Raw genomic sequence first — 72,089 nt, 5'->3', positions numbered from 1 at the left:
CAATCCTTTGCTACGGAGATGGCTTTTCTGGTGTTGGAAACGCTATCAGCTCACATTCCCACTTCACCTACGGACATCTCATCGTGGAAAATGCCGGACGTGGCATTAGCTGACACCAACTTTAATTTGCCTGGGCATATCGACATCGTCATCGGAGGCGATGCTTTCTGGGAGCTTCACACCGGTCGCAAGCGCTCTATTGGCAGAGGCAAACCGTGGCTGGTGAAGACGCACTTCGGCTGGGTGGTATCCGGCAACACACAGCACTCATCAACTGGCCCGCGGGTGTGCCATCTCGCAACACACGACATCCCCTTGGAGGAAATTATGCAGCGCTTTTGGGAAAGCGAAACCATAGCCGAGGATCCTGTGCTATCGGTCGAAGAGGATGCCTGCGAAAAACACTACTCATCGACAACCGTTCGCAATTCAGCGGGAAGGTATGTTGTTAGTTTCCCTTTTAATCCTAATCCAAATGTCGTTTTAGGGGAATCTAAAGCAACAGCCGATCGTAGACTCCGTTGTATGGAACGCCGTTTGATGAATAATCCTACAATGAGAGACGAATATGTAAAATTCATGCAGCAATACGAACATTTGGGTCACATGAAGAGGCTTACTGGTCCGGTAGACGATTCGACTCAACATTATTACCTTCCTCATCATGCCGTGGTAAAAGAGTCGAGCACAACAACGAAGGTTCGGGTTGTTTTTGACGCGTCGTGCAAGACGTCCAGTGGCTATTCGTTGAATGACAAGCTGTTGGTCGGTCCAGTCGTTCAGGACGATCTTTTCTCCATCATTCTTCGGTTCCGTTTGCATGCCATCGCCCTGACTGCTGACGTGGAGAAAATGTACCGTCAGATTCTACATCACCCTGACGATAGAAACCTGCTACGTATCCGATACAGAGAGAGCCCTACAGACGAAATATCCACCTTCGAGCTACAAACAGTCACGTACGGTACAGCATCTGCTCCATTTTTGGCAACTAGAACTCTACGGCAGGTTGCTATCGATAACAGCGACACATACCCACAAGCTATAAACGCTGCGTTAAATGATTTTTATGTGGATGATTTGTTAACGGGATCAAACGACATTAACGAAGCCATCGAAATGCGCACACAAATTTCACAAATGTTGGAATCTGCAGGATTCTCGCTAAAAAAATGGGCATCGAATCGGTCAGAAGCACTAGTAAACATTCCTGCCGAAGACATAGCAATCCAACCAACGCATAAGTGGCAAGAATCAAACCATGTATCCACACTTGGAATCGTTTGGGAACCAACAGCAGACACGTTTCGGTTCCGTATTGATATGCCTCCTATCACAACAATAATTACCAAAAGGCTAGTTTTATCCGATATTGCTAAAGTTTTCGACCCTCTCGGCTTGCTTGGTCCTACGATCATCATTGCGAAAATGTTTATGCAACAACTATGGGCGCTAAAGAAGGATGGAAAGTCATTTGACTGGGATAGCGAGCTACCATCGCCCCTACAACGTGAATGGTTAAAATTTCATTCAACCTTGGAATCACTCCGTGATATACGCATTCCACGTTATATTTCCCAATGCACAGCTACAAACGTGCAAATACATATATTCGCAGACGCTTCACAATTAGCATATGGTGCTTGTTGCTATATTCGTGCTGAAAGCATAAAGGGAGTCAGTGTTCGATTGCTAACAGCCAAATCAAAGGTGGTAGCTTTATCTAATTCACATTCGATCGCTCGATTGGAATTGTGTGCAGCACGATTGGCAACAGTCCTTCATCAGAAGGTGCAACAATCACTAAAAATTTCTGCTACTACTATCTGCTGGACGGACTCTATGACGGTACTACACTGGCTAAACTCTGCCCCCAATCGATGGAAACCATTCGTAGCGAACAGGGTCGCTAAAATACAACAGACACCTAACATACAGTGCTGGAAACATGTTCCTGGCATCGATAATCCAGCTGACGATATTTCGCGCGGTCTGACGCCGGAAAAACTATTAGTATGTGAGCGCTGGTGGCACGGGCCACATTGGTTATCGCGAGGCATGGAAGAATGGCCACAAGATCCACCATCACTAAATGAGTCAGGGAACGCGGAAGAGGAGAGGTTGGCATCACGGATTGCAACAACATCAACAATCTGCGAGTTTCGCAACGGATTGTTTTCACGGTATTCGGTTTACCACAAGTTTCAACGGGTTGTTGCATATTGCCTGCGCTTCATTCATAACATAAAACACCGCCAGCAAACTAAACCAAATGCTAAATCCGTTCCACTACTCACGGTCGATGAGCTCACACAGGCAGAACTGAAATTGTGCTATTTGTCACAATTAGACTCGTTTTCCGAAGAAAGACATTGTCTACAAAAAAGCAAAGAGATCCCCAAACAGTCTAAACTGAAATGGCTATCACCGTTCATCGATAGTCAGGGTATCCTACGCATTGGTGGCCGGCTAAGCAACGCACAGCTGGCAGATTCAACTAAGCATCCCATTATATTATCTGCAAAGCATCCATTATCAGCACTACTGGCAGTTTCACTGCATCTAAAGAAGTTACACACCGGGCCTCAAATGCTTCTTACAACGCTACGCCAACGATTTTGGCTCATAGGAGGTCGCAATTTGTGCAAATCGGTCTACCACAGTTGTCACTCTTGTTTTAAAGCTAAACCTACCTTCGTCAAACAAAGCATCGCTGATCTACCAACGTCCAGAGTCACTCCAACGAGGCCTTTTTCTGTATGCGGTGTAGACTATTGTGGACCAATATACCTAAAGGCAACCATACGCAACAAGAGTCCAATCAAAGCATATATTGCGATATCTGTATGCCTTTCTACAAGAGCCGTTCATATTGAACTCGTAGCCGATCTCACCACCACATCATTTTTAAATGCACTACGCCGTTTAGTTGCACGTCGCGGACAAATTAGTGAGCTACACTCAGATAATGCCACTACATTTAAGGGAGCATCGCACGAGCTGAACCGCATTTACAAAATGCTCAAATGCGATGAGAACGATCGTAGTACTATTTTCAATTGGTGCGCGACGAACGAAATCCAATGGAAATTTATCCCTCCACGGGCACCACACTTCGGAGGTTTATGGGAGGCAGCGGTGAAGGCAGCTAAAAAACACATAATAAGAACCATAGGAACGAAAAGCATAACACAGGAGAATATGCTTACCCTGCTGGCACAAGTGGAACAGTGTTTGAATTCTCGACCATTAACTCCTTTATCAGATGAGCCTTCTGATTTAGAACCGTTGACGCCGGGACACTTTCTCATCGGCTCTAATATGCAAGCGGTACCAGACGTCGATCACACCGGAACACCAAACAATCGGTTGAAAGAGTACCAGTTGGCGCAGAAACACATGCAAAACATTTGGGCTAGATGGTATCCGGAGTATCTGCAACAACTGCAAGCGCGAGCCAAACATTGCAACGGGCAATCGGTGTCACTGCAAGAAAACCAGCTTGTGATCATCAAGGAAGACAACATGCATCCTACCTCGTGGCCGATGGGTCGCATCGTTGCAGTTCACCCAGGCAAGGACGGAGTCGTTCGCGTGGTTACACTGCGCACAGCTGCCGGAAAACAAATCGTACGCGCAGCTAATCGTTTGGCAATTCTACCAAACCCCGACGTACTCAGCAATTTGGAGAAGAAAGGAGACACTGGCACTGAGTAACGTAAACTGCCTTGAACTACACTACATTGTTTTTTGCACACACCACACTTTATTCCGCACTTGTTTACGTTTGACACTTGTCAGTGATAGCAGGACAGAATCCGTACATACACACATACACACTCACGTACATACAGAACGGAAGCTATAGCTATTCTATATTCTATAGAATCAACGCGTTCGCTTTACGCTTGGTTAGCAGTTTGTTTATAATTTTCATTTTTCAATTAGTCTTGAATTTTAAAGAAGTTCCTTCTTTGGTGGCCGGTAATGTTGGATTTTGGGTTAATATTAATATTTCAAATATGAATTCAAATAGGAAAACACGCAGGAATTACAAGGAACTAAACCATAGGATATAGATAAAACTACTTGACTAATTAGGACTGCATGAAATGAACTGCTCGAACTACACGAATGAACTTTGTAATGAATTATGTAATGAACTATGGGACAAACGAATATACAGTTGCAAACAGACCGGCGATTAATGTGCACTCTTTTCATTCTCATCAAATTTACGCAAGTTAATATCACAGTCCAGTACATTAGTGAATATATTTCACAGCCTGAAAAAGCAGTTCACCTCAAAGAACCTTTCGCGACGGACGAAGCTGGGACTATATAGTACCTATATAGTACCAGTACTCACATACGCCTCTGAGACATGGACACTGTCCAAATCTGACGAAACCCTCTTAGCCGCGTTCGAGAGGAAGATGCTCAGAAGGATACTTGGCCCCGTATGTGTGGAAGGACAATGGAGGAGCCGATATAATGACGAGCTATACGAGATGTACGGCGACCTCACTGTCGTACAGTGTATTAAGCTCGCCAGGCTCCGGTGGGCTGGCCATGTTATACGCATGGAAACGGACGACCCAGCCCGTAAAGTCTTTTTAGGCCGTCCACAAGAACAGAGGAGGCGTGGTAGGCCCAAATTGAGGTGGCAAGATGGCGTGGAGGCGTCCGCCATTAAGGCCGGGATAACGGACTGGCAGACGAAGGCGCGAGACCGTGAGCGGTTTGTACATTGTACATGTTACATATATATATATATATATATATATATATATATATATATATATATATATATATATATATATATATATATATATATATACATGCGCTACGCGCTATGATACAGGTGCTGAGTAAGAAAACGGTCGCAAGCGACCCATCGATGTTACTCCACGAGGGGAGACAGGTTCCAACGGGAACTCCACTGGAAGCAGGTTCCCACGACCAGGTGTGGTGTCGTATGTTCAGACGGACCGAGGCAACATGATCATCATAAACGTGGACGACAACGTGACCGGCAAACCTGGCAGCACCGAAAACACCAGCCTAGCTAAATACCACCGAATCCAGAAGTTAGCTTTAGTCTTAGTTTAGCAGTTCGCAAATAAAGATCCCCAGTAATATTTTTTAAAACTTACTCCGGGCTATCGTGAACACAATTGGCGCAGTCGGTTAGGCCCAATTCACGTTCAGTGACAAGTGTTCAAGGGCGTGAATTTCATTATTTCATAAAGTGTAAGAACAAGTGCACGAACGGTTGGTTTCAACTATTTAGAATTGGAAGAGAACATTCGAACAAAAGCTAGCGGCAAGACTCCCCAGCCAGCGTTACTGGGTAAACTAATCAACGCAGGACAATCGCTGACCCAACCCGTGGACAACGAGTGACCAAAGAAGAAAAGGAAGGACAATCGCTGACCCAATCCGTGGACAACGAGCGACCAAGGAAGAAAAGGAAGGACAAAGCAAAGGACAGGTAACGGAAAACCCTAATTTCCCGACACGTGGATAAAAAAGGTGAGTTACATCTTAAAGCATAAGTTCCCCCACTCTTATAATAAAAAGGCGGTAGGCAACAAACAATTTTTATCATTGAATGCCAAAATATACCCCTTTCCCAAAAGTTCGTTCTTTGAAATTCACTAGGGACAAGAAAATACCAGTGAAAATGGAACAAAATATACACGCGTTGATTGAATCTATGCGCTTGTTAGAGGAACGCGTTAACACACTCCAAGCGGAAAATGATAGTTTACAACGCTTCCAACAACAACAACAGCCAACGACCTCGAGTCGCAGTGCTGACTATTTTCGTATCCCGGATCCAATTAGGGTCATTCCCGGATTCGACGGAAACAAAAAACAGTTAATCGGTTGGTTAACCACAGTTAAAAAAACACTAGACCTCTTCAGAAACAATGCGGCACCAGAAATATTCAGTGTCTACGAACAGACCGTAATTAATAAGATAGAGGGCAAAGCACGTGACACTATAGTGCCGATTATGTGACTCAACTGCTTGAGAAAAAGTATCAAAAATGCTCATTTTCTATTATGATTTGTGTTAGAGAACTCGATTTGTCTCTGGTTTGATATATGGAACTGAACGAAGGTCATTTGCATTACCTGACTCAAACGGAGACTGTTTTTTGTCAAACAGCTTTCTTCTTCTTCTTGGCCTGCTCAATGAGCACGTCTCGTAGACATGGCCAGGTCGCCAATTCGTTTCCAGGAAACTCGGTCCTGGGCTGCAGTCCTCCAACCACGGTTGCATCCGATCTCCGACAGGTGCGACTCTACCTGATCCAGCCAGCGAGCTCGCTGTGCTCCTCTACGCCTCGTGCCGAACGGGTCGCTGACGAGCACCTTCCTGGTGGGGCATGAGTCCGGCATCCTCATCACGTGCCCCAGCCAGCGTATCCTTCCGGCTTTGATGACCGTCAGGATGTCTGCACCGCCAAACAGCTCAGCTAGCTCGTGGTTCATCCTCCTTCTCCACACGCCGTGCTCGCACACACCGCCAAAGATAGTCCTTAGCACCCGCCGTTCGAAAATGGCGAGTGCATTGGCGTCCTCCGTCAGTAAAGTCCAGGACTCGTACCCGTAGAGGACCACCGGACGTATCAGTGTGCGATATATCGCGCATTTCGTATATTGTTGGAGTCTTCTGGATCGCAGGAGTTTGTGGAGCCCGTAGTAGGCACGATTTCCTTGAACAATGCGCCTTCGGATTTCGCTGCTTACGTTGTTGTCCGAAGTTACGATCGTGCCAAGGTAGCAGAACTCCTCTACCACCTCGAGATCGTCGCCGTCAACTGATACTCTGCTTCCGAGTCGGGCTCTATCACGGTCAGAGCCCCCGGCAAGCAGGTACTTTGTCTTCGTCGCATTGATCCTCAATCCAATCCTAGCGGCTTCGCGTTTCAGTCGGGTGTACGCCTCACACACCGCCGCAGATGTTCGCCCGATGATGTCGATGTCATCCGCGAAGCCAAGGAATTGGAGAGTTCGGGTGAAAATCGTGCCCCGGATGTCGAAGCCCGCGCTTCGCATGACACCTTCCAGAGCGATGTTGAACAGCAAACAGGAGAGTCCATCCCCTTGCCTCAGACCCCGGTGAGATTCGAACGCTTCTGACAGCATGTTTGTCACTCTCACCTTGCACTGCACCCCGTCCATAGTGGCCCGCAACAGTCGTACCAGCTTCCCAGGGAATCCGTGCTGCTGCATGGTGTTCCATAGTTCGGTCCGATCTATGATATCGTAGGCCGCCTTGAAGTCGATGAACAGGTGGTGCGTAGGGATCTGGTGCTCTCGGCATTTCTGGAGGATCTGCCGTAGAGTAAAGATTTGGTCGGTAGTTGATTTGCCTCCAACAAATCCAGCTTGATAGCTGCCGACGAAATCTGTAGCAAGAGGCGAAAGTCTGCAGAAGAGTATTCGGGACAGGATCTTGTAGGCAGCATTCAGGACTGTGATGGCCCGGAAGTTAGCACAGTCCAGCCTGTCGCCCTTTTTGTACACTGGGTGTATGACACCCAGTTTCCACTCGTCCGGTAGTTCTTCCTGATCCCAAATCCTAACAATCAGCCGATGCATGATGACGGCAAGCCTCTCCAGACCCATCTTGAACAGTTCGGCCACCAGACCATCGCTGCCAGCTGACTTGTTACATTTCAGCTGTTTGATGGCGCTGATGACTTCGTCCAAAGATGGCGGGGGCACTTCGTCATTGTCATGCTGGCTGTCGTAGGGTTGCTCTCCTCTGCTTCCTGCGTCTGCTCTGGTATCTGCTCCGTTCAGGTGTCTGTCGAAGTAGCACTTCCATCTGTCGATCACCTCTCGCTCGTCCGACAGGATATCTCCCTCCTCACTGCGGCATATAGCGGTCATGGGAGTAAAACCGCTCCGTGCCGCATTCAGCATCCTGTAGAACTTACGAGTTTCCCCCGACTGGGATAGCTGCTGCATGAGTTGCTCGTCCGACTCTTCGAAGCCGCGCCTCTTGTCCTGGAAGAGTAGGGTCTGCTGCCTTCTCAGTCGTCTGTAGTCTTCCACGTTCTGCCGGGTCTCGCGCTGGAGCATGCGGGTCCGGGCGGCGTTCTTCTCGGAGAGTACTCGCCTGCACTCATCATCAAACCATTCCTTCCTCTGGTTATGGGTAACGCGGCCAATTGTTCGCTCGGCCGTGCCGCTGATGGCTTGCTCCACCATGCGCCAGTGGTCATTGAGAGACATCGCCTCGGTAGTGGTGTCCTCCGGCAGCGCTTCCCCAAGCGCGATTGCGAAGTCCCTCGTCACAACAGCTTGTTTCAGCCGGTCTGTGTTGAGCCTTGGGGTGGGCTGATAGCGCAGTTTGTTGGCCACGCACAGTTTCTGGCGTAACTTAACCATAACCAGGAAATGGTCTGAGTCGACGTTTGCTCCTCTATAGGTCCTTACGTCGATTATGTCCGAGAAGTGCCTTCCATCGATGAGAACGTGGTCGATCTGGGAAAGTGTTTGCTGCGGTGATCTCCAGGTGTAACTGTAGCGAGGTGCGTGCTGGAAGAAGGTGCTGCGAATGTTCATGTGCTTGGAGGAGGCGAAGTTTACGAGCCGAAGCCCGTTGTCGTTGGTCAGCCGGTGGGCACTGAAACTTCCTATCGTCGCTTTGAATGCCTCCTCCCGTCCGACCTGAGCATTAAAATCCCCGATGACAATTTTAACGTCGTGTTGTGGGCAGCGGTCGTACTCCCTCTTCAACTGCGTATAATAATTGTCTTTATCGTCATCGGTGCTTCCAAGGTGCGGACTATGCACATTTATGATGCTCAGGTTGAAGAACCTGCCACGAATCCTCAACCTGCACATCCGTTCATTGATCGGCCACCACCCGATCACTCGCTTTCGCATCTCACCTATGACCAGGAACGCCGTACCGAGTTCATGCTTTTCACCACCGCTTTGGTAGATCATGCAATCGCTACGGTAGGGGCGCTCCGTCACTCCTTTCCAGCGCGTCTCCTGAAGTGCTACTATTCCGAAGCCACGGGCCCTCACCTCGTCCGAAAGAATGCGGGTACTTCCGGGTGCTGTGAGAGATCTGCAGTTCCATGTTCCGAGTTTCCAATCGTTTGCCTTGTTCGGTTGCGTGGGTCGGTATCGGTTGGTCCGGTTCGAAATCCTTTGGTTTCCTTTCGTTGCGTTTATGTTTTTCCAGGGGTGGCTTGCAAGGCCTCTCCCCCAACCTCCAGTCTCGTCGTAGGGCCTACGCATCCTAGCTGATTAAAGTCCCGTAGGATGCCAGGACAGAAGGGGCAACCAGCCGCCCCTAACATGGAGAACAGACGCTGGTCGTCCCCCCCCGCTCAATTTAGCCATATAGCCCATCTTCCCAAGGGGTTGGGTTTCCCCGTATACCCAAGCTCAGATATTTGGAGAAATATGTTACCGTTCTGTACGCCGTTGACGTATTGAGTCGGAGTAGGGTATGGAGATCCTATATTAGCCTTCGAGAGGCGTCAGACCATACCCGTATCAGTGCGGTATTGCTACAAACACTGACAACAGAACTAACAGCTCTCCGTCAGGTTAAAGCTACGGAAAGCGTTTTGTTTTACGGTTTAACTACTAAATACATATATTTAAACCACACGAATTGCATGTAATTAAATTCAAAAGGGATTTTTTGTAATTATTCACTACAAAAAGGGTGGGAATTACAAAATACACAGAAATTAGAAAATCATACCGCAAGCGCTACTTTTCATGACATTGCCAAACACATTTAAAGAACAATAATATGCCACACGTAGAAATAATTATAAATTGGTACGATACTTCCGTCGTTTATGGCGATCGAAACAACATCGCAACGTATCAAACACAACTGTGGAATCTAAAACAAAACGAATCTTTGAGCCTTCACTATAGAAAAACAAAAGAAATTTTGATCAATATGAAATCAGTAGCAAGACAGAATACGGTATACGCTTCACATTGGGAAGCAATTAACCTGTTTTTAGAACAAGAATGCCTCGCTGCGTTCATAAATGGTCTGAGCAAAACATATTTTGGATATGCCCAAACCGCACAACCAGAAGACTTGGAATCAGCTTATGCCTTTCTATGCAGATTCCAAAACGCCGAAAGAACTAAATCAAACACCAATAATGGGTTCGAAAAACATCCTAGTGTCGATAAAAATGTAAAAAGGGATAATAAATTTTCACAACCTAAACACCTTGAAAATAGACCATTCAATAACATGAAACCATCTTCAGATCGTACAAAAATTGTTCCCATGGACGTCGATCAATCCTTACGGTCCAATGTGAGAAACAAAATTTTCTCGCATACAGCCGAAGAAGATGACGGAAAAACAATATCAGAAGAATCCGATTCAGACGAAGAAACCGATAATGAAGAAAATGTAAATTTTCAAATTACTGCAAACTTAAACCCACCGAGTTAAACGCAATTAACGGAAACCCTTTTACACAACAAAATTAAATGGCTCAAACATCAAACTTTTAGCAGACAGCGGAGCGAACAAAAACTTTTTAAATCCAGAATTAGTTCCACTAACTCAAAGAGTGAAATGCGAAACAATCACCATAAAAAATAAAAATGGTAAGTTCAAATCACAAGAATGCACATTCATAACCATTCTAGATAAAAAATTAAAATTTTACCTTTTCAAATGTCATAATTATTTTGACGGAATACTCGGATACGAATCACTCTCCGATATGGAAACACTAATTGATACAAAAAATCATAAACTTATATTACCCGATCGTACAATCGACTTAGAAATAAGAACATTAGAACCCCCTTCAATTACATTAAATGCTAATAATTCTCAAATTATAAAGCTTCCTGTTTCTCAAACAAAAGGAAACATTTTTCTTCCAAAAGACATTCAAATAAAAGATGCAATAATTCCTTCAGGCGTTTATAAAGCAAAACAAGGATATGCTAAAGTTCTTGCCAGGAATTACGGCGACACATTAACATTTCATTGGACTAAACCAGCAAAAACATATGAATTAGACAACATGATCGAAATAAATCACATGAGCACACACCCATATAATGATCATCCGCAAAATTACATAGCAAATCTCGAAAATTTAATTCGCACCGATCATTTAAACAAAGAAGAAAAACATAAACTTTTCGAAATTCTTAAACAAAATCTAGGCATCATCCATCAAGAAAAAGAAAAACTTTCATGCACCACCGCTATTAGACATCGAATAAAAACTAAAGACGATATACCCATTCACACAAAAACTTATAGATACCCCAATATTCATAAAGCAGAAGTGAATAGGCAAATCGAAGAAATGATTGCTGACGGTATTATCCAACATTCTATATCCCCATGGACATCCCCAATCTGGATAGTCCCTAAAAAATCAGATGCAAGTGGAAAGGAGAAATGGCGCATCGTGGTTGACTATAGAAAATTGAATGAAAAAACGATCGATGATCGATACCCTATTCCCAATATAGAAGAAATTTTGGATAAGTTAGGTAGAAGCATGTACTTCGCTACACTTGATTTAAAATCCGGCTTTCATCAAATTGAAGTTGATAAAAAGGATAGACCAAAAACAGCTTTTAGCACAGGAAAAGGACACTTCGATTTTATACGAATGCCCTTTGGCTTGAAAAACGCACCTGCTACTTTTCAACGGGCCATGAATAATATTTTAGGTGATCTTGTAGGAAGAAACTGTCTCGTATGTCTAGATGATATTATTATTTTTGGTAAATCACTCCAACAACATTTGGACAATTTGAATAAAGTGTTGAAAAAATTAATTGAATCAAATTTAAAGGTTCAATTGGACAAATGTGAATTTTTAAGAAAAGAGTGTGAATTCTTAGGACACATCGTAACTCAAGATGGCATCAAACCCAATCCAAACAAAATAGAAAAAATATTGCATTGGCCCATACCAAAAACAACAACCCACATTAAAGGCTTCTTAGGAATCCTTGGTTATTACAGAAAATTCATAAAAGATTTTTCAAAACTGACCAAACCCCTCACAAAATGTCTTAGGAAAGGTTCTAAAATAACACATAATGATGAATTTATAAATTGTTTCAACGATTGTAAACAAATGCTCACTACTGATCCAATTTTAAAATATCCTGATTTTAGCAGAAAATTCATTTTAGAAACAGACGCAAGTGACTTCGCCCTTGGCGCTGTACTTTCACAAAAATTCGAAGATGGTAAGGAACACCCAATCGCTTACGCTTCTAGAACGCTTAACGAAACAGAGTGCAACTATTCAGCTACCGAAAAAGAGCTACTCGCCATTGTTTGGGCAACCAAGCATTTCCGACCGTACATTTTCGGAACAGTTTTTGAAATAAGAACTGACCACAAACCTCTTGTTTGGCTAAGACAGAAAAATTATTTAAATAGAAGACTTCTTCATTGGAAACTTGCCTTGGAAGAATTCGAATTTCAAATTAAGTTTAAAAAAGGTACTCTTAATGGAAATGCAGATGCACTGTCCCGCATAACGGAAAACCATGCTTTAACATCCGAATTAAATGCAAATACTGCCTCTAACAATACTGACACTATGACGCAACACTCAGCAGATACTAATGATGACGAATTCATCCCAGCAACTGAAAAACCACTAAATGAATTTAGAAATCAAATAATATTAGAAGAAAATTATAATGATTCTCGAGAAGCAATTACACTTTTCGGAAATTATCATAGAATAACAATAAAAACACCTCTTTTTGGACCAGCTATGTTGATCAACATAATCAAAGAATATGCATCTCCCAAATGTGTTACTGGCATTTGTTGCAGCGAAAAAATCTTACAAAACTTACAAATTATCTACAAAAACTATTTCTCTCGCGCAAAATTGATCAAACTATTTTGGACAAAAACAATTTTAGAAGATGTAACTGATGAAATTGACCAGGATTTGATTATTGAACGACAACATAATGCAAACCATAGAGGAATTATTGAGACCAAACTACATATCTCTAGAAAATATTATTTTCCAAACATGAAAACTAAAATTACTAAATTTATTAACATTTGCAAAATATGTCAAAGAGCTAAATATGAAAGACGCCCATATAAACAAAAATATCAAATTACTGCCACTCCTAAAAAACCTTTGGAAATCGTTCATATGGACATCTTTATAATTAGTGATAAACATTTTCTAACCGTTTGCGATAAGTTCTCAAGACTAACCATGGCGATTCCTTTACAATCAAGAAACGCTATACATATACTAAAAGCACTAACTCAATTCTTCGCTAACGTTGGAAGACCTTGTTTGCTTGTGATGGACCAAGAATTTTCGTTTAAATCCACCACAATCAAACAATTTCTTGAAGAAAATAATGTAGAATTCCATTATACAAGTGTTGGTCAATCCTCTTCAAATGGAACAATTGAAATTATCCATAGAACAATAAGAGAATTGCACAACATAATCTCACTACGAGATTCTACAAAAAATTTATCAACTACTTCAAAAATTAATTTGGCAGTCTCAATTTACAATGATTCTATACACTCTCAAACAAACATATCCCCTAAAGAACTTTTTTTCGGCTTCAAAACCGAAGATCCTATCCCTGAGGACCTTCAAGAAAGAATTAAACAAAAAGAGGAACTTTATAGAGTGTATGCCACAAAACAAAAAGAAAAAAAATCCAAATACATAGAAAAATTAAACAAAACACGAGAAGAACCAGAACTATTCAAAGACAATGACACGATCTTCGAAAGTAAAAGAAATAATTTAAAACACGAAGAAAGGTATCGTGAAACGAAAGTTTTCGATAACCTAGTTACAAATATTTTAGACCGAAATGGAAGAAAAATTCACAAATCAAAATTGAAAAGGAAACGAAAAACCTAACATACCATTTAAATTCTTTCTCATCCTTACGGAAATCACAGCTGAATACTATAAAAAACTAAAAATTAAATTTGGAATGATTCATTTCCTCGTAATAGTTTTAACAAATTCAAAACTTATAACAGCAACAATTTATAGAGACTAACCTTAACTATATTCAGAATTTAGCCAATAATATTAGCCTAACCAACCATCTTAAGGACACCTTAGACTATAAAATCCTATCAGCTTATAAAAAAAATTAGGAAATATAAGACCTAGAAAACAAAAGAGAGGCATAATAAATGCAAGAAATCGCAGATCACAAAACACTTAGAACATTCAGAATTTAGAACATTCAGAAAACAAAACCATATCCAACATTAACGCTCAAGTTAGAATTAATTCCGAAATAGAAAAATCAGTGAACAAAATTACACAAACTCTAAAAAAAAAATCGAAAATCAAATGAATAATCAGATAAAAGATCAGATCAGATCAAATAAATAATCGTAAAAAATGAAATAGAACAAGTAAATCTTATCCTGAACATTGATAACATTGTACAACTGTAGAAGACATAGAAGAATAGACGGATGTAAAATTTGTAGCCAAGCATAAAAACACCATTTTCAATGTTAAAGAAGAGTGCACGATTTGCAACAACCCACAACCGCTAAACGACGAGTGTATCTCAAATATCATCAGAAATCATCCATCTAAATGTACCACCACCACGAGCTCCGAGCATACGATAATACGAGAAATGAAACCAGGAGTCATTCTAATCGATACCACCCTTGGAGTGCCAGTCATTGATTCATGTTCAAACAGCCAAATAATAGCAGTACCCATACTAATTGAAACCGGCAATTGCACCGTAAAAATCTTAAATAGCACATTTACTGCGCATATTGATGTGTTAGACCAAGAAGACTACTTCTTACCCTTAACTGGCAGCAAAACAGAAATAACTCTAAACAAGCCAAGTATACAAGATCTGCACACAATGCATATTAGTAACATACATCAACTCCATACAATAACACTCCGCTTACGCACGCATACAATTGCAGGAGGGATATTAATTGTTGTTCTAACAGGCTTTCTTATAACTGCATTTTGCATCTACAAACACAAAACCAAACATGCAGAGAAGAAAATGTCTACCGAAGCTATTCACAACATCATCCCACTGCAAACGTCGGTAAGTCGATCGAGGACGCTCGACGTTTAAGGAGGGAGGAGTTATGTACACATGCGCTACGCGCTATGATACAGGAGCTGAGTAAGAAAACGGTCGCAAGCGAGCCATCGATGTTACTCCACGCGCGGAGTCAGGTTCCAACGGGAACTCCACTGGAAGCAGGTTCCCACGACCAGGTGTGGTGTCGTATGTTCAGACGGACCGAGGCAACATGATCATCATAAACGTGGACGACAACGTGACCGGCAAACCTGGCAGCACCGAAAACACCAGCCTAGCTAAATACCACCGAATCCAGAAGTTAGCTTTAGTCTTAGTTTAGCAGTTCGCAAATAAAGATCCCCAGTAATATTTTTTAAAACTTACTCCGGGCTATCGTAAACATAATTATATATATATATATATATATATATATATATATATATATATATATATATATATATATATATATATATATATATATATATATATATATATATATATATATATATATATATATAATTTTTTTTTTTTTTAACTACAGTGAACCCTTTCTTATTTGACACCTCTCTAATTTGAAAAACCTCTCTTATTTGAACATTATGCACTGTCCCTTGATTTCCAGTACATTTTTGTTCCTTTAATTTGGAAAACCTCTGAAATCTGTGTCCCTCTTATTTGTGTATGGTGTTGCCATGGTTATTGAAAGATGTATGCTCAAATTGGCAATCCTGTTCGCAGTTTCCTATAGCAACAGTTAAGGCTGCATACTAAATGTTCTGTCTCTTTCTTGTTTGGATGGACCTTTCATTCACAGTATTTATTTTTATTTTTATTTTTATTTTAAATTTTATTTATTGCTCGGCCACGTTGGGTTACAGCAATAGTGCTTACTGACTATAGTATACAATTATTCACGAAGGAGTTGGAAGGAGTTTATGGTACGGAAAAGGAGCGAAGACGGGATCGGTAGACAGGATAGGATATGTTGAAATCGAACAGATCAGAAGTACTATTAAAAGACGACATAGCTCTTACAAAAGGCTCATTGCGAGCAAAACGTGTACGACATATAGGTAACTGGAGACGAAAACGATAACGTAAGGTGCGACAAGGTGCATACAAATGTAAGCGCGACAGAAGTGAAGGGGTATCAATCGTATTGAGCAATATGCCAGCGACGAAAGAAGCCTGAGCGACCGAGAGGCGGTGCTCCAACTTGGCAAGGCCTAATAGAGTGCATCTATCGTCATACGAAGGAAGCGGAATAGAGTGATGACCCAGCGACCTACGAAATACGATCCTTGTAAAACGTCTCTGGATCCTCTCAATCCTTTGGAGCAGAGATAGTTGGACAGGAGACCAGATGATACAGGCATATTCCAGTACGGAACGGACCCAACAACAATAAAGGGACTTAAGACAAAAGAGATCACGAATTTCAGTGGACATGCGACAAATATAACCAAGACTTTTGTTGGCCTTGTTGATGACATAGTCCGTGTGCTCCTTGAAAGAAAGACTCGGGTCAAAGAAGACGCCAAGATCCTTAGACAAGGACGCACGGGGAATAGGGGCATCACAGACACTATAAGCATGAGTTATACTTGTAGAAGATCGGAAGAAAGACAAGACAGAACATTTTTCAGGACACAGGACTAAACCGTTAGAAGCACACCATGTAGAGAATTTACAGAGCCAGGATTGAAGGACTAGACAATCAGCTGTAGAAGATACAGGAAGAAAAATTTTAACGTCATCCGCATATAGCAAAAAGCCGTTAGGAGGAAGGATCGAAGTACAGTCATTGAGGAAGAGAATGAACAGTAAGGGACTAAGGACACTACCTTGAGGGACACCCGAAGAACTAAGAAAGCATTCAGAGAAAGAGCCACAGATTTTAACTGCATATGAACGATTCTCAAGATAGGAGTTGAACCACGGCAATATAGAGCCACCGAAACCTAGTTTTCGAAGCTTAGCAACAAGTAATGATAGAGGTATACTGTCAAATGCCGCTTTGAAATCGGTATAGATAGTGTCTACTTGCTTACCACGAATGAATGGCAACGAATGGCTACAACAACACCGTACTGTGTGAGATTGTGATCCAGCGAGTGCCGTTACAATCCTCGCTCCCTTACACGACGACTGAAAGTGCGAATTACCGCCGTATTAGATGAACGCCTGCAATAGCTCCGTAGTGTGTGAGAATTGTGAACCATGCGAGAGCCGTTACAATCCTCGCTCTCTCACAAGACGACTGAAAGTGTGTTCAATACACACTGTGACGTGATACTGTCGCCGTGAAAGTGCACCGTGTCGTGCCAAAATCGGACCTTTGGTGACCGGAGACGACCCAATGAGAGATTTACTGAGAGTGGCCAACGGTGAGCAGTTTTCGACAAGCAAAAAGAAAAAAAAACAGCAATAAGCAGCAGAGCAATCGCGGGTAAAGATCAACCTAAGCAGCGCAATGGTCTGGAAAAAAGGTTGGTAATGTGAAACGCAAGGTCAGTTCAAAGAAATTTTAAACTAAACGAAAAAAAAAACCCCTTCATATTTCAATATTTTTTTTATTATTAAATTATTATTATTTATATATATATATATATATGTAGCGTACCTCATCCACGCACTACACTTGTCATCCAAGCGTCATCTAAGGTCACCGTGTGCATCACGATTTTGTCATCCAACCTATAACTGGAGGATGTGTATGATTGGCAACAACAGAAGAAAATGCGCCTTTTCTGGCAGCACTGGCCCACTCGATGTCAGACGTCAAGCTGAGATCTTCATCCTCTTTTTTTTTTTTTTTGTCCAGCAGTTTAGTTTAGTTGATTAATCGATGGACTATGAAGCCCTCTCGAGTCAAAATTTGTTTACAATACATTACATTAGATAACGAACAAAACATTTATATATTGTTATTGTTGAACGCATTCCGAACACTTAAAAGTGAAGTCAGTTCCGTTATCGTCATTCCAGGCTCATAAATATCGTTAGCTGAATTTAATAGACGGCACATACAAAGAAGGGGGTTGCGAGAGCCAAATGTTGTTCGGGTTTCAGCGACTGCCAGCATTGGTCGGCGACGGAGTATTCTGGCAGGAACATAGAGGTGAATCCTTGAAAGCAGCTCGGGACAGTCGATGGTTCCGTTTAAGATTCCCGTGATAAATGCTAGTCTGGTGTGCTCAACACGTTCGGCGAGAGGCGGGATTCCAAGCAGCAGACACCTAGTTCTGTAGTCGAGACGACGCGGCCAATCACGAAGGGCGAAGCGCGTTGCCTTCCGTTGAATGGACTCTAGCCGTGCAAGTGCCCGAGTAGATGCTGGCCACCAAACAATGCTAGCGTATTCCAGCAGTGGTCTGATAAGTGCGCAGTACAGTGTCTTGAAACACATAGGATCACGAAACTCGCGCGTCATATTTATGACTAAGCCAAGTAGACGATTGCCACTAGCGACTACTTGGTCTATCTGTTCTTCGAAGGAGAGTTTAGCATCTAGGAGGACTCCTAGATCCTTTACACAGTTCACTCTTTCGAGGTTCTGACCATCAAGCGTATAATTAAACAGCGCTGGAGCTCTTGAACGGCTGAATGAGATTATGGCGCATTTATCGATACAGACGCTTAGTGCGTTACGCTTGCACCAGGAGACAAATTCAGTCAAAGTGGCTTGAAGTTGAAGATGGTCCTCGGGCTCACGGATTTCACGATAGATTTTAGCATCATCTGCGTAGAGTAGGCAACTATTATCCGGGAGTGCCGTGCACAAGTCGCTTATGTAGAGCAGAAACAACAGAGGCCCCAGGTTGCTGCCCTGGGTTACGCCGGAAGAGGCACCGATAGATCTAGATTGGTGGGAGCCCATTCTAACTGCATATGAACGACCACATAAATATGATTTCATCCACTTTACCAGGGGTGGTGATAATCCAAGTCTATCAAGTTTTGCCAGAAGAATGTTGTGGGACACACTGTCAAAAGCCGCCTTAATGTCCGTGTAAATGGCATCAACCTGCATACCATCATCAATGGACTTATAACAGCCGCTAACGAATTGCATCAGATTTGTCGTAGTTGATCTCTTAGGCATGAATCCATGTTGGTTAGTGCTGATGTATTTGCCGGCAGATGCCATTAATGGTTCATAGATGATTAGCTCGAACACTTTGGCGCAGGCAGCTAAAGAGGTAATACCTCGATAGTTCACTGCTTCGTTTTTGCTGCCCTTTTTGTGGATGGGTGTTAGCCATGAGACCTTCCACAGTGATGGAAAGGTTCCTGTGCGCAGAGATTCGTTAAAAATCTTAGTTAAAACAGGAACTACCGATACGGCTCGCTTGAGAATTGTCGCTGGGATACCATCTGGCCCCTCGGAGTATGACGACTTTAGACGCTCGATTTTTTGGGTAACCAGGGTCTCGGTGAAGATAGGTAGCGTGACATGAATTGCATCTGCCGGAGTGTTCACGAGCGCGGAAGCAACAGCCTCCGGAGGTGTGATGTTAGAGATGAAGCTATCCTCGAAACGCGTGGCGAACAGTTCACAAATATCTAATGGCGAGTGTGCACAATTATCCTTATACCGAATAGTCCCGGGGAGGCCAGTTGACTTGCGTATGTTGTCGGCAAAGCTCCAAAAGCGGCGAGGGTACTTTCGCAAGCTTCGTTCAGTCTGTCGTATATATCGACGATAGCAGACTCTATTATAACGTCGATAAAGTGCATGAGCACCATTGTAGTAAAGCCGACACGGTGTGGATCGATTAGCGCGTAAATAGTCATAAGCGGCTCGCTTTGCTTTTTTTAGGGCATGTAATGTGCGGTCACCCCACGGCGGTCCGCGATGGGGCTTTTTAATAGGAGCACATTCACGCAATGCGGCCCGCATAAACTCTGAGAAATCGTTCGTGGCATGGTCAATGGATGTATAGTTTGAGCATTCAAACGATTGGTTGAAGGAGCAGATCAGTCTCTTGAGTTTAGTAAGGTCAGCACGTGCGTAATTGAGCTTTATTTCCGTAACAGTGGTAGCGTGATTCATAGACGATGCTGTGATTTCCAAATCAAATTCGAGCGGTGGGTGATAGCAGTCTATTGGCAGCAGCGGGTGCTCGCTGACGCGTATGAGCGAAGAAGTTGCTGCACTTGACCAATTCCCGTATGCAAGGTCTAAAATGCGCCCCATAGAGTTAGTGTTGTTATTAAGTTGGTAAAGCGCATTCTGGTGCAGTCCATCGACGAATTGGGCGCTACGAACTGAACTAGTATGAGGTTCGAAAAACACAAAAGGGGTTTCATGATTCGATTGCGCAGGCGACCAGGAAAGAGCGGGTTGGTTAAAGTCTCCCACGAGCACGAATCTGTCGTTTGGACCTAGTGTGTCGCAAATGCTGTTGACGGTGTCCAGTAATGCATTTATTTTTCCTTCGTCCGTGCTATGGTTGGGAGGAAGGTAGGCAGCAGCAATATATAATCGGTACGTCGGGAGCTAAATGCAGATGCAAGCGAATTCAAGTGTTTGCGCAAGCACTGGAGGCGCATGAGAGCGGAGAGCGGAACTCACCGCAATTAGTACTCCACCGCCTCGAGATAGAGAGCTGTTTGTGGCATTTCTATCGCAACGATAGACACAGTGCGCATCGCCAAATAGGAGAGCTGTGGGAAGGCTGGGATCGAGCCAAGTCTCAGTGAGTATCACAACATCATAGTCCGCTTCTAACACAGTTAAACGGAACTCATCAGCTTTGGATCGTAAACCTCGCACATTCTGATAGTATACAGTTATAGACGTGGAATAGACTCAGTTATAGACTCTTTCTGCTTCCGCACTTCCAACGCGATGGACGTACGTCGAGTCCGAAGAATCACCGCGCTTTATAGTGCGCAATTTGTAACATGTACAATAAAGCACTAAAGTGGTGACCCCGACGTGATTTTTCGGACTTTTTGGTGAGTCAGTGAAAATAGTGCGGTGTGGTGCTACACTTGATCCAGCACACGCTTCCTCAGCGTGCCTACATCGATTACCCCCTACCGCGCCCCGTCTGCTGCGTTCCGCTCAACATGAAATTCCTGCAATTGATCGAACCAACGCGCAACGCTCGACGTAGTTTTTGCACAAACATCTACGCACATCGTTCTACACACTACTTTTGCACATCGACCTACATCTGATGCACACCGCTGTAAGTGTAAATATTCACACCACCAACGTCGTTCAACAGGAAGAGCCCGCAATTTCATTAAAATTGCGGCCCGGAACACATCGCTGACGCATTATTAATCGGCAAATGTCATCAACACGATCGCCGAACGCTCGATTCTTTATCGATTTTGCTGCGATGACGAGTTTAACACGAAGTGGAACATCTTTTCTGGAATTTCGATCGTCCGCCTAATCTAACTATTACTCCGTAGCCCGATGATCATAATCGTTCGCATGCTATGGCCTCTCAGATGACCCTGCGATTCGTCTGGCTAAGCAATCGACAAGAGCGCTGCATATCCCAACAACCGTGTCCACGTATACCTGTACGGATACTGCCCAACACTTCGCTGACGAGCGAAGCAACACTCGTTTCCACGTACAATCGTACGGAATCGACCATACTCTGCTGCAGTATGCACTGCATATGCCATTAACCGTATCCACGTACATCCGCGTACGGATACCACCGATCTTTTCAACGACGAGAGTAATCTATATGCCAGCTACCGTGTCCACGTACAACCGTACGGATACCATCAAACTTTTCGCCGAGAATAATGCTGCAACAATCGTCTCCACGTACAGCCGTACGGATTCGATCTTACTCTTCGTTGATGAGAGCGCTACTTGTCTCAACAAATGTATCCACGTACAACCGTACGGATACAGTAAAACGTTGCACCGACGATGCCACCACTGAGTATTCAAAGCGGTTCTTTCCTGAAAAATGTATTCATATCCTGCTCTATCGCCGGTTTTGTCGCCAACCTGACCACCAACGAAAGGATTTAATTAGGAAACTGCACAGCCAGTTGCGTGAAGCCATTACTACTCTTCCAACCTGATGCCAGCGTACGCGTTTCGACCAACTGCCGGTTCATGTTCCTGAGGTACCTGCCACTTCTTCAGTCACTCCGACTAGGGTTGCTTATCCAGATGTCTTATCATCATCTTGTTCTAACACAACTAGCCGCAACCCTAGTCTAGGAGGGGAGTACTGTAGCGTACCTCATCCACGCCCTACAGTTGTCATCCAAGCGTCATCTAAGGTCACCGTGTGCATCACGATTTTGTCATCCAACCTATAACTGGAGGACGTGTATGATTGGCAACAACAGAAGAAAATGCGCCTTTTCTGGCAGCACTGGCCCACTCGATGTCAGACGTCAAGCTGAGATCTTCATCCTCTTTCTGCTTCCGCACTTCCAACGCGATGGACGTACGTCGAGTCCGAAGAATCACCGCGCTTTATAGTGCGCAATTTTTAACATGTACAATAAAGCACTAAATATGAATGAATATATATATGAATATATATATATATATATATATATATATATATATATATATATATATATATATATATATATATATATATATATATATATATATATATATATATATATATATATATATATATATATATATATATCGTATTCATAACGTGTTAAAATAGCTAAGCGTGTTACGAAAAAAAAACAATCGGGATGTGAAAAACCGCGTGTGATAACCTAACCTATAATTTCTGAACAACTCACAACCTTTCGTCAGTGACCACGTGTTCAGAAATTCCTTGTGAGCGCCTAACCTAAAATAATACGTTAAAATTTGCTACATTAAAAGCTGTTCCACCTAGACGGATAACTCGAAGTTAAAAAAAAAAAAGAGACCAAACCGAGATCGCTAACATAAAAACTGAAATGGCTACAAAACTTGATTTAAACCTTGCTTTAAAAATCGTTAACCCTTTTTCGGGCTTGGCTACTGATCTACCAAGCTATATTGAGAGCATTGAGCTGTTAAAGGATTACTCTGAAAACGTGAGTGAGAGTGAATTAATTCGTTTTGTGAAATTGACACTAACCGGTGCTGCACATGGTGCAATAGATGGTGCAATTACCTTAGAAGAAGTTTTTAATAAACTTAAATTGCGGTTTAGTATAAAAATTTCGCCATTCGCTGTGGAAAATTAAATGAAATCAGCTAAGCCTGGAGCGAAATCTGTAACAGATTTTGGTTTGCTTATAAAAAAATTATCCGTAAAATTAGCTGCATCTCACGTTTCCAAAGGGACATTTAGTACAGAGTCAGCTGCAGCGAATATCGTACAACCAGTGGCGGTGCGATCTTTCATTGATGGGCTCGAGAATCCAACAACTAAATTTTTTTTAAAAGCACGTAACCTGTTGCGGACCCGCCGCACTCGTTTCTTTCGTAATTAAAAGGTCACAAAAAAAACAAGAACGATTAATTTTTCGTTGACTGTCCTTTTATATAGTCACTTTTTTCAGCGGTAATAGTTGTTCAAGAAAGAGAGCGTTTTCCTCCTTCCGCTCCTTTATATCTCCTTTTACGATGGCAAAGCCTTACAACGGTGGAAACTTCATAATGTTTCACGTCACCTTTTTTAAGCTGTAGCGACCAGACCGCCATCTGGCGTTAGAATCGTGAGCGATCGTGACATCCAGGGACAAAGACACGGATCTCCGTGGAGCGCACTCACCAGGCACACGAATGTGTCAAAGTGACGTGTGCCGCGTGTCCAGCGCTACACTTCCTGCTGTCAGCGAGCACATTCTCTTTCTTGCAACCCAACCTCGAAAGCGAACAGACTTCTTCCTTCGCTCCACGATCGAAAATTCCTCAACGCGAACCCCTCTCGAATGAACGTGCGCAACCGTTCCTAAGATAGTGTAAAATAAAATCCATTATTACCTACTCACGAAACCCAACGCGTTCGCGACATAAAATTAGGGACAAGATTAATCCGAACTAAATCGACCCCTAAAACTGGTGACCCCGACGTGATCGCGTGCGCGAGTGAGTGAGTGGTAACCTGACGAACACCGTATCCAGCCGGATAAAACGTGTTTCCAGTGTTCCACGGTCCGGACCGACGGCAACGTTTCCCCCCCATCATCGAGGAGCGGCCGACCACGAAGGAGGCACCACGCAAGCTCGGCCAGCGAAAAAAACCCCCGTGCACAAACCCCGAACCCACGTGAGTGCAAATCGACACCGAAGGTGGCCGACAGTGAGGAACACTGTTCACGAACATTTTTTCCCCGACGGAGCGACCGATCCTAGTGGAAAAGTTTCCTCTCGGTGCTGAGCGATCGCCGAACATTTTGCTGACACACCCCGCGCCGTGTCGCACACCCGCCGAGCATTTTGGTACCCGTACGTGTTTGCGCATCCGCCGATCATAACGTCACACGTAACACCGAGCGCGCTCCAGACCCACGCGGTTTTTGTGTGTGCACCGTGTGTGTGTGTGTGAATGTGCGCAGGCCCACGCCGAGCGGATTGCGTCAGAGTTTTGCTCGAGCTACTTTCGTGAAATTTTTCGACCGTGCACCGAAGACGTCGTCAGCGCACGCAGCTATCGTTCTCTTCTCGCCGACACCATCGACCGAACGCCACCGAAGATCATCGCCCCTCGTTTCTCGCACCGCCGGCGTCATCGACGAACACAGCCAACGAGCGACTAATCCTAACACGATCGACCGCGTGTGCGGATTTTTCTTCGCCGAAGGATCGACCTAGCCAACCTCAGCTGGACTTACTTGCGCCCCGCCACTAAGGTAAAATCCACCCTTTTTTAACTAACCTTAGTCGTAAGGATGTTGCACAGTCCACCGGTCCGCGACGTATCGACTCCCGATGGCGTAGCCCCGAATGCCGATCCAGCCGCGAGTGGATCCAAATCGCCTCACGTACCAACACCGCCCTTCCCGAATACCCCGCGCGTACCAGGGCCGTCCGCCTGCGACGCCATGATCATGCCGCCCGAATCGCAGATTGACACTTTGAATGCCATGCAGCTGAAACCACCGGAGATGGACACCACTGACATTCAAACCTTTTTCTTCGCAATGGAAAACTGGTTCGATGCGTGGAATATCACTACGAACCAACATATTCGCCGTTTTAACATTCTTAGAACGCGTATACCGCTTCGTGTCCTTCCTGAGCTTCGCCCCCTGTTGGAGAACATTCGACAGTACGCTACGGACCGTTACGAGGTAGCAAAGCGTGCAATAATTGAGCACTTTGAAGAGTCGAAACGAAGCCGCTTGCATCATCTGCTTGCCGAAATGAACCTCGGGGACCGAAAACCATCGCAGCTATTAGCGGAGATGCGCCGCGCCGCAAATGGAGCAATGACGGACTCTATGCTGGTAGATTTGTGGATCGGCCGTCTCCCGCCATACGTCCAGTCCGCCGTTATTGCCACTAACACGGATACCAACGATCGAGCTAAAGTAGCAGACTCTGTTATGGATTCGTTCGCGTTATACCACCGAACGGGCCCGTACCAAACCACCCACGAAGTACGCAACGAGGACTTCGAACGTCTTTCTCGGCACGTAACGGAATTAGGTCAGCGCTTGGACGCCGTACTGAGCAAGCTCAACGAACGAGAACGCGCGTGACCACGCTCACGTACCCGGCAACGTCAACTGAACCAGGATGCGGTAACACCCAGCGGACACTGCTATTACCACACGCAGTACGGGCAAGCGGCGCGGAACTGTCGTGCCCCCTGCTCCTTCAACAACCGGCGGCAGGGTAGTAACTCGGCCACTGCTTCTGATTGACGCTTAACCAGAGGCCAACCTCAACAGATACACGTACTTTCGACCCATGGCTATCGTCTCGTAATAACCGATCCAAAAACTAACATCAAATTCTTAATCGATACCGGTGCAGACGTTTCAGTAATCCCTCGACAACACAGTTCCGTCCCGAGTAAACCCTCCACCATGAAGCTGTTCGCCGCTAATTCTACACCAATCCAGGTTTACGGAGAGTCCCTCTATACTCTCGATTTGAGACTTCGCCGATCTTTCCTTTGGAACTTCATCATCGCAGACGTGGGGACAGCGATTATTGGAGCCGATTTTCTCCAACATTTCCATGTGCTCGTGGACTTGCGCAAAAAATGCCTTGTCGACGCCTTAACGAACGTACGTTCTACCGGAGTGCCGAGCCAAAACCCGTCGGAACCAACCGTAAAAGTATGTGATTCCACCTCATCGATCGCCACTCTCCTAAAGGAATTTCCCGGGTTAACTGCACTATCCACTCCTGGCACCTTACTGCAGTCCGAAGTGACGCACCGAATCGAAACGACGGGGCAACCAACATTCGCAAGACCTCGCCGATTACCACCCGAAAAGTACGCAGCTTCCCGCAAAGAGTTCGAATCACTCGTCCAGCTCGGAGTATGCCGCCCCTCGAATAGCAGCTGGGCCAGCCCGCTACATATGACAAAAAAGGCCGACGGCACCTGGCGCCCTTGTGGTGATTACCGTGCCCTAAATGCAAAAACCGTACCCGACCGTTATCCACTACCGTTTTTACAGGACTTCACGATGCATTTGCAAGGCAAGATCATATTTTCCAAGGTCGATTTGCTCAAAGCATACCACCAGATACCAATTCATCCGGATGATATAGCGAAGACAGCCATCACGACACCCTTTGGACTTTACGAGTTCACTATCATGCCTTTCGGATTGAGGAACGCTGCGCAGACATTCCAACGCCTTATCCATGATGTACTACGAGGGCTCGAGTTTGTTTTCCCGTATATCGACGATATGATCGTAGCATCAACGTCCGAGGCAGAACACCACGAACACTTACGCTAACTTTTCGAACGACTGGAGAAGCACCAATTAGCTATCAATTCAGCCAAGTGCGAGTTCTACCGGAACGAGATTTCCTTTCTGAGCCATCTGGTCAACGCTTCTGGTATTCGTCCTCTCCCCGATCGAGTCCAAGCCATCAGCGAGCTGCCACAGCCAACGACGATTATGGAGTTGAAGAAGTTCCTCGCCATGATAAACTACTACCGACGTTTTCTGCCGCACGCCCTGGAAACGCAAGGTATACTTCTCGAGATGACTCCAGGTAACAAAAAGAAGGACAGAACGCCATTAACCTGATCGCTAGAAGCTTCCGAAGCATTCGCCCAATGCAAAGAGCAACTGAAACGCGCAACGTTATTGGCACATCTCGTGAAGAACGCCGAACTTTCTCTATGGACCGACGCTTCAGATTTCGCAGCCGGAGCCGTACTTCACCAACGCACCAACGAAGACCTGCAACCGCTAGGCTTCTTGTCGAAACGTCTCGAAAAGGCACAGCAAAAGTACTCGACCTATGACCGAGAACTTACCGCCATCTATCTCGCCATAGGACACTTCTGATACCAGTTAGAGGGTCGGGAATTCTGTATTTATACAGACCACAAGCCTCTAACCTTCGCCTTCCGACAAACGCACGACAATACCTCACCTCGACGAGCCCGGCAGTTAGACTTCATTGGCCAGTTTTCCACCGACATCCGTCACGTCGCCGGAAAAGACAACGTTACAGCCGATCTGCTCTCCCGCATAGAGACAGTGCACGCGACACCGACCATCGATTATGAGCGATTAGCAGAAGAACAAGAGCGCGACCCTGAACTTTCCGACATCCTCAGTGGGAAAATTCAGACGGACTTGTTCCTGCAGAAGACACCAATACCGGGAAGCCCCAAGTCACTCTACGCCGACTGCCCTGGAGGTATCATCAGACCGTACATCACCCGATCGTTTCGAACACAACTTCTCCACGCCGTACATAATCTCAGTCATCCCGGAGCCCGCGCCACAGCTAGACTAATAACAGAGCGTTTCGTGTGGCTCAACGCAAGGAAGGAATCCCAGGACTTCGCTCGGAACTGCTTAGCCTGCCAGCGCGCTAAGGTAGGAAGGCACGTCAAAAGCCCCTTGATACCGTACCCTGCAACAACAGCGAGGTTCAGTCATATCAACGTAGACATCATTGGACCATTTCCCATCAGTAACGGTAACCGATACTGCCTTACGATAATCGACCGATTTACTCGCTGGCCAGAAGCAATACCGATCTCAGATATCACCGCATCTACCGTCGTATCAGCACTACTATTCCACTGGATCGCCCGATTCGGAGTTCCGGCGCACGTAACAACGGACCAAGGGAGACAATTCGAATCCTCCTTGTTCAAAGAGTTGACGAAAGCCCTAGGAACGAAAACATCCGTACGACAGCCTATCACCCGCAGGCAAATGGAATAATCGAGAGGTGGCACCGCACTCTTAAAGCAGCAATCACCTGCAAAGACACCGCAAGATGGAGCGAACACCTACCGCTAATACTGCTTGGGCTACGAACCACGTTCAAAAATGACATCAACGCCTCGCCAGCCGAACTTGTGTATGGAACGACGTTGACCATCCCGGCAGAATTCTTCATTGCGAAACCGCAAAATGCCCTCGCCGACCAATCCGACTTCGCCAAAACGTTAAAGGAGACGATGAGCAGCATTCGACCACAGAGCACCGCTTGGCATACCAACCGCACACCGTTCGTGCATTCCGATCTGAACAAGTGTACTCACGTGTTCATACGCGACGACACCGTCCGACCTGCACTAACTACACCTTACCACGGTCCATATAAGGTTCTTACACGCAATCCTAAGTCTTTTCAGATACTCCTACGTGGACAGCCAACGCTGGTTTCGATCGACCGCTTAAAACCAGCGTATGGCGCAGAAGAGGAAGCCACCCCGGCCCCGCAGTGCTCGTGGGAAGGGCTAGCGACAAACCTCCTGCCGCCAACAACCGACCACTCGGAAACTCTGCCGTTACCGGACGCCCAGGCAAATGCGGACCGCAGAGACGCCACCGCAGCCTCCAAACCGACGTCGCGCGAACAACCAGTGCGTAATCAGACGACACCGGCACCACCATCGCAACTGACGACATCGAGACAAAACGACCGAGCCACCGTCGACGCCCCACCACCCTCCATCCTACGCCGCAACGACCAGACGGTATCGACCGGTGTCACCGGGTCTCAGCGGAAGGTCATCATACCTCTACGTTACCGGTGACACCGCTCTAGGAGGGGAGTACTGTAGCGACCAGACCGCCATCTGGCGTTAGAATCGTGAGCGATCGTGACATCCAGGGACAAAGACACGGATCTCCGTGGAGTGCACTCACCAGGCACACGAATGTGTCAAAGTGACGTGCGCCGCGTGTCCAGCGCTACACTTCCTGCTGTCAGCGAGCACATTCTCTCTCTTGCAACACAACCTCGAAAGCGAACAGACTTCTTCCTTCGCTCCACGATCGAAAATTCCTCAACGCGAACCCCTCTCGAATGAACGTGCGCAACCGTTCCTAAGATAGTGTAAAATAAAATCCATTATTACCTACTCACGAAACCCAACGCGTTCGCGACATAAAATTAGGGACAAGATTAATCCGAACTAAATCGACCCCCTAAAAGGCCCTATCTACACGAGATCAACGCGATCAATTTCGAAACATCAAAACATTTGATATTATTTTTCGCGGTCCCAACAATCCCCGGCGCGTAAGCCAGTCCCTATCTCCTGTCTGGTGTTACTTCACTCTATCTCCAGGACCGCCAAGTTACTAGTAGATCTTTTCAACCTACCTTGATTCGTTTTTACCCATGCCTGACGAATCCTCCCATCACCTGCTACTATTACTTCGTCTATTACGCCTCGCACCCAACATTTCCTATTTTTCCCGTCTACTATGTAGACAAGATCTCCGCACTCTAGTGGCTTGGTTTCCCCGAACCATTTGGACCTCAGATTTATAGTCGGCGCGTATTCTTTTACCCATCTATCCCACATTACATCGGATAACTGCTGTGTTCTACAATATGAATCCCGCAACACTTCTTTAATGTTTGTGAGTGGGATATTACGCTTATCCATCTCCGAAACCCCACGCAGGAAATGATTCGGTGTCAGGGTCTCCTGGTCGCTGCCACCTTGTGTCACCGTAGTCAACGGCCGACTGTTGATGATGTCTTCAGCTTCTACGATGGCCGTCTGAAGGATCTCGTCTGTCAGTCGTCTTCCGTCATCGATTGCTGCTAGTATGCCTTTAACTGACCTCACCAAACGTTCCCACACCCCTCCCATATGGGGTGTGACTGGGGGGTTGAAGCTCCATTTTGTCCGCGCGTTCGTAAACTGGTCCGCACACTCATTCTGGATAGTCCCGACCATTTCGGTGATTTCTCGGCTAGCTTCTCTGAAGTTCGTCCCATTGTCGGATAAGAACTCAACAGGCCAGCCTCGTCGACAAATGAATCGCCTCAGAGCCATCAGACAGGATTGCGTAGTCAGTCCATGAGCGATTTCAAGATGGATTCCACGTACCACTAGGCAAGTGAATAGCACTATCCATCTTTTTTCGCTACGTCGTCCGATGGTCACATCGAACGGTCCAATGTAATCAACTCCGGTGAAACTAAAGGGTCGTAGATTGGGTGTCAAGCGTTGCACCGGCAGCGGCGCCATCCTTGGTACTTTAGGGCGATTGCGACGTACCTTACACCAGACACAGGCTGCAGTCTCCTTTCGCACGGTAGCGTCGAGATGTATGATGTGGTAGAGCTGTCGTAGCTCATTTTTCACAGCTTCGCGGTAGCCATGTCCGCTCTTCTCATGATGATGACGTACTATCAGTCGGGTGACCCTATGATCGCTGGGTAATATTATTGGGAATCTCAAACTGAAAGGAAGAAATTCCGCTCGTTCCATCCGACCTTCCACACGAATAATGTCATGCTCATCCAACATCGGCGAAAGCTTATACAATGCACTGTCTTTTTCAAAATTAATCCATAGATTAGTTGGTCGATTTTTGTTCTTCATTCATATCTTCAGCTCATCAATGAAACAATCGACTTGCGCCATCTTCAATAGCGCTCGTTCTGCTTTCTCGTACTCCAATTGTTGCAACGGAACCCGTTTCGTCTCAACTTTCAAGTGCATCAGCAGTTTTCGTTGTCTATCAGTCACTTGCAACATTTCTAAGGGTTTACCTTCTGCCTTCTTCCTGCAGTTGTAGATGAATCGAAACACACACGCCATGGCGCGCACTAATACCGTCCATTTTGAGAAGCGATCCGCATCAATAATACGAAAGGGAATGTTCACGTCGTGGATTAGAAGATGAACTCTTAAATCCTCAATTGTGTTAAGCGGTGGAGGCTCTTGCTGCGGCCAATTCTCCTCTTCGTCGTACAGAAATGAAGGTCCCTTTAACCAACTGCTTTCCGGTGTCATGTCAAGAGAATTTCGTCACTTCGTCAATAGATCCGCCGGATTGGATTTCGATGGCACCCAATTCCAGTCTTCAACGCTCGATGTATGCAGAATCTCACCCACACGGAAGCCAATAATCTGCTTATAGCGTCTCGGATCCGAGCGTATCCAAGATAAAACTACCTTTGCGTCAGTCCAGTAGTATGTACGAGAGATGTTCAATGAATGATTATCCAGCACCTTTGTCGATAGACGTACTCCTAGAATTGCCGCTTCAAGTTCCAGACGAGGTATCGACATCGGCTTCAGAGGAGCCACCTTGGCACGACTCATTACCAGTAAACAACTAACTGCTCCACCAATAATCGCTCTGAAGTAGGCAACTGCACCAAACCCTGTTTCACTCGCATCGCAAAATACGTGTAGCTCTATCTTCTCGATCTCAGTTGAAGGTACTCTTCCGAAGTAACTACGAGGAATTAGACACGACCCCACCCCTTGCACCAACATTAGCCATCGTTTCCATTTTTCAAACGATTCGGAGTCAATATTCGAGTCCCAGTCACATCCGGTTCGCCATAAGTCCTGAATCAGCATCTTACCTCGAATAGTGATAGGAGTAATCAGACCCACCGGGTCGAATGAAGTCATCACCACGCTCAACACAATCCGCTTCGAGGGTCGAAATCCATCAACGATGAACCTTTGATGATCCGCGTCTGACAGCACACTGAAGCAAAAAACATCGTCTTTTGATCTCCAACTAATCCCCAAAACACGATCATATGTGGTGCTCTGATTGCTTGAAAACTGCAACGCTGCTTTCTCGCTTCTCTCTCCAACCTCATCCAAGAATGCCGATGAATTGGACATCCAATTGCGGATATGAAATCCTCCTTGGGCGTGAATGTGCCGGACTTCCTTTGCCAGTTTAATGGCTTCCGCTTCTGTATCAACACTATCATAGTAGTCGTCAACATAGTGTTTTTCTATGATTGCTCGAGCTGCCTCTGGATACTGCTCACTGAACTCAAGGGCGTTCATGTTCTTCACAAATTGCGCTGAACAGGGTGAGCACGTAGCACCGCACGTAGCTACGTCCATAACGTAAACCTGTGGCTTGCCTTTCGTATCGCTGCCGAACAAAAATCGTTGCGCCTGTTTATCCTCATTTTTTATGCGCAACTGATGAAACATTTCCTTCATGTCGCCTCCAAAGGCGAAAACTCGTTCTCGAAATCGACACACGACTCTCGGTAAAGGAACCAACATATCTGGTCCTTTAAGTAGCATAGAGTTCAACGAAACTCCTGCCACCGTTGACGCTGCGTCCCACACTAAACGGATCTTTTCTGGTTTCTTAGCATTGTGTACCACGTTAAGGGGTAGATACCACATCTCTTGTGCCGAGAATCCAGATAATGCATCATCGGTGATCTTATGGGCATAGCCCTTTCGCTCGTACTCTTTAATCATTTTGGCTACCTTTGACTCCAAGGCTGGATTCTTTTTCAGACGTTTCGCCAGTTGTTGCATGCGCTTTTCTGCTGTAGGATAGCTGTCTGGAAAAACACGATTATCATCTCGCCATAGAAGCCCTGTTTCGAATCGGTTCCCAATTCGTTTTGTCGTTCTCTTGAGAATGTCCTTTGCTCGTTTCTCGTCAGGAGCTATTGGAACTTCAAAGGCAGGAATGCTCATTTGCTCCAACTTATACTGGTTCTCAAGAACATCATGAAGATCTCGATTGGTCATTGCAGTGATACGATGCAGGTTCATCACAACGTGGGGAGTCGAAGCGCTGTCAGTTACACCGTAAATGGTCCAGCCTATCTTCGATCGAACCGCAACCGGTTCACCTGGATTGCCAACTCTGGTCTCTAATGCTGCGAACAGTTCGATGTTGTTAAGCCCTATTACTATCAAAGGGGTTTGCTGACTGTTTCCTGTGACTGGAATGTCCGCCAGATGTTTATACCGCTTTACCACATCAGCTAACCTCAAGGATTGACTCGGTAGCATGAGTCCAGCCACTGTACGAGGTTCGAACAGTTTCCACTTCTGGGTTGATCCTTGACTCGAGATTAAAAGATCCAACTTCCTGGATCGGTCTTCAAAGCGACTTATGTTTCCAGTCCAGGTTATCTGCAACGGCTCGTTTGGACCATCTGCTTTCAGCTGTTCAGCAACGCACTCGTCTATTAAAGTTGCTGACGAGCCTTCGTCAACAAATGCTGTAATATCAATACTATTTTCGCCGTAATGAAGACTAATGGGTATCGTTCGATACATCACTACTTGTGTTCGCAGCGCATCTCCGCTTGAATCAGCTCTCTGTAGCTGAACGTGTTCTTCGGTTCGATGCACCAGCGTATGATGTTGTTTTCCGCAGCCATTCACTTCGCACCGCAACGATCTAAGACATACGCCATGGCAGAATTTGCTCAAACATGTTTTACAAAGCTTCGCTTTCTCTGCTGCAGCTATTCTCTCAGCTACCGTCATCTTTTGGAATTGATTGCAATTATTTAACGTGTGTCCTGTTTGCTTGCATATCCAGCAACTTGGGCTTCTTTTCGGAGAAGCATCTTCTTTCGAATGGTGAACATTGGTGTATTCCTTTTTAAATCGGCTTGTGGACGATGACTTCTTGTGGAATTCTGATTGAAAATTTCCATCCTTTCTATCACGTCGCTTTGAAGGCTCTAAGTCATACTCATCAACTTCTGCTAGCTCGCTCACCACTAATTGGATAAACTTGTTAAACAAACAGAGGGCTTTCCCAGCTTTGCCTTTCATGAATTGGACCCATTCTCGTTTATAGCTCGTGGGAAGCTTTCCTACTAATTCATCGACCAGTAGTGGATTGCCTAGATGGTCTGTCATTTCGCACGCTACTAGATGTTCATTAAGCTGCTTTACTTTCATCCCGAATACTATGAAAGTCTTGACCTGATCTTCGGTAGGGGCCTTCGTTTCACGAACTTTCCGTAGCATCATTTTTAGAAGCTTCTGTGGTCGTCCAAAAAGATTTTTCAAGTCTTCAATTACACTTGGAACTGTTTCTGGCGTTAATAGTGACCCTCTAACCTGTTCCAGAGCTTCTCCAGTTAGGCAATCTTGTAGACGTTTAAGATTTTCCATGTTGGAAAATCCGCAGGACTCGGTCGTATATTTGTAGCTACTGATGAATAGAGGCCATTCTTCTATATTACCGCTAAACTTCGCCAAGCTAGTATTCACTGATTTCCGTGCTAAGCGCTGTTCGGGTGTAATACTCGATACTGTTGCTACACATGGCTTGGTTTCCACAACAGGAAGGCTTATGTTTAGCTGCTGATGTAATCGTTCCATCTCTTCCAACTCTTTCTGGTGCTTTATTTTCAGCTCTAAAAGTTGCTTTCGAAGTGACATCTCCCTGGTGTGACGAGCAATTTCCTCTGCGATTAGTTGTGACATTTCTTCTTCGGCGTTCTCTAGAATCGTCCGATTTAAACCGGCGTCTTCCGCCTCGCTGCTTTCATTTGAGGGGGTCGTCGTTACCTTGCTGGTCCCAGCTTCCACGACTTCCATTCCCTTTTCACTTCGTGTTTTCGGCATGCTAAAATATTAATAGGGTATAATAATCGAACAATATAATAAGTCTACGAACCAAGCTTGTTTGACTTATCGCTGCCGTTCCACCAGAAGCTCATGCGCCACACGCACGATGCTCGACCACGTGGCTCTGCCGTACGTCGATGTTTCGTTGAACCGGGTACCAATGTCTTTTTGCTATTGTCCAAACACAATTGCAATTGCTAGCTGATTTCAGGAACTCATCACCATAGTCTAATTGTCCGAAGGTCGTTGCTCTCCTGGACACACGCGCACGCTCGAACAAGTTCAACACGATCGAACACAACCGAAAACAATCAAGCACCAATCTATCACTATCCCGGGAAGGTCTTTGCACCCTGATTTGACACTCAATTCGTTATTTGCGAGAAACACTCACGCATACTTATACAATCGAAACCGTCGCAGCACACTGTTCTAGAAAGTTACTTTGTATCCTAAGACAATACTGAATATTTCTCTATCGGATACACTCACACTCACTCAATCCTTTGTCTCTGACTCGACTTGGCAACGACAAACTAGGACAAATGCTGTATAGCCTATTCTAAGAGAATACAAATGACGCTCATTTGCTTGAGCGCAGCTACACTCAGCCTATTTCTGAAAGACAGAGTACTTAACTCAACTAATGTGTTGTACGTCGAACACATACACACACACACGTATGCGTTAACACGTGTCCACGATCGGACCACTGACACTGTTCTGGAGGCAACGTGCTCCTGTGTACCGCACTAACGGATCGCAACGCAATTCCCTATCTATTACGCATACACACATGCGCAGGTGCACTGCTTAGCGAATAGCTTACAATGAAATTTACCGAATTTCTCGTGCACCAGCGTGCTGACCGATTGCGCACACACTGACACATTTACGCACGTCCACGATCGGACCACCGACGTGAACTGCTCCTAGAAACGTTTTCTTAGCTTTCCAACTCACACACTCATTTTGACGCTTGTCCACGATCGGACCACCGACGCAAACAGTCCCTGCGAAACGTGTCCCTTTGAACTTCACGCACACGCGCACACTTCCAACAATTCGCTAATCACGCTAAACTTCACCGAATTTCTTACACACGCGCGTACCGGGTTATTCCCTGGGAATTTTGCCTACCCGTCCGGCAAAATGAGTGTATTTTTTGAGTGATTTGAGTACCGTCCTCCGTTAGCAGTTACTCTTGGAGGAATGAGTTACATCCTCGCGCGAGCCCTCCCCCTCCCCACCCGTAACGCACGGTGCGCTTTGCAGTTGTCAATGTGTTTGTGTTCTTTCGAGCCATGCGTGGTATGCTTAGCAGTGTGCGTGACATTTCAACGCGGTGCCATAGTTGTTTATTTTTATTGACAGCGGTAAACGTTCACAGTTCAATTTTCATGTCGTGAACAACAAGCAATTTTGTCAGCGTTTTATTCAAAGTTTTCTCTACGTCGCTTTTTTGAAATCTCTACAATAAAAAGAGTAAAAGTAAGTTAAACATATTTAGAGGGAAGTTAATGTGAAAAGTAAATAAAAACGTACCTGTTTTGCTCTAGCAACATCATGTCTATGCCGACAAAGCAAGCGCGTCCGGAAGATCCAGATGATGTTGGTATGTTTTGCAGTGAAGAAGTTGTGCGAAACCCTACGTGCGTACAAGTGCTTCCAGTAGTTAGTACCGTGGAGAATCAGCTAACAACATCTTCTGCTGCATCATATACGTTGACATCTTCCGGCGGTAATGTTTCGGCAGTTACGTTTCATACTGCCCCCAATGAACAGCCACCAATATCATCTGTTCCGACGTCGGCGTTGAACGTTTCCGATGATGTTGCTGCTGCACTTGCACGTTTGTCAAGAAACGTTCCTTGTGTTGCAATGCAGCAGCCAAATACATCTTCGACGATGATGCCAGCTGGTACAGTTGTTTGCCCCGGTGGACAGCAAATTCCATCATCTTCATTGGTGATGGCATCCTCTAGTCCGGATAGTGTTGTTGTGTCACGCCCGCCAGGATGTGTTGTGCATGCCGCAGCACAACGGTTGCCGTCGGCTGCAACGGTGGGGACAGCATCCAGTGGTGTTGTCGCTGCTGTTCATGCTGAAGGACAACGGCTTCCATCGGCTGCAACGGTGGTCCCAGCATCCAGGAGTGTTGTCGCTGCCGCCGGAGGACAACGGTTGCCGTTTCGATCAACAAACGCAACTTCCAGCAGTGTTGTTGTTGCTGCACGTCCGCCAGGAAGGGTTGTACACGCCAGAGAACAACGGTTGCCGTCGGCTGCAACGGTGGGGACAGCATCCAGTGGTGATGTCGCTGCTGTTCATGCTGAAGGACAACGGCTTCCATCGGCTGCAACGGTGGTCCCAGCATCCAGGAGTGTTGTCGCTGCCGCCGGAGGACAACGGTTGCCGTTTCGATCAACCAACGTAACTTCCAGTGGTGTTGATACTGTTGCAGCACGTCCGCCAAGAAGTGTGGTACATGCTAGAGGACAAAGGTTGCCGTTGGCTGCAACGATGGTGACCGCATCCAGAGGTGTTGTCGCTGCCGCCGGAGGGCAACGGTTGCCGTCGGCTGCAACAGTGGGGACAGCATCTTGTGGTGTTGTTGCTGCTGTTCATACTGGAGGACAACGGCTTCCGTCGGCTGCAACGATGGAGACCGCATCCAGAGGTGTTGTCGCTGCCGCCGGAGGACAACTGTTGCCGTCTACATCACCAAAAGCAACTTCCAGTGGCGTTGTTGTTGCTACGGAACGCCCGCCAGGAAATGCTGTTGATGCTAGATTGCAACAGTTGACGTCGTCTTCAGCGGTGGTGACAGCATCTGGAGGTGTTGTCGCTGCTGCAGCAAAACCGCCAGGAATGGCTAAATGCTCCGCAGGACAACGGTTATCGTCGTCTGCAACTGTTATTGCAGCATCCGGAGGTGGTTTTTCTGCTGCGACACGCCCGCAAGCAAGGATTGTCAGCGCAGATGTTCTCAAGCCAACATCAGCTGTATCAATGATGGAAGTTTCCAGCGATGATGCTTCTGCTGCAACACAGCCGCAAGAAGAAAGCCACCCGTCTTGCTGCTGTCCGCTTTGCCGAAAGCTGCTAATTAGACAGGATGCTCGAAATGCACAGATACTTGCTATGTTAGATGGACTTTCCTTAACAATGAATCCTATGAAAGGACTTCGAAGGAATGTAAATACATTTAATATTACTGTAGTGTCCAACGTGCAGCAGCTAGATGAGCTGGAAGCTAAGTTGGAAAAAAATGAATTCTTTTTTTTTTGTTATGTACAAAGAATCGATGTTGATGTTACAAGTCAGGATGCATTCAATAGGTTACATGAGGCTTTGGATATCCTTTTTGATAGAGCATTTTTCGCTTCTTGCAGTTGGAAATGGTCATCTGGAAAAAAAATACCGTTTTGTAATTACCGGCATGTATTACGTTTGCTTAGGGCTGTCGGAAAAAATCACTTAGGGATAGAAGTCGATGACCTTTTTGTAGAAAAGTTTATGAAATTTAAGTTGGAGCATGCTACTCAACGTTTGAATTTGGAGGGTTCAAGGAAATCGACTTGTCACAATAGAAAATTTTTAAGTTAATTTAGTTAATTAAGATAGTTAACCTGTATACATATGTTATGTATTCCTAAACGTCTATAAGCTGTCACATATGTACATATGAATATTTTTAAATTAACGTATAATTCAAACTTTAGTCTTATCATTATGAGCTTAAGTAGTGTTATTATAATATGTTCATATTGATACCAAAGTTTATTTGAATTCTAGTCGAAAAATTATGCACTGCACTACTATCATTATAACATGTACATATTATTATAAGTTATGTTATTTTATGACATAGCTAATATGAACTATTATGATAAATATTATGAATTCTTGCCTTAACATATACAAATTTATATTAACTTTAAATGTGCAATCAAAATACTACTTAAATGCTTCATAACATGATACTAACATCTGTAAAATTAAGAGATTATGACGCGGTTGCTACGCTTTAAAAGTAATTTTGTGGCTGTAACATTTTGTTAGAAGAAACTGTCGGGAAGTATTTGAAAAACTATCTGTGATGTATAAGGAAGTGAATGCATTTCATTGGATTTTTATATATTTTGTATAAGTAAACCGTATACAAACAAATAAATTTATGCAATGTACTGTGATCTGCAATCCTATAACAAATTTTACAAAAAGGTTCTCATTTTCAATCTCTCACTATAGAGCGTTACTTTTTCACTCTATAGTGAGACGATGTTGGTTAGTGAGTTGATGTTAGGGTCAGATAGCTTGGATGATTTTTATACCGTATTGGTTTTCTTGCACACTTTGTATCGACATAGCGATTCATCGATGTAGGCGTTGGACGAAAAACGACAAACCATAAACAAACATACGTATATGAAGTTGTGTAAGGCCGCAAATACACGACGTGAAAAAAAATTGTCGAAGGGAATGTCCTAGAATCCTTGGTTATTGTAGGACGTGGACGTGAACCACTTTGCTCACCGACAAATCAGGATCAGTACACCATCGAAGACTCCAAATAGAATTGGCTGCAGCAAGCTGTCGAGAACCTCAAAGCGCTACGATTTATTAATCAGTACCTGTGCGAAAAGACGCCGCGGAAGGCGCTGACGATGTTTCCGAGTATGCCGCATTTAGCCAACTTTGAGCAGATACAGCCAGACCTGCGCCATATCCGCTGCAGAAATATTTTCCCTGGTGAACGTGAAGCACTCTTATGCTTTCGATGTGCTGGACAACATATTATTGTAGTAAACGTGAACCGATTGATCAACGAACTACAAACGGTGTAAGATGTAATTACCGCAGCAGTGGACAGCTACGGGTTGACAAAACAATCAATCCGAGAGGAGACACATACTGGACAAATATTTTTCCTTGATGGTCCTGGTGGCACTGTGAACCCGTTTCTGCTCGAAACTATTTTTGCGTACACGCGAACTTGCTGGACGCTGGAACAGTTCCTATAACATTCGTGTACAGTTAGCACAGGCTGAATTGATGAAACAGGCATCACGGATCGTATGGAACGAGACATCCATGAGCAGCCGCTATGCTCTAGAAGCTCGCGCCTTGAATCGTGTCCTACAGGATGTTATGGGTAATCGCCAAACGTTCGGTAATAAGATGCTTCTACTATTTGGTGATTTCCGAAGGATACTGCCAATCATCCCGCGTGATATTAATGACCAGGTCCTGCAGCAGTGCATCCGTCTCAACATGCTGTTGGGAAAATTTAGGGTATTGCGTGTGCGGGAAAACATGCGTATACAGACAGCCCAGACTGTTCAAGATGCTGAAGAGCCGAAAGAGTTCGCAAAATTTCGGCTCCGTATTTCCGTAAGGCAAATGATATTCCCGGGTTTCGATAAGGCGTATGCCAAGATACCACGGGACTTGATATTACCTGGAACATATGATCCAAAAGGTAAAGCAAATTTATCGCAAACAGTGTGAATTTGGATAAAACAAATTATTTATTCCAACAGGTACACCACCCATAATTTAATTTGTAGTATATTAAATAAAAGAAAATAATATACACAAAGAACAAAATTTGTTTACAAAGGATCCAATAACGAAATGATTGAATGATGTAAAGTTCTTATATACCGCCCAATAAACGTTGCGTAGCCCTGTAACCGGGCCATTTTAACTAGTAATATAACAATAATACAAAGATTAGTTACATGTTATACCTTAATATATATATATAGATATATATATGTATATATATATATATATATATATATATATATATATATATATATATATATATATATATATATATATATATATATATATATATATATATATATATATATATATATATATATAGTTATGTTACACACATAGGGTGTAGTTCCAGCTAAACGGAAACAAAGCAGACATCTACTTCCTCTCGCGAGAACCACACCACAAGATCATCATAGCACCCTCCCATGGTTCGGCACAGCGAAACATCGCAGAACACATTTTATGCTGAGCTAGCATAAAATGTGCCATGCCCGATGGAGCAGCGATCACCAGCACCTACCCGTAGACAACCGTCGTGGAGCATCCGCCCGAACACAACCGTCGTGGAGCATCCGCCCGAAGACAACCGTCGTAGAACATCCGCCCGAAGATGACATCGTGAAACATCGGCGCAATAGGCTTAGGCTCGAGCTAGTTAGGACTAGGGAGTTTAAGGAGTTCAGAATTGTAACTCACCAGCGATAGACGCATTAGGTTGATTAAGAAAAATAAATGTTTTTTTTATAAGACTTAATTTGTCCCTCGCATAACTGGCGCAGCCGTCCGGAGTGTTAAATGCTTAAAGTGTAACAAGTGGAAAGGCGGAACCTAATAAATTTCGTCGAAGCGATCCCGCAAAAGCATCCAGAGCACCAAAGGAAATAATTTCCGCCGTGGAGTAGAGGATCCCCCGCGCTTCAAGTATCCAGTAACTGGCAAAGTTAGCACGAACCCGCGACACGACAGCAATAACGTAAGTATTTTGTTTATTTCTGTGCACGAATTCATACTACCAGATAGGTGAAGCTTTCGTGGGAGAACTACAAGATAGGGCCCACGGAAATAGTGTAAAGTAAAGTGACAATTACTTACAACGAAATCGCGAGTGTACAAGTTTAAAAAGTTAATGTGTATGCGCACTACCAGATAGACGTGATATATTGACTCGTTAAAGTTTGTGACATTCACGTCCTTGCAAGGCACTACCAGATAGACCGTGCAAGTAGAAAGTATACATACTATTAGATAGGTGTTACTTTTACACAATTTTCGCACTACAAGATAGACGAAATTTGCGACATCGTAGGGAGTACTACCAGATAGGGCCCGCGATACCAGATAAAACAAAAACAAGTTAATGCCGAAGTTACCCAAAACACAAAACGCTCTAAGGAAAGCAAGGGAACTGTTCAGTAAAAAACTTGGCAACACCGATTCGGATACGGAAAACTCTAGTTCGGAACACTCCGAAGAGTATTCACATATTCCACTTAAATCGGATATTCCATTAGTCAATTCGTTGAACTTAAACGAAATGGAAATGGAATCATTGCAAAATGAAATTCTTGCTCTGCGACAAGTTGTGCAGGATTTGCAAGCTAATCAATCGAGACAAACGACAGGAGAACTAAGATTGGACTCATACGAATCTCTATGCAAAATCCCTGACCCGATAAAATCATTACCGAAATTCGACGGTAATAGAAAACAATTAGCATCATGGCTAAACACAGCCGAAAGCACCTTACAGATTTTTCATGGCATCGTGTCAGAACAACAAATGTCAATATTTGTTACAGCCGTAATAAATAAAATAGAAGGAAGAACAAAAGATATAATTTGTCTTGCTGGAAACCCTAATACTTTTCTAGGAATAAAAGAGATTCTCTTAAACGCCTTAGGAGATCGACAAGAGATTACCTATTATAAAAGTCAACTTTGGCAAACTAAAATGACTGATAATATGAGCATTCACAAATATTACAATAAAATCAATGAGATCATGCAAAGTATAAAAACCCAAGCTAAACAGAACGAGAAATATCGAAAAAATTGGGACGCTATAAATGATTTTATTGAAGAGGATGGTTTAGCAGCATTTTTAGCTGGCCTAAAACAACCTTATTTCGGTTATGCGCAAGCAGCTACTCCCAAGGATTTGGAAGCAGCATACGCTTTCGTATGCAAATTTAAATGTTCGGAAAATGTCGCGAATCGTATCGATTCGACACAACCATCTCAATCCAAAAATCAGATTCAAAAACCCAAAAATCAAGAATATAAAACGAGAGATAGATATTCACCAAATCATGGCAACGAAAAATATGAGAGCAAAAAAGAAAAATTTCCACAACCCATGGAAGTGGAATCAACTAAAAGTAAGTTGACCCTCAACCGGAAGCAACTTCATAACAATGAAGTGTGCTCCAACGAAGTACCGTCTGATTCGGAATCAGATGAAGAAGAAAATATCGACATAAATTTTTGTTGGGGAAAAATAAACCCAGAAAAAACGTAGACTACCTTCCTTACCTAACAAGTCAAAACAGTGTGACCCAACAAACCATAAAAATATTAATAGACACTGGAGCGAACAAAAATGTCATTCGCCCAGGAATAGTAAGAAATTGCAAAAGTACTGAAAATATAACGATAAAAAATATTTCAGGAAAGCATACCATTGAAAAGAAAGGCAAAGCAAATCTTATTGGCTATAACCTTCCTTGCCAAACCTATTATGAACTAAACTTCCATCACTTTTTCGACGGAATCTTAGGATCCGAATATTTGGCTAGAAACAATGCCATTATTAATTACAAAAAAGAACAACTAGAAATTGAAAATATTGAAATACCATTTAAAAAATATTATCCGGCAAAAAAACTATACTCACATAACATCGAAGTAAAAACAAATACAGACGGAGATTGGCTAGTCCCAACCTTCCAAAAATTTGATAATGACACCGTTATTGAACCAGGTCTTTACAATGCCAGTGACAACAAAACTATAGTTAAAATCCTGAGCAGTAAAAAGAAAATAAAATCCTATGACAAAGAACTTAATATCAACGTTAATAATTTTGAAACTATAACTCCTATTCCAGTAGAATATAACGATGCTATCAATGAAAAAACTCTAGATAAAATTATTCGCACAAGCCACCTTTCAAATTTCGAAAAAGAAAAATTATATCAAATCATTCTCGAAAACAAAAATGTTTTACTACGGGAAAACGAAAAGCTGACCTGCACTACAGCTGTAAAACATAAAATTATCACTAATGATAATATGCCGACCTACACAAAAACTTACAGATATCCTCATCACTTTAAAAAAGATGTAGAGGAACAGATTCAAGAAATGCTAAAAACAGGTGTTATACAGCCCTCATCAAGTCCATATTCGTCACCAATTTGGGTTGTACCGAAAAAAACAGACGCTTCTGGTAAAAAGAAAATTAGAGTCGTCATAGATTATCGTAAACTTAATGAAAAAACCATCGATGATAAATTTCCTATTCCACAAATCGAAGACATTTTAGATAGTCTAGGAAAATCACAATATTTCACAACACTAGATTTGAAATCTGGATTTCATCAAATCGAAATGGATCCAAAACACAGTGCAAAAACCGCTTTTTCTACAGACAAAGGTCATTTTGAATTTACAAGAATGCCTTTTGGTCTCAAAAACGCTCCTGCCACATTCCAAAGAGCAATGAATAACATACTTCAAGAATTTATAGGAAAATTTTGTTATGTCTATTTAGATGACATAATAATCACTGGTAACAATTTAAAACATCATTTGCAAAATATTTCAATTATATTGAAACGATTATCTGAATTTAATTTGAAAATTCAGCTTGATAAATGTGAATTCTTAAAAAAAGAAACAGAATTCCTAGGACATGTAATAACAGCAGAAGGGATAAAACCAGACCCAACTAAAATAGAAAAAATTAAAAACTGGAAACTCCCAACCAACCAGAAAGAAATTAAACAATTCCTTGGACTGATAGGATATTACAGACGTTTTATTAAAGACTTTTCGAAACTTGCCAAACCTTTGACACAATACCTAAAAAAAGAAGAAACAGTAAATGTTAAAGATACAAATTACACACAAGCATTCGAGAAACTTAAAAACATCTTGACATCGGACCAAATACTTTCATACCCTAACTTCAACCTACCATTTATCCTAACGACGGATGCAAGCAACTATGCATTAGGAGCAGTACTATCACAAGTACAAGACAAAATAGAACGACCAATTGCATTCGCAAGCAGATCATTAAATAAAACAGAAAATAATTATTCTACAACAGAAAAAGAAGCCTTAGCAATAATTTGGGCAGTAAATAAATACTATCCATATCTCTATGGTCAAAAATTCACATTGATAACGGATCACAAACCGTTGACATTTATTAAAACTTCCACCAGAAATTCTAAAATTCTTAGATGGAGATTGGAACTAGAAAACTTTGACTACGATATACAATACAAAGAAGGAAAAGCAAACGTTGTTGCTGACGCTTTGAGTCGAAAAGATGAAACTAATACCATTTCCTGTCTTTCAGAAACAAAAAACAAGGCACCACTTGAAGAACGGAAGAACCATCTCACAATGGATATGAATGCTAACGAAACAAATTCCATTTCAGATTCTCAACATAATAACCCACCAACATCCGAAAGTGATTCAGATACAGTTCATTCAGCTGAAACTTCTGACAACTATTTCATTCACTTTTCAGAAAGACCCATTAATAATTATCGTAACCAAATAATATTTAAAATTTCTCATATCGATTCAACAATTACAGAAAGTCCCTTTCCTAATTTTCGAAGAGTAGTTATCTGTAAACCTCAATTTGATGAATCAGATATTAAAGAAAAACTGATAGCTTTTCACAACAATAAACAATCTGCAATAATGGCACCGGAAGAGATAATTCCGTTGGTACAGTCTGTATACCGTAAATTTTTTAATCAAAAAGGACATTTTGTTCTCACTCAGAAAATTGTACAAGATGTAACCAATGAAAACAGACAAGACGCTATTGTTTCCAAAGAACATGATAGAGCTCATAGAGGAATAACTGAAGTTGAAAATCAATTAAAAAGAGCTTATTTTTTCCCCAAAATGATATCCAAAATCAAAAAAGTATGCAATTTATGTAGAATCTGTAATATACATAAATATGAAAGGAAACCATACAATATAAAATTATCCCCTAGACCAGTAACTGAAACACCGTTTCAACGCGTTCACATGGATATTTTTCAAATCGATAATAAAAACTTCCTTTCACTAGTGGATTCATTTTCAAAACATGCTCAACTTATAAAAATCGAAACGAAAAATCTAACCGATGTTAAAAATGCATTAGCACAATATTTTTCAACATACGAAATCCCTACACAAATAGTAACAGATCATGAGACGACCTTCAGATCTATACAACTTCAAAACTATTTAGCTAACCTGAATGTTGAATTAGTTTATGCCTCTTGCTCAGAATCAAATGGTCAAGTAGAAAAAACTCATTCCACAATCATCGAGGTATTTAACACAAATAAACACAAGTTTCCCGATTTAAATACCGAAGAAAAAATACTGTTAGCAGTATCTTTATATAATAGCTCGGTACATTCGTCAACAAAATTTACCCCAAATGAAATTGTTTTTAACCAAACAAACAGGCGAAATGAAAATATTCAGGAGTTATTCAAGAAAGTAAAAGAAAACTTAGAAAATGCTAAACTAATCCAAATCAAGCGAAATGAACAAAAAGAAGAACCCCCAGACCTTGAAGAAAACAATGAAGTTTATGTTAAACCAAACATTAGGAAAAAGTTAGACCCCAGGGCAAATCCAACAAAAGTTTTACAAAATAACACAAGAACGTTTAAAAATTTTAAGAATATCAAAAGAAACAAAAACAAAATTAAACGAATAAAATCTTTATCTTTTTAGATGCAAAAACTAATATTGATGACCATCCTAATAACTTACGTTCGTGGTGCATCTCTCCAAATCAGGAATCTCAATCAGGATCCCGTACTACTCATAGAGAAGCAAGAATGTAAAATTCAAAACGGTATAATGAAAATCATACATCCAATCAATATGACAAATATCGAACACAATGTAATTAAATTTGAAGAGATAGCAAGAAAAGTCAATAAGAAACTCCCTATATCAAACTTAATAATAGAAAGGAGTAAGGAAATCAAAGATAGACTTAACCAGCTAGCGCCTTCAAGAAACCGTCACAAGCGTTGGGATATGCTAGGATCAGCATGGAAATGGCTTGCGGGTACACCAGACGCCGAAGACCTTCGAATCATCAACAAAACACTAAACGACCTGATCAGTGAAAACAATGCACAAATCAACATTAACAATGTTATTAATAACAAAATTGCCGAAATGACTGTAACGATCAACTTGCTGATAGAAAAACACTCAACTAAAGAAAAGCTATTGTTACAAGAAATAGATGCAATTACTTTACTAGTATACATGGATGCAACTAACCGCATTTTAGAAGACATAGAAGATGCAATCCTACGAACACGTATACAACTAACGAATAGTAAACTGCTATCCATTAACGAGATACTTGCTATCGAAACGATAATCAACAACCAAGGTATTCAAACGCAATTTCCAGAAGAAGCCTTGAAATACGCAATACCAAAAATTGCTATAAAAGAAAAGATGTTGTTTTACATATTGGAAATTCCCAAAGTCGAAAATAATTGTAAAATATTCCAAATCGTACCGCTCACCTTAAACGATTCAACTATAGTTAACATACCACAATACATCATTATGAGCAAACAAGGAATATTTTTAACAAACAAACCATTCGACTTGGTGCAGCTAGGCGAATACACAAAACCGTTCAAAGACACCTGCCTCATGCCAATATTAGATGGCAAAGAAAGCAACTGCCAAGCTATTGAAGACGACAAAACAATGGTCACTCTCGTTACGAACAATAAAATCTTGCTGAATAACGTAAAAAATTCGCAAGTAAAATCGAACTGTGGACCGCACGATCGAATACTTAACGGGAACTTCATTCTTGCATTCAATAATTGCACAATATCAATTGATAACCACACCTTCACGTCAGAAGAAACAACAACAAGTGCAAGAGAAGTACTAGGAGCTTTCCCCAACCTTACAGTAAATTGGAATATCATAGAAACAACAAACATTACAAAAATCCAAAATGAAATGATTTCCAACAGAAAACATCTCGAACATATCGCATTAAAGCAGTATTCTCATGTGAAAATTACTTTCACAATATTTGGAAGCATAACTATTACAATAGCAATACTGACGATCATTGTATTCGTGTACATAAAAACAAGAAAATACACGAATATCACCATTGAATCAGCAATCATCAGAAGATCGCGCAAAGTCAAGAAGACACCACCCAGCGAGAACTTCGAGGACGAACTTCAATCTACCCCCGGAGGAGTTATGTTACACACATAGGGTGTAGTTCCAGCTAAACGGAAACAAAGCAGACATCTACTTCCTCTCGCGAGAACCACACCACAAGATCATCATAGCACCCTCCCATGGTTCGGCACAGCGAAACATCGCAGAACACATTTTATGCTGAGCTAGCATAAAATGTGCCATGCCCGATGGAGCAGCGATCACCAGCACCTACCCGTAGACAACCGTCGTGGAGCATCCGCCCGAACACAACCGTCGTGGAGCATCCGCCCGAAGACAACCGTCGTAGAACATCCGCCCGAAGATGACATCGTGAAACATCGGCGCAATAGGCTTAGGCTCGAGCTAGTTAGGACTAGGGAGTTTAAGGAGTTCAGAATTGTAACTCACCAGCGATAGACGCATTAGGTTGATTAAGAAAAATAAATGTTTTTTTTATAAGACTTAATTTGTCCCTCGCATAACTATATATATATATATATATATATATATATATATATATATATATATATATATATATATATATATATATATATATATATATATATATATATATATGTATATATATATATATATATATATATATATATATATATATATATATATATATATATATATATATATATATATATATATATATATATATATATATAACATAAATTGCGCGGGTTTTTATAAGACAGAAAAGAGGTAGGATTTCCTATTTTCTTATGTAACGGACTATTTAGTACCTTTATTTGAAGGTACTTATGTAACAGGATAAACACTAGCAGGTGTAATGTTTAGATATTTACCCATTGAATCCTTGTATGAACCAGGGTAATACTTTGATTTTTAGCAACACAAATATGCAGGCCAGATACACAGGTAAAGAAAATTATTATTACATTTCTCTTGGGCAATGGCTATTTGATCAAAAGAACAAATTAACAGAACAATCTGAACTCATTGGTTGAACTTGGATTCCATGCCAACTATTGAGTATGTACTTTTTTGTTGGCACGTTTTTCCATACAAAAAAATGAAATTATTCTCGGCAGACCATGAGATTTTTGTGAAATTAAAAAAAACCGGTATTCTGATACAAACTATTGAATTCTGACTGTAGTTGAACGCTTATTCGTTGGCATGCTTTTTAATTGAACACTTGATACTTGGTTGACAGTTCAATTTAAAAACATGCGTTTGTATGAAAAACAGGGTTTGTTAAATTTCAAATTATTTATTAAAAGTTTACCTTATGATCGAACTATTTTAATTTTTTTTTCTTTTGACTCAACAACCGTTGTCGGTCAAAGCCTGCCTGTACCACTTGTCGTGTTGGCTTTCAGTGACTTTTGGATAACCCCCCATAGCAGGATAGTCAGTGTTACGTATGGCGGCACGGTCTATTTGGGGTGTGAATTCATGACGAGCATGTTGTTAAGTCGTACGAGTTGACGACTGTACCACGAGACAGGCTTAATTAATTAATTTTAATTTAGATTGTAATAATCACGCTCATAATAAAATTTGATCGTTTATGTTATGTCATAATATAATTTATGCATGCATTGTATGGTGGTCTCGCTTGAATTCCTCCAGCCAGGCGGGCATTCATAACCGGGTTTCTAACAAAAGTGTTAACTGTCATTTACTGCTCTCGTGGGTTCAGCTATACTTGACGATTAATTTTACGATACGATCCGGAGTCTCACGGAATCGATCCCGAACCATGGTTGCAGTAAGGGTTGCTAGATCACTTTAGGAATCAAATTCGACCTGTGGGTGCAGCGAGTTTGGGCCAACTCGAATAATCAGTAGGTACGTAAAAGTATAAGCATTTCCGACCCGTTGCTTGGGCCTACTTTACCTACTTGTACCTTTCGGGGCGACCCGAACGACTACTGGTCACTTACGGATGACTCTGACCCGGTAAGTTCGGATCGATCCGCTCATCACAAAGCCACGACGTACAAGCCAAGATGTACACGTGCGATCCCGGTTATTGCTGCATCCCGGATTTCGTTTGGCGTCCGCAACCCCATAATCTGCATGTCCGGTATGCTAACCACGGCAGCGAAATTAACTAGCCGCATATTAAACTATATAAACATAAAACACATTATATGCACAACGATATGCCACGATTTTTATTTTATTTTTATTTTACCGGTACTCAAGTGGATAGGAGGGGGAGGGAAATGGAATAACTCGGGTAAATAATAGTAAAAACACTTTTGTCACAAATCTAACATAATATTTGCATATGGCATAATTCTTTTACATTTGCAAAAAGAGCATATATCTCGATGCATGTTGTTGTTATTTACCTTTTTGTTGACTTTGTTAACATGATGTTTACCTCTTTGGCCGAGGTACAAACAGGCATAAATATCACTACAACACTTTGTTTTCCAACACTTTTCATATTTCAATCAACTGTGCACGTCGAAGTAACACTAAACACATTAATACACTTCACTATAACAAGTTTTTGTACACATTATCACGCAGAATCAAGGAGATTAAAAATATCAACATTCGAAACGTCAAACTTTGCCACTTTGTATGAAGTCAAATGTGGTGGTAAGAATGAGACAGACTGACCGGCAAAAATTGGGTGCAAATAAAAAATGAGTTCTCCAGCTGAAATAGCCGTCGACGCACGCACACAATCACACACGGCTTGTTCCAATGCGCTGGGTTCGTTTTGTGTTAGTGACAAGCGCACTCAAAAAGCAAAGCGCGCTCTCACCGCAGCACGTTTCTCCTTGCTTCCTCAAGCTTCCTCATACCCCTCGGCCTGATTCACTCAAAATTTGGGGTCTCATTGTTTGCGTGGTCAGGTTTGCACTCGCAATATTGTTCACTCAAACGTTCGGAACACTATTCGTGAATCTGTGTAACCCTCGATTACGTTCGACGAATTGTTCCTAGCACTCGCGGTACCTATGCACGTCCGACACTTTCTAGGAATCTGTATAGTCCTCGACTAGAATTCGCCAGATTGTCCACGTCAACACTTTGCTCGCAAGTAATGCTCACTTAAACACGCGCCACTTATCAAAGTTTATATAAAAGTTTTGTTGCGGCCCCGCCGCACTCGTTTCTTTCGTAATTAAAAGGTCGCAAAAAAAACAAGAACGATTAATTTTTCGTTGACTGTCCTTTTATATAGTCACTTTTTTCAGCGGTAATAGTTGTTCAAGAAAGAGAGCGTTTTCCTCCTTCCGCTCCTTTATATCTCCTTTTACGATGGCAAAGCCTTACAACGGCGGAAACTTCATAATGTTTCACGTCACCTTTTTTAGGCCCTATCTACACGAGATCAACGCGATCAATTTCGAAACATCAAAACATTTGATATTATTTTTCGCGGTCCCAACATAACCCTCAAACGTTAACGCAAGCCATTTCTGACGCGTTAGAGTGCAGTGAACCGGAAACTGAGCAAATGCCAATCAATTCTAATGTCTTGATGGGATCCTACTATCCACGGTTCAGCTATGGGAATTAATGGGCGAGCATGTCAAAACTTCACTCAAAGCGGCTGGTTGTGCTCTCTCACTCTCCTATTTCCAAGTTGATTTTTTACCGCGATTTTCTTGTTGATTAAGGCTTGAATTGTTGTAGTTCGGTTAATTTACACTCGCGCGTTCACGTATCACAAATTTGTGCGGCACCTGTGAATTGTACGGTTCAACATATAAACATTGCAATCCGCCTGCGGTTGTTGTGATCACTCACTGTTCAGTCGAACTTTGGTCTATTTTGCGATGGCGTCTGTGATCTGTAAGAAATGTGAAGGTGCTATTAGCAACGATCCAATTCCGTGCTTCGGTCTTTGTGAACACTATTACCACGATAAGTGCATTGGACTTTCAACCCCGCTCCTGCGTGATTTTAAGAAGTCACAAAATTTATTCTGGGCTTGCGCTGATTGTGCTCAGCGTTTGCGGGCCGTTGACACTTTACGCTTCTCGCACGGCCTTTCTCGTGACGCTGCCTACCTGTTGGAATCGTTGCAGTCCGATTTCCGCGATTCCTCACGTTCTGTGCAGGCGGCATCAGCTGGCTTGCGACTTGAACTTTCCTCTTCACTGGATTGTTTTAGAAACGAGATAGCTTTGATGAAACAGGAATCAGCATCGTCAATTCGTTCCGTGAAAGATTTCATCGACTCACTTACTGCTTCTCACTCAATGGAACGCAACTACTCACAGGCTCCACTACTCACAACGCTTGATGAAGTTAAGCATGGCATCAAGGAGCTTGATCTCATGCACCGTGAGCTTCTCACTTCCTCCAACTCACTAATGAACAAGCTCAACTCTCATCTTGCCACGCATACCACTACATCGAGTGCTCACCATTCTGCGATTCCTGCTACGCACTCAACGACCACGATTCCAGTTGCGGCCTCTAAGCTCAAGCATCAAGCTGTTGGTGAGAATCCTTCTAAACGTCGATTGTTGGATCGCTCTCCCGACCCATCGCCTACCAATACCGTTACACGCGCTATGCTTTCATCGGGCACAGGGTTGTCCTGCAATAATATTACGACCGTTCCTGAACGCCCACCCCGTACTTGGGTCTTTATCTCCCGTATTGCTCCTGATACTCCGATTGAAGCGATCCGCGAAATGGCCTGTTCTAACATAGGGACAGACGACATCTTGGTATATAGCCTTGTACGACGCGACCGGGATCTTTCTACGCTCTCCTACGTATCTTTTAAAATTGGTGTACCGGATTCGCACCGGGCTCATTGCTTTGGCCTCGCGGGATCTCTTTTAAGGAGTTCATCGACCTAAATCCCCGCTCCGTCAATGTTTGGCGACCCACTACAGCAGCATCCCTTGCACCTTCTGCGCCTATTAATCGTGAATCGGATCATCCTTCCTCGCCACCTTCTATCAACCACACGACACAACTGCGAAACGCTGATTTCACTATTTCGCCAGATCATGGTCCTATGAGCTTGCCTTATACGCAGTACTTTCAGCAAGCGTAACCGGCTGATCCGGCTGAAGATTCTCATGAACTACCGACTTTACCCGAATTGATGGAAGCTAACCCTGCATCTAATACACATAATCCGTCCGACTCTCTTTCGCCGTTAATAACTTGCAGCGAGAGCACTCCCGGCGCATCTCGCTCACTCATCCCTTCGATCGATCAATTGAACATCTACTATCAAAAAGTATGAGGATTGCGCACAAAACTAGACGAGTTACGCCTCTCTGTCTATCTGAGCTTGATATGGATGTGTTTGCATCGTGCGTTAATCACTTCATTCCTACTGGTGTATCTCGTGAAAATGTTTCTCTGCTTGATGGTGTGTCGGTAAACGGTTTGCCGCAATTATCTGGCATAAAAAATATACGCGGAAGTCAATTGGACCTTCTATTTGCCAATGCTGCCAATGCTATGCCTTCTTGGAGCGCTGCTCCCCCGTCATAGCTTCACCTGTTCCACTCGTCGCGCTAGACAATCATCATCCTGCTCATGAGACAAGTGTGCTCCTTACGCACTCTCGCCCTGCATCCTCTCAACGAATACCTACGGCTCGTATGTTCAATTTTAGGAAACTGGACTACCAAAAGCTTCATCATATTTTAGCCGGTACCGATTGGTGCTTTACTGATGATGACATAAATCAAGCTGTAGCAGCGTTTACTAATGTAATCACTTCCGCCTTCCCTTCCTGCTGTCCTCTCCTATCCTGTCTACCGATCCCGTCTTCGCTCCTTTTCCGTACCATAAACTCCTTCCTACTCCTTCGTGAATAATTGTATACTATAGTCAGTAAGCACTATTGCTGTAACCCAACGTGGCCGAGCAATTAATAAAATAAAAATAAATAAAAATAAATAAATAAATAAATAACCCACGTGAACGAAATGCTCCTTTCATGCAATTTTTTTCAAAATAAGCCGAGACAGATTAATTTTAGGCAAAATAATGATAAAAAATATAACTACAAAAAATTCAATAGTTCTCGCGAATACGATCAACGGTACAATAATCATACAAATAATCAATTCCAGGAAGACACTGATTACAATAATAACCGTAGAAATAAAAGAAATAATGTAAACATGGCATTATCACAACCAGAACCCACAAATAATACCGAACAAACCGAACCCTCACATGATAGCGAAGATAATCAATCATTAACGGATTTTTTTCGTTAATCTAAACACAAATAATAATGTGAAAGCTAATTTAATTTTTTTGTTAAACCCTTTAATTTTATTGTAGACAGTGGAGCATCCGTTTGTATTTTGAACCCTTTATATCTTCCGAATAATATTTCTATTAACACTTCTGTAAAACTCACAATAAGAGGAATCAACGGCATTTCCAAGACAGACGGATTTATTGATACATTTGTTAATTATCACTCGCATTCTTATCAAATAAAATTCCATAATTTACATCAGCTTCCACCTGATGTTGAGGGATTGATTGGTACAAATTTTTTGAAACAGGGATACCGTTGAGCAACTTTGGGTAAGAGTTTATGGTAATAAACGTACTTTTATCACGGGTGTAGTGTACATTCCTCCAGATTTAGTAAACAACACTACTACCATGCAAACTATCTGCTCCACCATAGATAATATTGCTTGTGCAACCACCGATACGTTTCTCCTATTCGGGGACTTTAACTTCCCTAATCTTTCCTGGAATACCATTGATTCTAACGTTCCTGCACTGCGAATCAATTATGAGAATTCACGAATTACGGACAACGGCCGCTCTTTGCTTGACTGCATCTATAGTAATGGGCTTTCTCAGATCAACTTTATACCTAATGCATCGAATAACATTCTCGATCTCATAATTGTCTCTGACGAGATCCTACATTATTGTGCCCCACCGGTGCACATTGGGCAAACGCCTGTATAAAAATCGAAAAACCAACTTCATCGCAGGTTAACACCATAATCATTTTCTTAAAATAAAAAAATTGGAGCTACTTTTCGACCGAACATAAACCATCATATTTCAGTAAATGATGCTTAGATTTTGATAATCAATGTGTCGTTGGAAAGGTTTTTTGTCATACTTTGATGTTATGTCTGAATATATTACAAAAACTTGTTTTTAAAGTTCATAAATGATTGAAAACCAAACATCCCTGCTGGATTTTTGGATATTTTCATTTTGGAGAGTGATTTTTTTATGAATCGACTCGATTTCACTCGTTAGTCGTATATTATAAGAAAGATCAACATTTTTCCTACATTTTGTCGTTAAAATTAGCTGCGACCATCTGCGACCCCGAAAATTATTAAACTTTTTCTTGACACTAGGGTAACTGTACCAGTTTTCGGCAGGCTAGTGCAGCAGTTTCACAAAAATTGCTCACACATCAATATTTTTCATTATTTTTCTTGAAAGTGTTGTTATTCTGGTTGATAAACTATCATAGTATGTTACAATATTTTTTATTTGCCGGTTCAAATCCTTTTTTCATAAATATTCGCGAAAATGCAAACATTGATTTTGCTCCTATTTTCGGCAGTTTGTTCCTATTTTCGGCAGGTTGTGTTCCTATTTTCGGCAGCGCGAATACGGGTCAGAAAATGTTTGTACCAATGTGAATATGTACAAAAAAATGTTTAAAGCAATTTAACACTCTTACTTTCCTAAGATTGGTGTTAAAAAGCAGTTTAATTATTAATTTTATGTTGCTTATTTTGGCTCGTTTTGACAGCCATTTTGATGCGACGTTTAAACAGAGCAGCCATTGACAGTTTGATGGTTATAGCGTACGGTGCGAATTGGCTTACAAATATTTATTTTTCTCTTAAGTTAGTGCATTGTTTGTCGTAAAATTGGTGATATTTGGTACAAGAAAGGTCATATTATGTGTCGATATACGAATTGTAGTGTTCTGATCAATTTTTAAAGGAATATTCAGCCAAATTCAAAGTGTGTTATTGTTCCGAGTTTCGGCAGGAGCCCACAACATTGAGCTGTCAAAAATGAACATTTACTGTGTACCTATTTTCGGCAGCATTTAAAGTGAAAAATAACCTGTTTATCGTGATTTTAAAATTCCGAACAAGCTAGAATAAATTAAATAAGCATAAAATCTTTAATATACATCACTTTTTCATTGTTTTACTGTTCTGATTCTCTTAATCACAAAACCTGCCGAACGATTGGCTGACAGCAAAGCTGCCGAAAAAAAGTACAATTTATTTGATATTTTGGAAAATACGTAATGAAATGGTGTGAAACTTCGTATGTGAATATCAAATAAGTACACTTTCACTACAAAATTGTATTTTGTGAAATTTTTTACCGCATTTGTGTAGAATTTCACGTTTTTAGCTACCCTGCCGAAAATAGGTACACTGCCGAAAACTGGTAGGCCGAAAATACACGGACCGGAATTTCGCGGCCGCGGAATTCCGCCTGCTGTCAAACCCATATACAAAGTGTCAACGGCAACTTTCCCGAACTGTCATATCCATACATTTTTCAGCAAGCGGAATTCCGCGGCCGCGAAATTCCGGTCCGTGTATTTTCGGCCGTACAGTTACCCTAGCGCGAGCGATTTTGACGTGTTGTTGTATGAGCCATTAACCACCAGTATCCAACTACCTTTCATAAACGGGCATTTGAAACAAACAGGCAAAAACAAAGCTGAAGAGAGGAAAAACAGTTTAAAAAAGGTCGTAAGATAGGAATCAGCACTTTTCCAAACAAACCATAAAAACACAACTTTTTTAGTGCGTAATCTCACTATATATAAAATCGAAAATCGCCGCAATGACGTGAGAGTAAACATTCAGCAAGAGAGAAAGAAAGCGGTGAGAGCAGAGCTCTCTTAGCAACGCGCGTTGATGCGAAAGGACTTGCTCCAAGCACTATTGCTAGCCCGCGGATGTTGCGGGTAATGGTTACTTAGATGTTTTGTTTGGATAAATCGATTTGAAATCACATGGTATTGGATATAATGAACAATTCTTTAAATAATTAAAGATGCAAATTAGCCACCTGATGATGAGGCCCATCTCATACCCCTTCCCATTATAAATCAAGATTATATTCAAGGCTATATTAAAAAAAACATATTTGAAAACTATGCAATATAGCTTACTTGTGAAATGGTTGATATTCCAAATAATTCAATCATTCATAAAGCCAACCATACTCATTATTGGTGCTTAAGCACCTCAAATACTACATACACCGTCGTCATCAGCAGATAAGTGTTGTATATAATATCCTGTAAAACGGGTTGCTATACCCGGTACGTCGAACATTTACCCCCTGACCGGAGTGGCTCTGCATGTGTATTTGAATCGCTTCATGAGAGTGTGTCGATCCTTTTGGAGAGTATGAAGGCTGATGATCTCATGCTCCTTCTCGGCGATTTTAACATACCTTCTCTCTCGTGGAAAGCTGCACCGCCGCCCGATAAATTCTTTATCCCTTACAACGTGCTGTCTAATGGGGCTTGGCTTTTGGACGGAATGAATTTAAATGGGTTATTCCAAATATCGGATGTAAAAAATTTCCGTGGGCGTCAATTAGATCTCGCCTTCGCCAACGATGCTACGGTTCGTAGTTGCACCAGTATTCTTGAGTCTCCTTATGCGCTTCTCACAATTGATCGTTATCACCCGGCAATGGAATTGTCCCTATCGATTCCCGATTCGATCCCGGTAATGACGCCTCGTGCTTCGTCTAATTTTTCATTACACCGTATCAACTTTAAACGAATGGATTTCTTCAACTTCAGCCAAATCATTGAAAGCACGGACTGGGCATTTATTGAAGAGAATAGTGATATCGATGTAGTAGTAAATAAGTTTACCGATATTGTCAATTCCTCCTTCCCCCTATGTTGTCCTCTCCTTTCTCCCCCTCCCTATCCTGCGTGGTCTAATCGAACCTTAAAAGCACTTAGAGCAGATAAAAATCGTAAACTACGTTTATATCGGCGACAACGTACTTCATATTGTTTGCGTATATACAAATATGCAGCTAGTGCGTATCGCTCTTATAACCGGTGGCGTCACAACGCTTTCTTAATTAGGCTCCAAGATCGCTTCTCGATGCATCCGAGAGCTTTTTGGCGGTACTGTAATGCCAGGGTAAACCCTAATACTATTCCTTCCCTACTTTCCTTGGACGGCGAGTCTGCCAGTACTCCCGATGAGCAATGTAATTTATTTGCCAAACACTTCGCAAGCGTATTCGTTGACCCAACTACTTGTCCCTTGTCTTTGTCGGATGGCCTCACCCATACACCATCAAATATCATTCCTTCTTTTGATGTCGCAATAGATGAGGATGTTGTTGCTATGGCTATATCTAAGCTAAAGCTCTCTTTCTCTCCAGGTCCCGATGGTATTCCTTCATCTGTGATTAAAAAATGCGTATTGATCTTTGTCCCATTACTGTATCGTTTATTTAGAAAGTCGTTAAATTCCGGTTCCTTTCCAATGTTATGGAAATGTGCATGGCTAGTGCCTGTACACAAGAAAGGCGAAAGAACTAATGTCAAAAATTATCGCGGGGTGTCATTACTTTGTGCTTCGGCCAAGATTTTCGAATATGTTATTCACTTCTCATTCCTTAAGCGTGTAGTGCATTATATTTCACCTCACCAGCATGGCTTCATGCCCAAACGATCGACCTCTTCTAATCTCATGTCCCTAGTTTCGTTCATTTTCAACAACATGGCTTCTGGTCGTCAAGTGGACACGATTTATACTGATTTCAAGGCAGCATTTGATAGCGTTCCTATCAATTTGTTATTGGCCAAATTTGCTAAACTGGGATTTAATGAATCTACGGTCGCCTGGTTGAAGTCCTATCTAGTTGGAAGATCTTACCGAGTCCGTGTCGTAAATTGTCTATCAAACCGCTTTGTGGGCCTGTCTGGTGTACCGCAAGGGAGCGTTTTAAGCCCCCTTTTGTTTGTCTTGTTTGTAAATGACTGTGTAAATGTGCTTCCCCCCGATGGTCTTCTTATGTATGCGGATGACCTAAAAATTTTCTTTCCTGTCTCTTCTTCTGAGGATTGTTGTGAACTCCAAAATGTACTATCCTCTTTCTCTGTTTGGTGTGAACATAATGGCTTGCGTCTTTGTCCACTAAAATGCAACACCATCTCGTTTGGTCGGTCCACCCGTAAGGTACTTTGGAACTACACGTTGAGAGATATTCCTATCAATCGTGTAACTTCCGTCAAAGATCTTGGTGTCTGGTTGGATGAAAAGCTTACGTTCAAAGACCATATCGACTTTGTCACAAGCAAAGCTTACCGTACTTTGGGCCTTATTACCCGTCTGTCTCATTTTATCCGTGATCCCTTGTGTCTCAAGTCTCTCTATTGTTGCTGGGTACGCCCCATTCTCGATTACGCTTGTGTGGTTTGGTCCCCCAATAATGTGCAGGATATTGCTAGATTGGAAGGTGTTCAACGCAAATTTACACGACTTGCCACGAGGCGTTTTCTTTCGGGTCATGATAATGCAGTTATCCCGTCTTATCCACATCGTTGTCGACTCTTGGGTCTGGACTCGATAAAAACTCGCCACTCGCACTTGCAAGCTTGTTTCATTGCCAGCGTCATCCTTAATGAGCTTGATGTTCCTTATCTCTTATCTGCCATTTCCTTTTATGCCCCTTCCCGCCATCTTCGCAATAGGCCACCTCTCTATATTCCCACCCGGCTAACTCGATATGGGCAAAATGACCCATTCCTTAAAGCTCAGATTGCATTTAATTCATACTATCATTTGTTCGATTTTAACACTCCTTTATCCCTCTTCCGTTCTCGTCTTCACTCTTCCTCATCCTTATCCTTTCCTTAGTAATTAAGAAACATTGTTAAGCCCTCGAGGCGGACATTTGTAGAAAATAAATAAATAAATAAATAAATAAATAAATAAATGTACACTCCCTCAAATCTTCTTCTATTTGTCGTAACGTCCTACGCGGACATGCCGGCCTATACAGGCTTTCGAGACTTAATTCATTACCACGTGGCCGGATATTCAGTCCTTGCTGCAGGCGGTCTGTCCATTCTGGGCTTGAACCCCTGAAGGGCATGTTATTGAGTCGTTCGAGTTGACGACCACGTACCACGGGACCGCCCCAAATCTATTACACCCTCAAATCTACTACTCCGCATTACAGGCTGAGTCGGGACAAGGAAAACGCATGACAATAAGAAGCAGATGTAAGCGAGAGACCCTAAGCGCCCATATGCTAAAAAACCTTGATGAAATTTCGAGCGAGGAAGCGGCGGGAGTATTGATGGCTTGAAAATTAAAATTGAATTTGTAACAATTTGCTAGCGGGTGGGAAGAACTCCTTATTTCAGGATGTCCTTCCGGAACAAAGCACTAAAGGAAGAGATGGTTCATTGCGCAACATGGCTGCAACATACTGCGCGTTAGGTGAGACAACCGTGCGCACTGCATTTAGCCGAATCAGCATCAACTGCAGAACGATCCACAATGAAACTATGCTTACTGTAACGTGCCCAAGAGGGCTGAAAAGATTCTGACTGTATCTATCAAGAATGATGGCGATATCTACCATGTGATGCTATCACCGTACTATGGTGCTGATTAAGAACAACCACGTTATAATTAAGGACATGTCAAATTAGAAGCAAAATCTGAAAGATGTGGGGGTTCAAGAGTAATTAAAGTAGTTTGGCAGTAAACGCGAATTTAGTTAATTGATCTGGAAAGGTTATAACAGTGTTGAACCATTCTTTTCTATAACAGTATAGATTGGAATATTAGAACTACACCGTTGAAATAGTAACGTGAGGGAATATGTTCACTGTTGAAATTTGATGTTTTGCACAACAATAACAATTGTCTCATACACAAATACCAATTCCATTCAATACTTCAAAACCAGTTTCAGGATAGTAAAATAAAATTTTGACGGCGTTTTTGGAAAAGACCTTTTTGAAATTTAAGACCGGGAAAATTGACATTGAAAATCTCATCAATCTAATCAATCCAAGCATCTATTACTTATTACCTAACGTATGAAACATAAGTCGAAAAAAAGAGTAGAAATGGAATTCGAACCATGTGCGATATCATATTTTTGTAGTTCAATCTTACATTTATGGGCATAAAAAACACAAAATGGATTGAAGCAGAAGTGAGCATTTCAAAAAATTTATGTTTCTAAGTACGCAATTGGGATTGGATCTAAACATATTGTATATTTGTTAGCGGCACCCTATTTTTTTAATCCACTGCAAATCAATACGTTATTCAATAAACACGTCGTAGAGGTTACTACTTAGCTATGCTTTCGTCGCTAGCATATTGCTCAATACGATTGATACTCCTTCACTTCTGTCGCGCTTACATTTGTATGCACCTGGTCGCACCTTACGTTATCGTTTTCGTCTCCAGTTACCTATATGTCGTACACGTTTTGCTCGCAATGAGCCTTTTGTAAGAGCTATGTCGTCTTTTAATAGTACTTCTGATCTGTTCGATTTCAACATATCCTATCCTGTCTACCGATCCCGTCTTCACTCCTTTTCCGTACCATAAACTCCTTCCAACTCCTTCGTGAATAATTGTATACTATAGTCAGTAAGCACTATGACTGTAACCCAACGTGGCCGAGCAATTAATAAAATAAAAATAAAAATAAATAAATAAATGCTTTCCAAAAAATCATGCCGATAACTAAAAAATAATAATCAAAAAATTATACATTTGTGTACAGAGGAACGTATGCATGGAACGTGTACATGGAACGTATCAGTTCGATTGAAAATAAGTAGGAATATATAATGCAATGTTGTGAGCGATAATTATTAAGTTTTATTCGCTGTCCTGACGATTTTAGTGTAGGACTACCCTTTATAGTAAGAACAATTGTATTAAATGAAGAAAAACTGCAATAGCACGAGGAATTGATTTTCATCCCGGCGTTTGTATGGCCGTTGCCCACTGTGCGGTGGTGTCACCTTTCCCTATGGTTGCCGTTGATGTTCATCATCCTCCTGTTGAACTACACTTAACTGGTGCAGGCAATACAACTCGTTCCTGGCGTTCTACCTCACCAAACCGTGAGTCCGGTACACGTAACTACAGGCGAACTAACTTTATCCGTCTAACTGAACTGCTTCAATCTACTGACTGGTATTTCCTGGAACGTAATCCGGATGTTAACTCAGCATTGGAACTATTTAACACAACACTACTGGCGCTTATATCTGATTGCTGTCCTCTAATGCCACCGCGTCGCAGTCCACCATGGTCTGATGCACGTTTACGCCGTCTAAAGCAAAACAAAGCGTCATGCTTTCGCTTTTACAGTACAAATGGTACACAACACTCCAAATTAAGGTTCATTGCTGCCCATAATGTATATAGAAGCTATAACAGACAACTTCATACTCGTTATCTCATTCGAGTGAAATTCTCGCTCATCAGACACCCAACACGATTCTGGAGGTATGTTGAATCAAAACGCGGTAACAGCTCGCTCCCCGATGTTCTCACATATAACAACGTCTCCACAAGCAGTAAGGAAGGCATGTGCAACTTATTTGCTGATCGTTTCAAGGACTGCTTTACTACGGATGATGCAAGCTTATCATTAGAAGCAGCTTTAAATAATGTGCCCCGTGATGTTACATTGATGTACGCGATATTATTATCTCGGTAGATACTGTACTACGTGCTCTGCAGCAGATCAAAACCTCATACAACCCTGGACCTGATGGTATTCCTACGGCAATCCTTGCCAAATGCCGCGAATTTTTAGCAGAGCCTCTGTCTCAAATCTACCAACTCTCTTTTGCACAAAGTACTGTACCCACGGCCTGGAAATCCTCTGTGATGTTTCCGGTGTACAAAAAAGGGGATAAAAACTCTGCTGAGAACTACCGCGGTATAACCACCTTGCCTTCTTGTGCCAAGGTGTTTGAGATCGTCATACAAAACTCGCTAATGTATCACTGTCGTTCTTATATTTCTACCAGCCAGCATGGTTTCTTTCCTCGACGCAGTGTTACCACAAACCTGGTGGAATTCGTCTCCAACTGCCACGCAGCCTTTACTTCCGGAGCTCAGATGGATGCAGTATACACTGATCTTAAGGCTGCGTTTGATCGTGTGAACCATCGCTTGCTGTTGGCTAAGCTCGCCCGGATCGGTCTCTCTACTCCGCTGGTGAATTGGTTCAGGTCCTGTATCTCTGAACGTAGCTACTACGTACAAATCGATGGTGTCTCCTCTAACGTTTTCGAGAGTTCATCTGGCGTCCCTCAGGGCAGCAACTTGGGACCACTGATGTTCTCGCTTTTTATTAACGACGTCACACTGGCCATTACGGAAGCAGATTGTCTGCTTTATGCGGATAATGTTAGGCTGTTTCGTATCGTACGGAACACTTCCGACTCTCTTTCTCTGCAAAGATCGATTGATGTTTTCTCTGACTGGTGTATCAACAACGACCTGCTAATTTCTGTTGATAAGTGTACGTCAATGTCTTTCTTTAGAATAGCTAGTCCGATAAGGTATATCTATAGCATATCAGGGACACAACTACCGCGGTGCAATACGGTCAGGGATTTAGGAGTCACCCTGGATCGCAAACTAGATTTCTGACAACATTACTGTGATATTTTAGACAAAGCTAACAAAATGCTAGGATTTATTCGTCGACATTCGAGAGAACTCAATGACCCACACTGCCTGTTAACTCTGTATAAGTCCTATGTTCGTTCCATCCTTGAGTTTAGTTCTACAGTTTGGTGTCCGTTCTCTAGTGTTTGGTCCAATAGAATAGAAGCTGTCCAAAAGAGAGTTACTCGTATTGTCCTACACTTCACTCCGTGGCGTAATGTAACCCCTCGTCCATCGTATCATACTCGTTGTTTGTTGTTTGGTCTGGACACACTTGCTAGGAGACGTGATAATACCCAATGTACGTTTTTGTCCAAACTTATTGTCGGTGAGATAGTTTCGCTAGAACTTCTGGCTAGAGTCAACATAAATGTCCCTCCTAGAGTGTTCCGTAACTACAGACTAATAAGAACTGACCTTACAAGAGAACGACCCAATGACTGCGATGGCCCGTAAGATTAATCAGCGTCCCAAATGACAATCGGACAGCATCTCACTATAGCGAGCCCGATGACAGCTTGACGTTTTCATACTGAGACGCTGCCTTTGGCTGCCTCCCCCATACTGAGCGAGCATTGTCTTTCTCATCGCCTTGGTGAGCTGCAGAGGTTTGTATGGTGAGCATTCTGGCTAGCGCCAAATTTTCTCATGAGACGATCTGGCGCGCTTCATCGATTCGATGAAATGCCTTACCACATGATAGTGAGGTCGGATTTTGGATCGGCTGCCGATCTTGCTCATGTGAGTTGAACTACGTGCTGCATGGTGAGGTGTGTGGTTGTGTGGTGTATGTGGATACCCGATGGAGGTGAGACAATGAGCCGCGGTATTTTAAAGCGCCAAAACACTTGTTGTTCACAACACTGCCTTTGTCGCTCGGCGAATTAATTTACGTTTCACTCAGTATATCCAAGAACATTTAACAGTTTTAGGACTAATATAGTGAAAAACAATTGCTGAACGATTTAACGTTGCGCCAAAACTAATTAAATTTGTTTTGCTCTTCGAAAAATCGTTCAACTAAATCCTATTGTTTAGAACATTAAAAGTTCCGAGGAGTGTTGGTTTTTTTTTTCTTTTTGTTCTTCTTTTTTAGGTATAATTAAAAATGTTCCCGAAAAAATTAAAGCAAAGTGGATTGCTTTATAAGAAAGCCGCAAAGCTGGAAGAACAGCTTGAGAAAGAGTGGGCACTGCAGAATGATCACGCCGGACCGAGCAACCAGTCACCGGTTGTGCAATCTGCTGAAGGTAACTACTAAATATATATGTTTATATATAATATATATAATATCTTAAATAAAAAAACAACTAATATCTTCCCTAATTCTTTGTTGTAGATGTTGCTATGAGTGACCCCTATGAAGAGCCTATGGCGTCTATGGAAGAGGAGTATTTGAACGAAAACGGTGACGATGACGACCGTATCAGCGATGAAGGATCCATCCACAACGAAGATACCGACGGCGAAGAGTATTTGGAGGGAGAATTTTTGGAGGAGGCGAGCCTGGAAATTGATCCAGAAAGCGCGAAGCTACGAGACTCTTTGCGAACTTGGTTGATTCGCAATAAAGTTGCTCGTAGCGGAAGCAATAGTTTACTTGCAATACTGCGAAAAGCGTCTTCTCTTTTTGCTTTTTCATTTCTTCCGCAGGATGTTAGGACATTACTGAAAGCTCCGGTGAACGTCAGCCAGCAGATAACTAAGGTTCCAGGTGGAGGTGAAATGTGGTACCAAGGCGTTGAATGTTGTTTTCAGCATTATTTCCGGTAAACTATTTATTGTTAAAGTAATTGAGTAATACATTTCTAACGTTACTATCATTTTCTTTAATTTTTATTCAGTGGCGTGGACGTATCAGAAGATGAATTTGAGCTGAATCTTTCAGTGGATGGAATACCCATTTATAACCGCAGCGCTATACAGATGTGGCCTATACTGATGCAGTTGCACAATATGCCGAATGTTCCTATTATGGTGGTAGGGATATTTTGCGGCACTTCAAAACCATCCGATGTTGAGCCTTTCCTGAGACCTTTAGTGGAGGAACTTAATAGGCTACATGATAACAAAATGACTCTGAATGGCAAAAAATATCTGTTTCGGTTAGAGTTATTATCGCTGACTCGCCTTCACGTGCATTTATTAAACGTAAGTATTTTTTTCTATAAAATGTTTTATTAAAAACGTGCTTAGGTTCTATTTAACATTAATATTTACAATGAACATCGCAGAACTTCTATGTCAATCACAGCATCATTGTTTCCAATAATGTGGATGACATAGTTCGCAAACAAACTTAGGATATAACTTAGGGCTGCGTTTATCTGCACTAATGCCATTTAGTACAGGCAAACGCATCAAACCGAACAATAACGTTGACGAAGACGGACACCCTGAAATTACAATGCTAATTCGCTGGTGCAGAATCTGCCAAGCATCAGCAACTCTTCTGCAGCCAGCGAATTTGTGTTCCAGGGTGTCTATTGCAGGACAAAACGAACATGACGGAGATGGGACGCGGTTCATTCGATGCAGCAGCTCTCCATGGCTGATCAAATGAAATTCTGCTTTTATTAATAATGTGTACTAATTTTATTGTTTTATTTTATTGCAGAGGTTTGCTACTACAACGGAGTACACGGGTGCTTAAAATGTGGAACTTCCCTTAAATCTCCAAAAAAAGTTATTTTCGAGGATACAAAAGCACCACCAAAAACAGATAAGGAATTTCGAGATGAAAACCCCAGTTCTACAGGCCACCGGAGAGGTAAAACACCTCTTACGGATTTAAAACGATTCGACATGATAAAAGGTATAGCTACTAGTGATTTACTACATTTAATACAATTAGGTATAGTTTTCAAACTTCTGCTAGGCTGGGTCGAAGGAGCTCTTGCTCCTTTTAAAAAATGGTGCAAAGAAGATATTATTGAAATATCAGAAGAGCTTATCAGCATATTATTGCCCTCAAAAATCCATAGAAAGTTTAGGTCCCTTAATTATTTGCACTTTTGGAAAGGTACAGAATTTGGTAGTTTTTTGCATTACGCAGGTATAGTTGTTTTGCAAGATAGAATAGGAAAACTAGCATATGAACATTTTAAATTATTGTATTGCGCTATAACGATGTTATCGTCTCGGGCATTTAAGGATCAGTGGGAATATGCAGGAACATTATTGAAGCAATTTGTAGAGGATTACTGTGTTGTTTATGACCGTGTACATCTTGTTAGTAACGTTCATCTTTTGCTTCATGTATACGAAGAGGTAGACAGATTAGGCCCTTTGATAACTTTTTCGATGCATGCTTGTGAAAATATGCTACAGATAATTAAACATAGCTACGTAACATCTGGTTATAGAAGTTTACATCAAGCTATAGGAAAAATTATATTATTGCGAGATATAGAAACTGCTAGTAACCAGGAAAGTATAACGTTTCCGAAACTTAAAGTAAAAAAGGATGAAACTATTTTGCAAGTTAGACAGGGGTTTTTGTTAAGGAAACAGTTTAGGGATTGTTGGTTTTTAACAAAAAAGAATATTATAGTCAAGTACGATAAAGCCATCGAGGAGTCAGGATCTGTTATTATACATGGTTATCCTTTAGTAAGGCGTTTTCAGGCATTCACAACTCCTTGCGCGTCCGATAAAATATAGAATTATATCGGATATGAAAACGATACTTCACCAACGCTTCGAACCATATCTATAAGTGACATTAAATGTAAAATGGTAGCTATTAAGACAATACGAACTGGTTCTAAACTACATTTTACTCCATTATTACACACTTTAACAGAATGAGGTATGAGTAGGTTAAATATGCTAAATAGGTTAACTAGGTTAAGTAGGTTAAGTAGGTTAAGTTGGTTAAGTAAGCTAAGTAGGTAAAGTTATAGATATTAAGCAACCGAGTATACCCGGTATAAGGTCGGACTTAATCCAGAGACAGAACTAAATACTCTGTCTCAAAGTTGCCTTAAGAATATTGTAAATTTACAAGTAATGTTGAAAAATGTAAGATGTATGTTCAATAAAAAAAATTTGTATGCGAATTGGAAAAAAAAAGTTTGAAATATTCTGAGAAGAATCCTGTATATATTACGATTATTTATACAGAGTTCATAGTTAACATTTTTATTAATTGTGATTACATTTTAATACAAAAAACATTATAAGTTGAGGTAGCTTAATTACTTCTTTAACATAGTAAAGTTTTAACTTTGTACATAATACATTATTATTATTAAACATCAATTTTGTATAGCTCTATTCCTGTTCTTTTTCATTACGTTTAAAAAAGCCAATGATTTTATCATTATAGCTAAAAACAGGATACACGAGTCAAGTGATTTGATTGCTTATCGTAAATCTCTTTGCGGATTGTAGTCAGAAAGAAGATTCGTCATCTTCCCACCATTTCCTTAGCCACATATTCAATTCATTTTGGAAGGATTAAAGCTAGAATTTTTTAAATTCAGGCGATCTTTGCCATATCGAAGCTTTAGTTTAAAAAAATCTTCCACATCTTTTTCAGTGGCCTGTTGGAAGGAATTGCTACCTATGGCTCTAAACAGTTCTAATATGTTTGAATATGTGATTAAGGGAATTTTGGGGTTATAAGACGGACCACCTTTCCAGTTGCAACCTGCAAACAGTTCTGGATCAAAAATCAAATCGCGTGCCTCGTGCATCCTGTCTTTTACTTCCGCTTTCTTTATGCTTTCATCCAGCCATTTGTGTATATTATCCTTGAAATTATCTTCTGTTCCTAAACTTTGGTTAAAGTTATCCATATCGTCTTTAGTTTTTAGTTTTTGAAACCATTCTGGGGCTTTTGATTGAGCTCCTACACCTTTCCCTACACATACCACGTTGCTAATTTGTTCAACAAAAACTTGAACATGCGTAATTTTTTTCGATTGCTACGATAAACTTTCTAAAATACCGTTTTAGCTATTTTTCAGTTCCAAAAATTCTTCTCTCTGACTGTGCAACTCATCAAGTATAGTTGCTTGATTTTTTTTTAAATTTGTTTCAATAGTCCCATCACATCGCTTGAAGAATATGATGAGTTCTTTTCTCCGTCACATTCAATCAATTCATCTTCAAAATCGTCTATCGATGAAATATGTTCCCCATCGTCTTCTCGTTGACGCGTAGCAGCTCCATAATCACTCGAATTCATTTTTTCCTAAAATTATTAAGAATAACAAAATCAGGTGTTATACAGGATATGAACATATTAACATATTAACAACAATACAACAATATCATCATACATATTTCACACACGCAAAACACTAACTGCTGCTTTCGAACATAAAGTTTCTGAATCAACTCACCTTTAACAATTTCACGCTACTGCAAAAGCACTGGGCAGTTATGCTGAAACTCCTTTTTATCGCTCTGTGCAGCTCGTCTGGCACGATCCGGAATGGTGTAACACGCAAGATGCTGGACTAGATGCTGGAGTTTGACGTTTGACGTTTAACGTAAAAGTCGCTTTCGCATATCGCTCAGTATCTTTTCTTGAAAATCGCGCTGTTTATCTCACTATTTTTCGGTTTCTGTATAATCGCAGTATTTTAGAACACCGTTCGTATATCGTGCAATAGTGCGTTTATCTCTGTGATCCCAAAAACTCGCGCATATTTCGCATTTCGGATCGCGTCTGAGTTCACGCGTCCTGACCGCCATCGCTCTTGTTGCTGCAACGACAACCTGCACCGTTTCCCGTAGAATGGCCCGTATTTGCAACGCCTGCACTATGGAAATTGCGGAGGCATCTATCAGCTGCTGCCTGTGCGACTCTCCATTTCATCAGCGCTGCACTTCGGTTCCCGCTGATCTGTTCCTGCGCATTTCGGAATATAAACAATTACACTGGTGCTGTATTGGCTGCAACAACGTCTTCATGAATCCGCGCACCAAGTTCGTAAAAGACGCAGACATGCAATCTGGATTCCAGGCGGCAATAACGACAGTAGCCGAAAGCATCAAGACATTGACTAACGAAATTAAACCTGGGTTTGCACGTATGAGCCAACTTGACCTAAAAACTCCACGTAGCAGTCACCCTCCCGCAAAAATTCGTCGCATAAATCCATCCAAACGTTTGTTTTCCGATGTCATTAAGGACAATCACGCATTGTTTACATTCGGTGCTACGAGCAATCAAAGAAATAGCCAAAACAACAATACGAAGCGAATTGACGATGTTCAACGCAAAACTCATGCACCACCTGTGATAACTGGCACAAAAAAGGATATAGCAGCTTTTCCTATCAAAATAGTTCCCGCTCATTCCGCGGTGCAAAAATGCGCGTTGTATATTTCCCGGCTCTCTCCCGATACAACCAGTGACCAAATTGTACAAATGGTCAAACAAGCTTTATCCATTGACGATGCTACAGCATACTGTCTTATTCGCCAGGGTACAAATACGGCTACACTCTCATTCCTGTCGTTTAAAGTGTTAGTGCCTTTATCACTACGTGACAAGGCTCTTTCCCCTGAAACCTGGCCTCTTGGCCTATCAGTACGTGAATTCATTGACTACCGAACTCAACAGCCGAGTGCAAATTTTCGTATACAACCGCCAATGGGTCTCTCCACCCCTACAACTTTGCCTACGGTGCTAAATATTCGGTCACCGCCACTGCTGGATCACACAATTTTATCGGCACGCACTCCACGCACATCACCAACACCGCAAACCCACTAATATTCACCGGTATTCAGTCCACGCACATCGCGCACACTTACAATCACACAAATCATCCTGACACGTCTCAAGAAACGAAGAACACCGGCGCTGAAACAACGTTAGTAAATAATAATTGCACTTACCAGACGATTGTTTTTCCTACAACAAACAATATTTACAATCGCACGGCTATCATGTCAATCCTACAGGGGTCGCCTGCCGTAATAATACTGACGAATTATTGTTCCTGTACCAAAACGTTAGAGGATTGAAATCTAAATGCAATCAAGCATTTGACTATGTTTCTACAACCCACTATGACGTTATTATCCTGACTGAAACATGGTTGGATTCAACGATTGATTCCTCGGAATTGTTCCCGGATAATTATACAGTGTATAGAACAGACCGCAGCAGCAAAAATAGTAAAAAATCAACCGGTGGCGGGGTTCTTATTGCCGTTGCTTCACACCTACGTACAATACTTTGTCCTACACAGGATACCGTTGAGCAACTTTGGGTAAGAGTTTATGGTAATAAACGTACTTTTATCACGGGTGTAGTGTACATTCCTCCAGATTTAGTAAACAACACTACTACCATGCAAACTATCTGCTCCACCATAGATAATATTGCTTGTGCAACCACCGATACGTTTCTCCTATTCGGGGACTTTAACTTCCCCAATCTTTCCTGGAACACCGATGATTCTAACGTTCCTGCACTGCGAATCAATTATGAGAATTCACGAATTACGAACAACTGCCGCTCTTTGCTTGACTGCATCTATAGTAATGGGCTTTCTCAGATCAACTTTATACCTAATGCATCGAATAACATTCTCGATCTCATAATTGTCTCTGACGAGATCCTACATTATTGTGCCCCACCGGTGGTGTCACCTTTCCCTATGGTTGCCGTTGATGTTCATCATCCTCCTGTTGAACTACACTTAACTGGTGCAGGCAATACAGCTCGTTCCTGGCGTTCTACCACACCAAACCGTGAGTCCGGCACACGTAACTACAGGCGAACTAACTTTATCCGTCTAGCTGAACTGCTTTAATCTACTGACTGGTCTTTCCTGGAACGTAATCCGGATGTTAACTCAGCATTGGAACTATTTAACACAACACTACTGGCGCTTATATCTGATTGCTGTCCTCTAATGCCACCGCGTCGCAGTCCACCATGGTCTGATGCACGTTTACGCCGTCTAAAGCAAAACAAAGCGTCATGCTTTCGCTTTTACAGTACAAATGGTACACAACACTCCAAATTAAGGTTCATTGCTGCCCATAATGTATATAGAAGCTATAACAGACAACTTCATACTCGTTATCTCATTCGAGTGAAATTCTCGCTCATCAGACACCCAACACGATTCTGGAGGTATGTTGAATCAAAACGCGGTAACAGCTCGCTCCCCGATGTTCTCACATATAACAACGTCTCCACAAGCAGTAAGGAAGGCATGTGCAACTTATTTGCTGATCGTTTCAAGGACTGCTTTACTACGGATGATGCAAGCTTATCATTAGAAGCAGCTTTAAATAATGTGCCCCGTGATGTTGTTGACATCGACGTACGCGATATTATTAT

General features: G+C 42.3%; 2 protein-coding genes across 2 annotated transcripts in view; both read left to right on the top strand.

Annotated features, from left to right (window-relative positions):
• The window catches only part of LOC120961252 (uncharacterized), a 5,155-nt gene extending 1,438 nt beyond the window's left edge, over positions 1-3,717 (top strand). The window contains exon 1 of the mRNA XM_049611033.1: positions 1-3,717. This exon is cut by the window's left edge and continues 1,438 nt beyond it. Within this exon, the coding sequence (XP_049466990.1) occupies positions 1-3,717 (3,717 nt within the window).
• Positions 3,718-43,997: 40,280 nt separating this feature from the next.
• LOC125908330 (uncharacterized) lies at positions 43,998-65,444 on the top strand. The gene is made up of 5 exons (XM_049611031.1): positions 43,998-45,339; positions 46,864-47,843; positions 64,902-65,022; positions 65,112-65,328; positions 65,426-65,444. Exons 1-5 carry the CDS (start codon positions 43,998-44,000, stop codon positions 65,442-65,444), a joined length of 2,679 nt encoding a protein of 892 aa, XP_049466988.1.
• The last annotated feature ends 6,645 nt before the right edge of the window (positions 65,445-72,089 follow it).

Source organism: Anopheles coluzzii, chromosome 2 (assembly GCF_943734685.1).
Source record: "Anopheles coluzzii chromosome 2, AcolN3, whole genome shotgun sequence".
Taxonomy (NCBI): domain Eukaryota; kingdom Metazoa; phylum Arthropoda; class Insecta; order Diptera; family Culicidae; genus Anopheles; species Anopheles coluzzii.
Note: the sequence above shows the minus strand (reverse complement) of the source record. Positions and strands in the feature narration are given on the sequence as shown.

Excerpts from the sequence above, each read along its gene's own strand:
- LOC125908330 (XM_049611031.1), top strand. The coding sequence starts at position 43,998 with ATGCTAAAAACAGGTGTTATACAGCCCTCATCAAGTCCATATTCGTCA. Across the intron at positions 45,340-46,863 it reads TAACCCACCAACATCCGAAA|AAAGGAGTAAGGAAATCAAA; the intron begins GTGATTCAGATA and ends ACTTAATAATAG. Across the intron at positions 65,023-65,111 it reads GGTTGTGCAATCTGCTGAAG|ATGTTGCTATGAGTGACCCC; the intron begins GTAACTACTAAA and ends TCTTTGTTGTAG.